At 40.3% G+C, this 71,327-nt stretch overlaps 4 protein-coding genes and 1 non-coding gene across 11 annotated transcripts in view; 1 reads left to right on the top strand and 4 right to left on the bottom strand.

The window, feature by feature from the left end:
* Positions 1–3,106, top strand: part of LOC148360733 (uncharacterized) — a 125,574-nt gene extending 122,468 nt beyond the window's left edge. For all 5 annotated transcript variants that reach the window (XM_088341633.1, XM_088341636.1, XM_088341634.1 and 2 more), the window contains one exon: positions 1–3,106. This exon is cut by the window's left edge and continues 420 nt beyond it. The gene's annotated coding sequence lies outside the window, so the exon portion shown is untranslated.
* A 342-nt stretch (positions 3,107–3,448) lies between these two features.
* fgl1 (fibrinogen-like 1) lies at positions 3,449–20,730 on the bottom strand. Its single transcript, XM_088341630.1, has 7 exons — positions 20,596–20,730; positions 18,729–18,897; positions 16,296–16,455; positions 12,210–12,307; positions 12,068–12,156; positions 7,970–8,133; positions 3,449–5,272 (listed from the first exon to the last, which is right to left on the bottom strand). The coding sequence occupies exons 1-7, from the start codon at positions 20,653–20,655 to the stop codon at positions 5,041–5,043; spliced, it is 972 nt and encodes a 323-aa protein (XP_088197756.1). The 5' UTR covers positions 20,656–20,730; the 3' UTR covers positions 3,449–5,040.
* A 3,230-nt stretch (positions 20,731–23,960) lies between these two features.
* trnar-ucu (transfer RNA arginine (anticodon UCU)) lies at positions 23,961–24,047 on the bottom strand. Its single transcript is given in 2 exon segments — positions 23,961–23,996; positions 24,011–24,047. It is a non-coding gene; the product is annotated as a tRNA-Arg (tRNA).
* Positions 24,048–27,928: 3,881 nt separating this feature from the next.
* On the bottom strand, positions 27,929–55,927 carry patl1 (PAT1 homolog 1, processing body mRNA decay factor). Of its 2 annotated transcripts, none has more exons than XM_088341628.1 (20): positions 55,776–55,927; positions 53,236–53,341; positions 52,946–53,149; positions 51,153–51,392; positions 50,998–51,074; positions 48,164–48,244; positions 47,208–47,405; positions 46,859–46,960; positions 44,549–44,635; positions 43,978–44,198; positions 43,739–43,883; positions 42,412–42,529; positions 41,341–41,438; positions 40,793–40,852; positions 40,584–40,729; positions 38,985–39,144; positions 36,984–37,109; positions 30,996–31,087; positions 30,748–30,897; positions 27,929–28,573 (listed from the first exon to the last, which is right to left on the bottom strand). In XM_088341628.1, exons 1-20 carry the CDS (start codon positions 55,788–55,790, stop codon positions 28,552–28,554), a joined length of 2,448 nt encoding a protein of 815 aa, XP_088197754.1. In that variant the 5' UTR covers positions 55,791–55,927; the 3' UTR covers positions 27,929–28,551. The 2 variants fall into 2 exon arrangements, with proteins under 2 accessions (XP_088197754.1, XP_088197755.1); XM_088341629.1 differs by having other exon boundaries at positions 43,739–43,877.
* Positions 55,928–59,204: 3,277 nt separating this feature from the next.
* LOC148360728 (E3 ubiquitin-protein ligase DTX4-like) overlaps positions 59,205–71,327 on the bottom strand; it is a 41,404-nt gene continuing 29,281 nt past the window's right edge. For both annotated transcript variants that reach the window (XM_088341624.1, XM_088341625.1), the window contains exons 7-12: positions 69,614–69,675; positions 69,373–69,539; positions 67,893–68,046; positions 67,721–67,810; positions 66,516–66,614; positions 59,205–63,283 (exon numbers count right to left, since the gene is read on the bottom strand). In XM_088341624.1, the coding sequence (XP_088197750.1) occupies positions 63,152–63,283; positions 66,516–66,614; positions 67,721–67,810; positions 67,893–68,046; positions 69,373–69,539; positions 69,614–69,675 (704 nt within the window). In that variant the 3' untranslated portion in view covers positions 59,205–63,151. The remainder of the gene's footprint in view (positions 63,284–66,515; positions 66,615–67,720; positions 67,811–67,892; positions 68,047–69,372; positions 69,540–69,613; positions 69,676–71,327) is intronic.

The raw sequence follows: 71,327 nt of genomic DNA, 5'->3' as shown, positions 1-71,327 counted from the left end.
AACTCAGGGTCTGTTTATAGCACCTCTCATGTAAACAATTTCCTGGGTCATCATCATCTGATGACCCAGGGTTCCTACAGTTTTTTGAAGGTATTCCCAAACAGAAATTTTTGGGGTTCAATTACGCAAAGAATGTAGTCTTTCTCCCCACAAATATGCAAATATGTTACACACAGGGTTGGGTAGGGTTACTTTAACTGGATTACTTTCAATTACTTTTGGATTACTCCAATACCAAATATGCCAATAAAAGACAAAAGAAACTAAATAGGAATAAAATGACTCAATTTGGTGCAGGCTTGGGGAGTGATGGAACACATGGAACGGCAAAAATGATGTTGGCAAGCTGTTTGGATTTATTTTCATTTTGTTCCTGTCGCATTTTATGTTCGTTTTGCCGGAGATCAAAGAGATCAAAGCCAGGAGAGTAAGCTTACCATGTGTTGTGAGTCATCATTTGATTCATATTTAGTTTATTTTGTCTTTTATTAGCATATTTGGTATTCCAAAAGTAATTGAAAGTAATCAGGTTAAAGTAACCCTACCCAACCCTGATTTTATGTTTCTTTTGCCGGAGATCAAAGAGATCAAAGCCAGGAGAGTAAGCTTACCATGTGTTGTGAGTCATCATTTTAGTCATATTTAGTTTATTTTGTCTTTTATTAGCATATTTGGTATTCCAAAAGTAATTGAAAGTAATCAAGTTAAAGTAACCCTACCCAACCCTGATTTTATGTTAGTTTTGCCGGAGATCAAAGAGATGAAAGCCAGGAGAGAAAGCTTACCACGTGTTGTGAGTCATCATTTTATTCATATTTAGTTTCTTTTGTCTTTTATTAGCATATTTGGTATTGGAGTCATCCAAAAGTAATTAAAAGTAATCCGGTTAAAGTAACCCTACCCAACCCTGGACAATATTCCACAAAGTTGACCCATCAGGCTTGTGTGCGGTAGAGCTGTGATGCCATTGAAGGAACTGTTAGGAATTGAATATTAAAATGTACCGTTTCACCTAACAATGCGTGCCCGTTTCTTGATGGAAAAATGAACAAGAGAATAGAACTCTTTGTAACCATGCACACAGAACGAAATGTCGATACACCTGACAGTCGCTTGTGTGTTTTTTTTGGGATCGGCTAGCCTGGCGTTAGCGCTGGTTTTGCCGTGTCCCTGAGTGTATTCACGGTCGTCTGTCTCCGTAGCTGCTTTTCGTTGTGGTTCCCGGTTATCTTGGCTGCTCACCGCGTGTTTTTTGATCCATCAAGCCTCCTCTCTCGATCTTCTGCTTCTCTCTCTCGGCCCACGTTTTTCCCGCAAGCTGGTGTGCCGGTTCCTCCCATGGGCGTGCCAGGAAATTCCCCACGTGGCTCCAAACACCTCGGAGACGAGCGTCCCGGTGTCTGAAAAACTCATAACAGCAGAGCCTACTACTACCTGTTATCATCAGAACTGAACAAAACATTCCACATTCGGATCAGCGTGACCTGAAGCCCACTCAGTGAAAATTTTCATTGCATTCGATAAATGTAACTTGTATTCAATCGTATAAAATCCCTTGTAGTCAAATGCATAAAATCAACCCCTTAAAATGGTGAATCCTGTTACAACAACATGTGAGGCTAGCTCAGAAACAGATGGCGATTGTAGTGAACGGGGATTGAATACTGCTCATTCCTGCTTGGAGGTAGACGATTGTGATTGTTTTTGCCGGTTAAATTTTGCCTAGCTCCCTGTTGGAGTCGAGGCTGCCGAGGGTTGTTTAGGTTGCTCCCTGTTGGCACTCGTTGGCTGCCCAGCTAGCTTGGCGTGAGCACCGGTTTTGCAGTGTCCCTTCATTTATTCCCATCCAGCTTTGCGTTGATTGGGTTGCTGTTTTTGTTGTTGGTTCCCGGTTAGCCTGGCTGCTATCAGCTTGTCTGTTAATCAGCTAGCCTGGCGTTAGCGCCGGTTTTGCCGTGTCCTTTGGTTTATTCCAGGCCAGCTCTGTGTTTATTGCTATTACAGCCTGTTGTTGGTTCACTGTTAGCTTGGCTGCTCACAGTGCTTTTGTTAATCAGCTAGCCTGGCGTTAGCATCGGTTTTGCCGTGTCTCTTAGTTTTTTTCCCAGTCAGCTTCACGTTTTTTGTTGTTGGTTCCCTAGAAGCCTGGCTGATCACCGCGTGATTTTTGTTTGGCTAGCACGCCGTTAGCGCCAGTTTAGCTGTGTCTCGTGATTTATGCGTTTATCGTCGTAGTTGTTGTCGCTTGTGTGTTTTTTATGGATCGGCTAGCCTGGCGTTAGCGCTGGTTTTGCCGTGTCCCTGAGTGTATTCACAGTCGTCTGTCTCTGTAGCTGCTTTTTTGTTGTGGTTCCCGGTTATCTTGGCTGCTCACCGCGTGTTTTTTGATCAGCTATCCTGGCTCCAGCGCCGGTTTCGCCGTCTCCCTTGGTTTTTCGCTTATGTCACTCTAGCCATCACTGTTTTTTTTATGTCGGTTCCCGGTTAGCCCTCGTTAGCTCTCTATGTTTATTTTTGCCAGTTAGCCCCTTTTTGGCTGCTCGCTCTTTTTTGCATCCACCTGCGACACCAAGCATTCTCCACAAAAACTACCAAAAATTGGCGTAAAAACCTCTTGGACTAACACCCAAAACAATATGGCGACCGTCTTGCTAGGGTGCCTGTGTTCCTCCGATGACATCACAGCTCAGATGACAAAGACAAAATGCAGAAAATAATTTGAATATACTAATGAACTATATTTAGATTTTATGCAAAAAAACACGTACTATTTCCTCACATTTGGCATGTTTACGAATTTGGGAATACCTTTAAAGAAAACTGTTTTTGCCCAAATGCTGGTCTTGCACTAAAACAAAAACTTTTTTTTTGTTTTTTGTTTTTTTCTCAAAAAAACCTACATTGTTCCTTCTGTATTTGCTCCTTTCAACCTCACTCTACTATGTGGAATGTAATTCTCCTCGGATGTTTCACTACTGTTCAAGCCAGATTAATTTCCTTGTTTTTTTAGATAAAACGCAAAAAAATGATACTATTTTAACTGTTCAGATGAAATAAATGAATATATTGTAAGAATAAAACGAACAGATTGAAAATATCACCAAAATTGATCATGTCAACCTTTGTTTATTCAGAGCAGGGATGCAGAACTCAGTTTGTCTCATGGGCCGGAACACCTGAACCCACTCACCACGTTATACAAACTCAACACTGCCCTCTAGTGGCCAGAGAGATCATTTAGCTTGCCTTTATTTTGAAAAATCACATTTCTTGATAAAAAAGACTTATTTTCTCAACATACTCTGAAATTTATGCCGGGCCCGGTTAATACATCCGACAGACCGGATCCGGCCCACGAGTCTCATCTTTGACAGCCTGATTTCGAGACACTGGCCTTTTAATGACTTATTCTCTTGATTCTTAAAAAACCACAAATGTTGCCATGATGCCTCATTCAACATTTTTATTGTGAAAATACAAGATAATCACATTACGACATTGGATTATAGTCATGTTTTAATTGTGGCATTCATAAAGAGTTCGGCTGATATATTGCCCAAAACGTCAAATATTACGGATTACATGATGTGTTGTAGAGAAGGGGTGTCAAACTCGTTTTAGCACAGGGGCCACGTGGGAGGGGATAAAAACTCTCACTCGGGCCGAACTACTAGTTCAGAAACAAAGAAACAAAGAAAGAAAGAAAGAGAGAAGTGGAAATGAGAAGAGAGAGAGAGAGAGAAAGAAGAAGAGGTGGAAAAGAGAAGGAAGGGAGAGAGAGAAAGAGGTGGAAAAGAGAAGGGAGAGAGAGAAAGAGGACGAGGTGGAAAAGAGAAGGGAGAGATAGAGAGAGAAAGAGGAAGAGGTGGAAAAGAGAAGGGAGAGAGAGAGAGGAAGAGGTGGAAAAGAGAAGGGAGAGAGAGAGAGAGGAAGAGGTGGATAAGAGAAGGGAGAGAGAGAGAGAAAGAGCGAGAGGAAAAGGTGGAAAAGAGAAGGGAGAGAGAGAGGAAGAGGTGGAAAAGAAAAGGGAGAGATAGAGAGAGAAAGAGGAAGAAGTGGAAAAGAGAAGGGGGAAATAGTGAGAGGAAGAGGTGAAAAAGAGATGGGAGAGAGAGAGGAAGAGGTGGAAAAGAGAAGGGAGAGAGAGAGGAAGAGGTGGAAAAGAGAAGGTAGGGAGAGATAGGAAGAGATGGAAAAAAGACGGGAGAGAGAGAGAGGAAGAGGTGAAAAAGAGAAGGGAGCAAGAGAGGGAGGAAGAGGTGGATAAGAGAAGGGAGAGAGAGTGAAAGAGAGAGAGGAAAAGGTGGAAAAGAGAAGGGAGAGAGAGAGGAAGAGGTGGAAAAGAGAATGTAGAGAGAGATCAAAAAGATAGAGAAAGAAGAAGAGGTAAGGTGGAAAAGAGAAGGGAGAGAGAAAGAAAGACAGAGGAAGAGGTGGAAAAGAGAAGGGAGAGAGAAAAAGAGAGGAAAAAGAAAGAAGAAAAAAGAGAGTGAGACCGGGAAGAAAGGAAATAGATAGATATAGTTAAACTGAGACTGAGAAAGAGAAGAGAGAGGAAGTCAGGAAACAAGAGAAATAGAGTGGAAAAGAGAGAGACAAAGAGGGAAAAAAGAATAAGGAAACAAAGAGAAAAAAAGACAAGGGGAGAGAAAAGGGGGAGAAAAAACGAAGGAAGAAAGAGCGAATGAGAAAGAGGTAGAAAGGGAGAGAAAAGAGAGATAGAGAAGGGGAACAGGGAAGAGAGAGGGTGGAAAGAAAGGGTGAAATAGCCTGAAGGCCCGCATGTGGACGATGAGCCATAGTTTGCCCACCACTGTTTCAAAGTGTGATTTTGGTGCCCTCTAGTGGTAAAAAAAAGGCATTAAAATAAAAATACTTTGTATGGGTAACCTAAAAAACTAAAACCTAGCGATAGCAACGAAAAGAAAAACGGTAAGTGTTAAAGGTAAGCGGTCACTTTGTGTCTCCGTAGTTCGTATCCTTTCACTTTCACTACGCAACACAGCGACATCTAGTGCTCACATAATACACACTGTGCCTTTAAACCTTACGACCAATCGGGTTACGGGAGACGTAACCTGCCGGGTTCAGGGGGCGTGGTCGTCCCGGGACCCTAACCTGCGGATTCTGGAGGTCGGCGGCTCGTACCATCATGACCACCGATTTGATGGAGTACCACCACCCGTGCCAGGTGTACCACACCACCCCGTCGTCGCTCATGGCTTGGTACGGTCCTTTGTAGTAATGGCCGTTGAGGTTGCCGGAGTCGCACCTGCCCAACACAAATGGCAACATGAGAGAGAAAAATACAGTATTTTCCGCACTATAAGGTATTTTTGGATATTTTTTTTCCTTATAGAGGGCGCACCAGACTATAAGGCGAATGGTATTAAAATTACAGTTAGGGCAGGGGTTGCACACACACACAAATAGAAAAAGGCACTATAAGGCGCACCAGATTATAAAGTGCACCCCCCCAAAAATAGGCTTTTGTGTTTTCTTATATAAGGCGCACTGGACTATAAGGCGCATGGAATTAGAATAACAGTAAGTGCAAGGGATGCAAAAAAAAAAAAATTAAAAATGCACTATAAGGCGCTCTGGAATAAAAGCTGCATCCCTCCAAAAATAGACTTTTGTGATACCTTTTTCTCATATAAGACGCACTGGACAATAAGCCGCATGAAATTAAAACTACAGTAAGGGGAAGGCTTGCAAAAAAATAGAATAAAAATTATACTAAAAGTCACACTTTTGTGATACTTTTTCTTATATTAGGCGCACTGGACTATAAGCCGCATGAAATTGAAACTACAGTAAGTGGAAGGCTTGCAAAAAAATAAAATAAAAAGGTACTAAAAGGCGCACTGGAATATAAGGTGCATCCCTCCAAAAATAGACTTTTGTGTTTTCTTATATAAGGCGCACTGGACTATAAGGCACATGGAATTAGAATTACAGTAAAGGCAAGGGTTACGAAAAAGTGAATTAAAAATGCACTATGAAGTGCTCTAAAATAAAAGGTGCATCCCTCCAAAAATAGACTTTTGTGATACTTTTTTCTTATATAAGGCGCACTGGACTATAAGCCGCATTAAATCAAAACTAAAGTAAGGGCAAGGCTTGCAAAAAAAATAAAATGAAAAGGCGCACTGGAATATAAGGTGCAACCCATCAAAAATACTTTTGGGATACTTTTTCTTATATTAGGCGCACTGGACTATAAGCGGCATGAAATTAAAACTACAGTAAGGGCAAGGCTTGCAAAAAAATTAAATAAAAAGGTGCACTGGAATATAAGGTGCATCCCACCAAAAATAGACCTTAGTCATACTTTCTTCTTAGATAAGGCGCACTGGACTATAAGCTGCACGAAATTGAAACTACAGAAAGCGCAAGGGTTGCAAAAAAAAAAATAGAAGGACACTATAAAGGCAAGGGTTGCACACAAAAAAACTCACTATAAGGCACGCTGGATTATAAACCGAACCCACCCAACCAAATTAGTCTAAATTTTCATATATAAGGCATACCTGACTATTAGGCACATGAAATGCAAACTACATAACATCAGATCATGAGGTGCAGCCCCGAAATTAGTATTTCGTGATGCTTTTTTCATATATAAGGCGCACCAGACTATAAGGGGCATGGAATCAAAACTACAGTATGGGCAAGAGGGGCACTTTTATTAAGTATTGTGCTAGTGCACCGGTGTCAAACAGGCGGCCCGCGGGCCAAATCAGGCCCGCTAAGGGATTGAATGCGGGCCGCGAGACAACACTCAGAGAAGCGCAAGAGAAAAACAAGCTGCAGGTTGAAATATGTCAACTTGATGTTGCCAAAGCCAGGTGCCTCTCACAAAGACACTGTACTTGTATTTATTTCTCTCTCTCTCTCTCTCTTTTCCACCCCTTTTCTCCCACTCTCTGTCTCTGTCTCTTTTACTCTCTGTGTCTCTCTTTTTCTCTTCTCTTCTTTGTTGCTCTTTTTCTCTTTCTCTTCTGAGTCTTTTCAACTTCTTTGCTCTAACTTCAGATCATGAGGTGCAGCCCCGAAATTAGTATTTCGTGATGCTTTTTTCATATATAAGGCGCACCAGACTATAAGGGGCATGGAATCAAAACTACAGTATGGGCAAGAGGGGCACTTTTATTAAGTATTGTGCTAGTGCACCGGTGTCAAACAGGCAGCCCGCGAGCCAAATCAGGCCTGCTAAGGGATTGAATGCGGCCCACGAGACAACACTCAGAGAAGCGCAAGAGAAAAACAAGCTGCAAGTTGAAATACGTCAACTTGATGTTGCCAAAGCCAGGTGCCTCTCACAAAGACACTGTACTTGTATTTATTTCTCTCTCTTTCTCTCTCTCTCTTTTCCACCCCTTTTCTCCCACTCTCTGTCTCTGTCTCTTTTACTCTCTGTGTCTCTCTTTTTCTCTTCTCTTCTTTGTTGCTCTTTTTCTCTTTCTCTTCTGAGTCTTTTCAACTTCTTTGCTCTAACTTCCTTTTTTCCTTTTCTCTCTTTTCTCTTTCTCTCTTCCTACCCTTTGCGCTTTCTTTTCTCTTTTCTCTCCTGTCTTTCTATTTCTCTTTGGATTTCTTTCTTCCGCTCCCTTTCTTTTCCCCCTCTCTCTCTCGACTTTTTATCTTTTGTTTCTCCAGCTCTCTCCCTCTCTCTCTTTTCTTTGTCCCTCTCCATTTCCCTTCCTCTTTCTCTTATTTTTTCTTTATCTCTCATTTTCTTTCTCTTTAATCTACTAGTCCGGCCCCTGACAGAATGTTTGTTCTATCGTGTGGCCCCCGAGTTCAAATGAGTTTGACACCCCTGCACTAGACCAATGTTGTAGAATTCACTGCTCTCACCATTGGTCAGTGATTAAATTGCTCAACAATTGCGCAAATATGGTACTGTATTACCAGTTTTGACTGCATATAGGGCGCACTGGATTATAAGGCGCATGCTTCAGACCTTGAGAACCACCAGCCGGACTTGCTGTGCCTGACGCAATTGCCGTCTTCACCGGGTTGCCTGTCGAAGGTGCTGAATTTCACGCCGTCCGATCGGCGGCCCGGACCGGTCAGGGCGTCCCCCGCATTCCCGCTATACGCACCCAAATGCAGCCGGTACAAGTCCTATGAGAGACGAGGTACAAAGTAAAAAACATTTGTTAGAGTTCGATTTATCGGCGGGTAGATGAACCGGTACGGATTGCGACCGCAAAGAAGACGAGGGCTGTAAATAACTATTTTGATAGTCGGCTAGCAGGGTTGGGTAGGGTTACTTTGACTGGATTACTTTCAATGACTTTTGGATTACTCCAATACCAAATCTGCGAATAAAAGACAAAAGAAACTCAATATGAATAAAATGATGACTCACAACACGTGGTAAGCTTTCTCTCCTGGCTTTGATCTCTTTGATCTCCGGCAAAACTAACATAAAATGCAGGGTTGGGTAGGGTTACTTTAACTGGATTACTTTCAATGACTTTTGGATTACTCCAATACCAAATCTGCTAATAAAAGACAAAAGAAACTAAATATGAATAAAATGATGACTCACAACATGTGGTAAGCTTTCTCTCCTGGCTTTGATCTCCGGCAAAACTAACATAAAATCAGGGTTGGGTAGGGTTACTTTAACTTGATTACTTTCGATTACTTTTGGATTACTCCAATACCAAATCTGCTAATAAAAGACAAAAGAAAGTAAATTTGAATAAAATGATGACTCACAACACGTGGTAAGCTTTCTCTCCTGGCTTTGATCTTTTTGATCTCCGGCAAAACGAACATAAAATCAGGGTTGGGTAGGGTTACTTTAACTGGATTATTTTCAATTACTTTTGGATTACTCCAATACCAAATCTGCTAATAAAAGACAAAATAAACTAAATATGAATACAATGATGACTCACAACACGTGGTAAGCTTTCCCTCCTGGCTTTGATCTCTTTGATCTTCAGCAAAACTAACATAAAATCAGGGTTGGGTAGGGTTACTTTAATTTGATTACTTTCAATTACTTTTGGATTACTCCAATACCAAATCTGCTAATAAAAGACAAAAGAAACTAAATATGAATAAAATGATGACTCACAACACGTGGTAAGCTTTCTCTCCTGGCTTTGATCTCTTTGATCTCCGGCAAAACGAACATAAAATCAGGGTTGGGTAGGGTTACTTTAACTGGATTATTTTCAATTACTTTTGGATGACTCCAATACCAAATCTGCTAATAAAAGACAAAATAAACTAAATATGAATAAAATGATGACTCGCAACATGTGGTAAGCTTTCTCTCCTGGCTTTGATCTCCGGCAAAACTAACATAAAATCAGGGTTGGGTAGGGTTACTTTAACTTGATTACTTTCGATTACTTTTGGATTACTCCAATATCAAATATGCTAATAAAAGACAAAAGAAACTAAATATGAATCAAATGACGACTCACAACACGTGGTAAGCTTTCTCTCCTGGCTTTGATCTCTTTGATCTCCGGCAAAACTAACATAAAATCAGGGTTGAGTAGGGTTACCTTAACTGGATTACTTTCAATTACTTTTGGATTACTCCAATACCAAATATGCTAATAAAAGACAAAAGAAACTAAATAGGAATAAAATGATGACTCACAACACGCGGTAAGCTTTCTCTCCTGGCTTTCATCTCTTTGATCTCCGGCAAAACTAACATAAAATCAGGGTTGGGTAGGGTTACCTTAACTGGATTACTTTCAATTACTTTTGGATTACTCCAATACCAAATATGCTAATAAAAGACAAAAGAAACTAAATATGAATAAAATGATGACTCACAACACGTGGTAAGCTTTCTCTCCAGGCTTTGATCTCTTTGATCTCCGGCAAAACGAACATAAAATGCGACAGAAACAAAATGAAAATCAATCCAAACAGCTTGCCAACATCATTTTTGCCGTTCCATGTATTCCGTTACTCCCCAAGCTTGCACAAAATGGAGTCATTTTATTCATATTTAGTTTCTTTTGTCTTTTATTAGCATATTTGGTATTGGAGTAATCCAAAAGTAATTGAAAGTAATCCAGTTAAAGTAACCCTACCCAACCCTGTCGGCTTGTCACCGACTATCCAATAATCAGATAGTTATCATTTTCTATTAAATTCAACCTAAAGTTGATAATATGGCAAACAATAATAAACACAAACAAAAAAAGAGACATTTTTGGATATCTGTGTAGCCCGGTAGCAAACCACCCACAGCCTGGTACCAGTTCGCACCCTGGTGGTTGCCGACCACTGCTTTCAATAATTGTCATGATTACTGATGCGAGGCACCTGTGCCCGTTCCTTTCCCGCCAACAGCCCTGGTTGCTGATTGGCTCCCTGCCACTTTTTAAACCCCCCGGCTCCCTGTTACCAGCGTCAGACCGTTCTGCGAACTTATGCTGTCAGCTAGGGAAGCTTTGTACTATCCGACATTATCCTGCCCTGTTTTTTCCTGGATGGTACCTGTTGCCGACCTGTTTCTGGACCTGTTTCTGCTTTTGCTCCTTCGTCCCGGGAATTGACCTGTTTTGCCCTGTTTCCTGCCTGATACCTGTTGCTGACCTCTTTTCTGGACTCGTTACTGCCTTCGCTCCTCCGTCCCGGCCATCGAACGGTTTTCTCGCTGTCCACGACTACCCTCGCTCGACACGGAAGTGCCACTTCCGCGTTTCAGCTACCCGTGACCAATGTTCCCTGTAATTTTCCTTACGGGTCTGAGCGTTCACACAAAGTCGGTGAGCAACGCTTGAAACAACAGTGAGCAACAGCAATCCCAAGTGTGGCAAGATAATTCATGATCAAACATGTCCAAAACTTGACATCAAGTTACATTTTACTGAGTTTCCGGCAATGCAAAATGATTTTTCTCTTTTGAATGAATTGACTCATGTACTATTGCAAAGGTTGTACGGCCTACAAACGTCGTTTATTCTTACAATTCTTTCACAAGATATCCATTTCTTTTGATTTCCTGATATATTTTGTCGCATGATATCAACATTTTTGGGGGCTTATTGAGTCGGTTGTAAGATACAGAACTGTACTTATTCACATTTTTTAGTGGAAGTACAATGTTGGCAACAAGATTCACTTGATATAATAGGAAATTATTTGAATGCAACACTACTTTTTTTTAATTCCTTTAAAAAAAATCTCATTTTGTTTATTTTTTCCGAGGTGTTACTTTTTTCTTTTTGTTCTCTATTGACTTTTTTCCTACATTTCTTTCTTTCCTTTTTTCCTGTCTTTTTTCTAAATTTTTCCTTCTTTTTTTCTCTTCCTTTCGTTTCTTTTTTTCTCAGCTTTTCACTACTTTTTCATTTGGGTATTTTTTTCTTTTTTGTTCTATTACCCCCTTCCTTTAAGTCATTTTGTGCATAATTTTACATAACATTTGGTCATGTTGGGATGAAAGAAGCAAAAACAACCCCAAGAGCCGTTTAGGACCCGAAAGAGCCGGTTCCTTTCAGTGAGCCGAGCCGAAGAAGCCGGTTCTCGACAAACTCTACTGACTTTACTCAACTTCGTCCTACTTCGACTCGACTTCAAAATACGGCATTTAGGACACAACGTCGGGGGAACCCGTGTATTTTGACCTTCATGCACTGTAACTTTGACTTAAGTCGCTTCTTAATTAGTAATTTTGAGCCCTGATTTTTGTGCGCTGGCTAGATTTTCTTGTGAGCAGTGCACAATTGCGAACGCGCGCAGCTTAGGGGGAACACTGATCAGGACCCTAACACTGATCAGGACCCTAACTCCGGCGGTCCCCAATTCAATTGATTTTGAGACCTACTGTTATATTTGCTGGCTTTTGACTTTTTATTGTTAATTCTGCTTATCTTAACTCTACTTCCTGTTTGGCATCTCAATCCGATCTCCAGAACCGAAGGAGTCTTTTGGATTCCATTGGGAGATAAACGTGGAAGAATTCCCAGATGGCTTTGCACCGGCAGAGCTTAGTCTAAATAAGAAACGTACCGCTGTGAGAAAACGAAAGAAGGTCGAGGTTAAAGATAAGCGGCGGATGTGAAATTACCGTTTCGCCGTCCACTTTAAAATTCTTGTACTCGGCGAAGCTCTCCTTCCCGTCGAAGTCTTCCATTTTCACGCGAAGGTCGTATTTCCCTGCGGGGATCGTTATTAAAGCGCCTGTGAAGGAATGGAAGATGGACGCTCACCTTGTGAAGTGAGATGATGGAGTGCCTCGTTGCCCATCCAGAATTCTCCATCTGGGGAATGCATGTCGCCGAAGCCGTGCTTGTATTCCACCCATGCTCTAATCACAAGAATATACTATATATTACTACTTAACTCATACCTAAGACTTATAACATTGGTAAAATGGCGGCGCCCTCTGTTGGCTGCGGCTGCATCGGCTCGCTACGACGGGTCAGGTGCAATCGACATTTCGTTCTGTGTACATTGTTACACAGAATGACAATACAAAGGAAATTATTATTATTATTATTATACCTGTGGCGCTCCAGGGCTCCATGCCCTTACAAACTGTGGTATTTTCCCTTCCAAATACAAAATAATCTTACACCATATTTTTTTCAAACGTGTTTATTGATATAGTTGACCATGTTATATTGTACTTGTGTTTCGTTATATCTTATATATTGATAATTAACATTTTATTGTGAGATACCGAGTTGCTCGACATGATTGAGGTTCATTAGAAAAAAAGTTCAAAAATGAAGTCGCTTGCGTTCACTGTAGAACACAGGCGTCAAACAGGCGGCCCGCGGGCCAGATCAGGCCCACCGATGGTTTGAATCCGGCCCGCAAGACAACAGTGAGAGAAGCGCAAGAGGAAAATGAGCTGTAGTTTTAAATATTTCCACCGGATGTCACCAAAGCCAGTGAACACTTGCAAAACAATTGTGGTAGTATTTCTCCATTTCTCTCTGACTCACTTCTTTTTTATTTATTTCTCCCTCTTTTTCTTTCTCCAGTTCACTCTCTCTTTCTCTCTATCTCTATTTCTCTCTCACTCTCTAACTCTTTCTTTTTCTCTGTCTTGCTCTCTCTATTTGCTCTCTCTAATTTACACTTTAATTCTCTTTCTTTCTATTTTCTCTTTCTTTCTCACCCTCTTTCTTTCCCTTTTCGACCCCTCTCTCTCTCTTTCTCACCTCACGTTGTCTCTTTTTCTCCTGCTGACTCTTTTTCTTTCTGTTGTTTCACTTCTCCTGTTCTTTTTATCTATCTCTTTTTTCTCTTTCTTTTTCTCTCGATATTCATTTCCCCCTTCTCTATTCTGCTCTATCTTTTTCTCTCACTCTTACTCTGTCTCACTATCTGTTTATCACTCTCTCTTTCCCTCCCTCTCCTTCTCTCTCTTTTTTTCCCTCGCTCTTTCTCTTAAACTCCTAGTCCGGCCCCCGTGAGATTTTTTTTATAGCATTTGTGGCCCCCAGCTAAAATGAGTTTGACACCCCTGCTGTAGAAGGAAAAAATGTGAAATATAATGAAGTACAATAATACATTTTCTTATTCAAATTATGAATTCATTTTCTGCATTAATTGTTGGTAATATATTGATTAAAGGGATAACCACAACCTGTCTCTTTTCATCTTCTCCTTTTATACTTCCTTTTTTTCTCAACTTCTTTATACAACATCATCATTCGGGATATAATGCATCAAAGCAAGTGAGCCGTTCGAAAGCCGGCTTTCTTAAATGGGTTGAGCCGAAAAAGCCGGTTCTCTAAAAAGAGACGGACTTCCTTTCAGTACATCTACATTTAGCAGTATCGTGTAGACCAGACCTGGGCACTCCGGTCCTGGAGGGCCATACGTCCTGCCAGATTTTGAAGTTTGCTCTTCTTTAACTCAGGTGATACAAATTATAACCTCGTTAGCAAGCTAGCAAGTGCTTGTTAACGATACTGGTGATTGGAATCACCTGTATTGGATCAGAGAAACCTCAAAAATCATGCAGAACATACGGCCCTCCAGGACCGGAGTGCCCAGGTCTGGTGTAGACCCTTCTATCTACCGAGAGAGCTAACTGTGGTGATTGTGCTTGCTGTTAACGTTCCACCGGATGCTAATGTTCCACCGGATGCTAACGTGAGCATAGCGCTAAATCTCCTGCCCGTTGCTATCAATAAACAGCAGCTTGCACACCCCAACGGAGCTTTTATCGTCACCGGGGACTTTATTCCGGCATGTTTAAGGACTACTTCCCAAATCCATTCAATACGTGGACTGAGCAATTAGGGAAAAAAACACTGGACCGTGTGTACAGTAAGATCAAACATCTAGTTGGATCCGCCCATCTCTGTCTGTCCCTCACCCCCTCATACACCCCCCCTAAGGAGGAAAACAAAGCCTATACAACAAGGACAGTACAAACATCTTCTTTGTTCCTTTATCTCTTTGTTTTCCTTATATCCTCACTGTAGAATGTGGACCTGGAGTGCCACGTCCAATTTCGTTGTCACAATATATCCCATGTTGTAACAATGACAATATAGGTATATTCTATTCTATTCTATATTCTATTCTAGACATACAACTCACTTTCTCAATCACACCTAGGGACAATTTAGACCAGCCAATTAACCTGACATGCATGTTTTTGGAATGTGGAGGGAAACCGGAGCGCCCGGAGGAAACCCACGCAAGCACTAGGAGAACATGCAAACTCCACACGGGAAGGCTACGGTAGCTGAACTTGAACCTTGAAGCTCTGCACCGTGGGGCTATGCGCCAACCACCCAGCCGCCATGCCGCCTATTTGCAACATATTTCATATTTAAATTTCTTATTTGTTAATGCAACATCCCTACAAATCCTATGAGAGATTAGGTACAAAGTAAAAAACTGTTCATTATGTTCATATAGCCCACAGTCGCCAGGATCTCATAAATTTAGGACTGAGTTGGAGTCTGCAGCATTATTTATTTCCTCATGTTGAGGTTTTTTAAGATTTTCCTTGATTTTCCTTCATGTAGGTTTTAGATCAGGGGATGGTGTACCAATAGTCTGCAGTCTGTACAGCTCTTTGAGACTCCTTGTGATTAAGGGTGTCACAAATAAACATGACTTGACTTGACTTGAAATCCTCTTACTTTTTCTCCTTCACTCACGAAGGATCATACAACCCGCCATCAACTGGTTACTTTGGTGCCGTCACAAGCACAAAGTACGAGAACGTGTAATTCCTCCCTACTGATATTCAGATATTCCCCCTACGTATCTACTCACATCCAAGCTGTATTCCCAACTATAAAATCAAATATTAAAATCAGGGGGGGTCAGTTGATAAGCGCATATTTGGTTGTGTGTCACCGGTGGTAAATGGTAAGCGGCATGTTGGCAAGGGGCCTGGCTTGCAAGAACAACCGAATCAGTGGGGAGAAAATAAGCTTGGAATTTACGGTAAACGTGTTCTGGATTTACTTAGAAAATTATTTTTGCTATATAGCACGCCTGGATACAAAAATAAACCGTTGTGGGCATTACACAGAAATGGAGAGTAGTTGGAAGCCGCGAGACAAAATGGATATGGGGTGTCTCAGCTAAGTGTTTATTTGGAAGCTCTCAAGATTGCACAAGGTATGAAATAGGAAGATGAGTGTACACATGATCAGGGTCGGGTAGGGTTACTTTAACTGGATTACTTTCAATGACTTTTGGATTACTCCAATACCAAATATGCTAATAAAATACAAAAGAAACTAAATATGAATAAAATGATGACTCACAACACGTGGTAAGCTTTCTCTCCTGGCTTTGATCTCTTTGATCCCGGCAAAAATAAACATAAAATGCGACAGAAACAAAATGAAAATAAATCCAAACAGCTTGCAGGGTTGGTTAGGGTTACTTTAACTTGATTACTTTCAATGACTTTTGGATTACTCCAATACCAAATATGCTAATAAAAGACAAAAGAAACTAAATATGAATCAAATGACTAAATCTTCATTTTGTTTCTGTCGCATTTGATGTTAGTTTTGCCGGAGATCAAAGAGATCAAAGCCAGGAGAGAAAGCTTACCACGTGTTGTGAGTCATCATTTTATTCATATTTACTTTCTTTTGTCTTTTATTAGCATATTTGGTATAGGAGTAATCCAAAAGTAATTAAAAGTAATCCAGTTAAAGTAACCCTAACCAACCCTGGTAACTAGTTACTCTCAGAGTAACACACTACTTTTGGGTGGCAGTAATACGCGGGGGTAACACAATTACTTTTTAAACAAAGTAACTAGTAACTGCATCGATTTTCGTGTGATGTTTCCGACCTACCTATCAAAATTCTCTGTGCCGTCCTTCCTCCTCTGAAAAACTGTCCATCCCCCTCCATCGTTCATGTCGCAGTACACAGTCAGGGCTGTGGGGACGCCGTCGGGACGAATCACGTACAGGCCGCTCGCCACGTTTCCATCGGCGAAAACTTCGGAGCAGTCTGCAAAAACCAGAGGTAAAAGTACTGGTTGAAGTAAAAGTACTCAGTTACTTCAGAATAGTATGACTCAAGTCGAGTCCAGTTTATTTGTGACGCTCTTGATCACGAGGAGTCTCAAAGGGCTGCACATTATTATGACACCATCCATGTCAAGACCAGAACGGAACAGGACCCACTCGCGTAACGTTTCTCACAGTTTTATTGGGAAGAAGGGAAAGGATCGCACACACAATCTGGTGATCGCTGGTGGCGGGAAGCAGCTCGCTCTGAACGCGGAATTGGGACTTCTTTGGCGAGCGATGGCGTTGTCGTGAACGGAAAAAACGGGTCAGTAGCCGGGATAGAAGAGCAAAAACGTAGTCGGATCGGAAACAAGTTGAAAGCCAGGTAAGGAGAGTAGACGTGGTCGAGATCAAAACAGGTCGTAATTCGGGACGGGAGAGCAGACGTGGTCGAGATCAAACAGTTCGTAGCGGGAGCAAAACAGGCGCAAAAACACAGGACAGGCGAAAAAGGGCTTGCCATGTAAATGCGGAGAATCGCAAGCGGACCGACAAAAGGGGACTGACAGGACAGAGTTTAAATACTGACAGGGAGCCAATCTGTCAACAAGCTGCGGCTGGCGCCACACACGCGGGGCCAATTGGGCTCCATGGCAACCGTGACACACGGGCGGAGCCTATTGGGCGCCATGGCAACCGTGACAATCCCCTGATCTAAAACCTACATGAGGGCGAGGAAAAACTCAAAAACATTTCCAGTCATGTTTATTTGTGACGCCCTTAATCATGAAGAGTCTCAAAGGACTGCACAGACCACAGATTATTGCAAACGACTATTATTACACCATCCCCTGATCTAAAACCTACATGAGGGCAAGGAAAAACTCAAAAACATTTCAAGTCATGTTTATTTGTGACGCCCTTAATCATGAAGAGTCTCAAAGGACTGCACAGACCACAGATTATTGCAAACGACTATTAATACACCATCCCCTGATCTAAAACCTACATGAGGGCAAGGAAAAACTCAAAAACCTTGGTCAAGTGAAGTCATGATTATTTGTGACGCCCTTAATTACAAGGAGTCTCAAAGGGCTGCACAGACCACATACTATTGCAAACTACTGACCATTATGACACCATCCCCTGATCTAAAACCGACATGAGGGCAAGGAAAAACTCAAAAACATTTCAAGTCCTGTTATTCTTGACACCCTTAATCACAAGGAGTCTTAAAGGGCTGCACAGACTATTGCAAACTACTGACTATTGTGACACCATCCCCTGATCTAAAACCTACATGAGGGTAAGGAAAAACTCAAAAACGTTTCAAGTCATGTTTATTTGTGACGCCCTTAATCACAAGGAGTCTCAAAGGGCTGCACAGACCACAGACTATTGCAAACTACTGACTGTTATGACACCATCCTCTGATCTAAAACCTACATGAGGGCAAGGAAAATCTTTCTTTGTACTCTTTACTATATCTACAATCGACTTTATTTTTCTAACATTGCACAAATGGAAGGTATTTCAGTTGTTATGTTACAGTTTCTGAGTGGTTCTAATTGCAATATGAGTGAATAACAATTAGTATTTTTCTATCTATAGGAAGTGTCTGAAATAACGTCTGATGCCCGGAGCATAAAAATAAAAATAAAATTATATATATATATATATATATATATATATACGGAAACAAAACTGGAACCTGAAATTAAACAGGACAACAATAATAGTAGCTTGTTAGAGACGTTTGCTTTATTCCGATTTCGAAATCTCTCGGTTTGGAAATTTTGGTTCGTTTAGCAATTTGCATTCTCGGCAGCCAATCAGAAGCCTGCATCGAATAACTTCCTGCTCCCGGACTTTTCCGAGCATAATAAGGTCTTGCATTTGCACATCATTTTCCAAAGTAGACGCACAGAGAACACAAGAAAAATGTGGTTAGGAATCAAGCCAAAACCTTAGCCCTACAAGATTCAAAAGAAGCTAAAATAAATTATGACGCTACAAAACGTAAATGTACATTAAAAGCATCGTGGAAAGAGGAGTTCACGTGGCTTCTCGCAGACGACGCAACGCAAACATTGCACGAATGAAGATGAGTAAATACGGGTACATGCTGATGGCAGATGGAAAACAGCGATGTCATATACATGATTTTGTTGTAGCAATACAACGATAATAACGATGATCCTGATTAAAAACGTCGGAGGGCCACGTCCGGGCTCTATGTTTGACACCCCTGGAATGAAGAAAGGGGGTTACCTCTGTATTGGTCCCGGGAGGCTAGATGGGAGTTGGGCATGTGCTGGAGCATCCCGGCCTGGTGGTTGTGGAGCACTTGGATGTACTTGTGCTGCCTGTCGATCACTTTTGTCAGTTCTGCAATCTGGGCCCCCAAGCGGACCACCAGCTGGTCACACGGGGCGGGTACCTGGACGGGGGACCGGCAAATACTCAGACTGTGACGTAGTATTATCCATAAGGCTGTTGCACACTGATCTATCGAATACCGAAATCTATATTTGCTACTCGTTAGTGCACTGGTTCTCAACTGGACTGACTTCAAAACGGGTCGAATCCGGGGACAGACGGGAGCAAAAAACGGGACAGGTGGGAGTCAGGGTCGAAATTACAAAGCGGTGATCGAAATCGAGAAAGAAAAATAAATATATCCAATGTTTAGAGCAGTGATAGTAGAATAAATTCACTTTAAAAAAAAAAAAACTGCAAAACTGTCAGGACCGGAACGGAGACAGGACCCACTTGTGCTCACAAGTTTTTATTGGAAGAAAGGGAAAGAGTTGCGCCCACGATCCGGTGTTCGCTGGACGCAGGAAGCAGGTCGCTCTGAACACGGAAGTGGGACATCCGTGGCAAGCGATGTTGGTGTCAGGGACGGAGCGGGTCGTAGCCAGGACAGGAGAGCAAAAACGTGGTCGGGGTCAGAAGCGAGTTGTAAGCCATAAAAGGAGAGAAGACGTAGTTGGGGACAAAAGGGGTCGGAAGCCAGGACGGGAGATCAGACGTGGTCAGGATCAAAAACGAGTGAAAGCCGGGGACAGACGGGAGCAAAAAACGGGACAGGTGGGGGTCAGGGTCGAAAAAGGCTTGCCCAGTGTTCACAGAGGTTCGCAGATGGACTGACAAAAGGGGACAGACAGAACTGTGTTCGGATACTGTTCGGGAGCCAATCAGGACCCGGGGCAGTAAACATGACAAAAACCTAACCAACATCAAATATACTGGCATATAAACCTATATCACAGATAAATAAACCCCTAAAACTGCTTTGAAATAACCACCTATTAAAATAAATCTAAAATACTAATAAAACACATACTTAAACATTTTACTATGTAGCTAATTAAAATGAGTAAAAAGCTAAAAAAATCTAACATTTTTAAATCGTTTACTAAACCTTTCAACAGCGCTTCTATAGTACTTCTATATGCACCTTTGTTGTTGTGTTTTCCATTCTTAAGATAATATTTCCTAATTAATCTTATCAAAACAATTGAACTTTCTGAAATCAATTAATATAGTACACCGCCGCAATGGTTTCCTTTTTCGGATTGATGTGTTTTCAACGTTTCCTTCCCCTTATTACTGAGTTTTTTAATACCCATTATCATAGACAGGAAAAGTCAAGAAAACCAACAAAATCACAACAAAATGAAATGTAGTCCCTGAATAAATGTGAAGAAGAGACCGAGCAGGGTATTATCGCCGTCTACTGTTAAGGAGTGTAATCGACACTCTGTTTTTTTCTTTCTTTTAGTATTTCGCCGATGCAAAGACCAGGGACCCATTGAAAACGTTTGTGACACACTTTTGGGTCCTGACCTAACAGTCGAAAAATACTGCATCGTGAGAACCCCTTCAAGGACTGGTGCATTTGTTCGACCTACTCCACAAAGTCCAATATTTTGTTTTGCTTATTGTTAATTTGCTAAAAACAACAAAAAAAAACCGAGGTTACATTTGTTTTTTAATACTAATTATAGAAGTCTGTAACTAAAAACCGACAACTTTCAATTTATAGTTATTGATAAAGACTGATTTAAGAGAATTTAAGACAATGTTCTTAATAATAAAGGATAAAAACGAGAAAATAAGTTGGGTTTCTTACCGCTCCCGAGAAAGCCACGTGAAAAAGAAAATAGACTATTGGGATCTGCTTGGCCATCATCTTAGTGGTCTTCCGTCCAGCTCTCGTCTACTATGTACCGTTTTTATAGCGGCGGTTTCGCAAACGAAGCGGCTCTATCAGCTGGCTATTTGATGTGAAGGACGAGAGCCGTTTCCATATCATAAAGAGCCAGTCTCTCTCTCTTTCTCTCTCTCTCTCTCTCTCTCTCTCTCTCTCTCTCTCTCTCTCTCTCTCTCTCTCTCTCTCTCTCTCTCTCTCTCTCTCTCTCTCTCTCTCTCTCTCTCTCTCTCTCTCTCCCTTTCTCTCTCTCTCTCTCTCTTTCTCTTTGTTTGTCACTCTCTTACTTTCATTTCCTCCCTCCTTTCCTCTCTCTCTCGCTTGCCCTTTTGTATCTATCTTTTCTTCTCAATATATCTCTCTTTCCCCCTCTCTTTCCCTCTGTCTTTCTCTTTATCTCATTATCTCATTCTCTCTGTCACTCTCTCCATTTCTATCCTTTTCTTTATCTGTCACTCTTTCTCCTTCCCTCTTTTGCTGTCTCTCTTTGACGTCTCTCCATCTTTCTCTTTGCCAGTGTCTCTCTTTCTTCCTCTTTCTTGTGTCTCTCTCTATCTATGCCCCCTCCCTCTCTCAATCTTTCTCTCTTTCTCTTTGTTTGTCACTCTCTCACTTTCATTTCTTCCCTCCTTTTCTCTCTCTCTCGCTTGCCTTTTTGTATCTATCTTTCCTTGTCAATATCTCTCTCAGTCCCCCTCTCTTTCTCTCTGTCTTTCTCTTTATCTCATTATCTCATTCTCTCCGTCACTCTCTCCATTTCTATCCTTTTCTTTATCTGTCACTCTTTCTCCTTCCCTCTTTTGCTGTCTCTCTTTGACGTCTCTCCATCTTTCTCTTTGCCAGTGTCTCTCTTTCTTCCTCTTTCTATGTGTCTCTCTCTATCTTTGCCCCCAACCCCTCTCAATCTTTCTCTCTTTTTCTTTGTTTGTCACTCTCTTACTTTCATTTCCTCCCTCCTTTTCTCTCTCTCTCTCTCTCTCGCTTGCCTTTTTGTATCTATCTTTCCTTTTCAATATCTCTCTCATTCCCCCACTTTTTCTCTCTGTCTTTCTCTTTATCTCACTATCTCATTCTCTCTGTCACTCTCTCAATTTCTATCCTTTCTTTGTCTGTCACTCTTTCTCCTTCCCTCGTTTGCTGTCTCTCTTTGCCCTTTCTCCATCTTTTTCTTTGTCGGTGTCTCTCTCTCTTCTTCTTCCTATTTGTCTCTCTCTATCTTTGCCCCCTCCCTCTCTCAATCTTTCTCTCTTTCTCTTTCTTTGTTTGTCTCTCTCTTACTTTCATTTCCTCCCTCCTTTCCTCTCTCTCTCTCGCTTGCCCTTTTGTATCTATCTTTCCTTTTCAATATCTCTCTCATTCTCCCTCTCTTTCTCTCTGTCTTTCTCTTTATCTCACTATCTCATTCTCTCTGTCACTCTCTCCATTTCTATCCTTTTCTTTGTCTGTCACTCTTTCTCCTTCCCTCTTTTGCTGTCTCTCTTTGCCCTTTCTCCATCTTTTTCTTTGCCAGTGTCTCTCTCTCTCTTCCTCTTTCTATGTGTCTCTCTCTATCTTTGCCCCCTTTCTCTCTCAATATTTCTCTTTCTCTTTGTTCATCACTTTCTTACTTTCATTCCTTCCCTTCTTTTCTCTCTCGCCTTTTTGTATACAGCTTTCCTTTTCAATCTCTCTCATTCCCCCTCCCTTCTACCCCCTCTCTTACTTTCTTTCTTTTTCTATCTGTCTTTGTCTGTCACTCTTTCTCTCTATATATCTCCTTCTCTCTGTCTCTTTCTCAATGTCTATCCTTTTCTTTGTCTGTCAATCGTTCTGCTTACCTCTTTTCTTGTCTCTCTCTCTTTCTCTCCCTCTTTCCCTCTCTTTGCCAGTCTCTCTCTCTTCCTTGTTCTGTGTGTCAATTTATCTTTGCCCCCTTCCTCTCTCAATCTTTTACTTTCCTTCCATCCCTCCTTTTCTCTCTCTTGCCTTTTTGTATCTATCTTTCCTTTTCAATCTCTCTCATTTCCCCTCTCGTTCTCTTTCCCCCTCTCTGTCTTTATCTCACTATCTCCTTCTTTCTGTCACTATCTCTTTCCCTCTCTCTCAATTTTTGTCTTTTTCTTTGTCTCTATCTTTTTCTCCCTGTTTCCCTCATTATGTTACTTTCTCTTTATTAGTCTCTTTCTGTATTTGTGTTTCATTCTTTCCTTATTTTTTTCTATCTCTCTATTTATTTCCTTTTGCGTTCTATCTTTCCCTCCCTTCTCTTTATTTCCACCTCTTTCTCTCTTGCTTGTTTTCAGTCGCCTGTCTTTCTTTCATTCTCTTTCACTATGTTCCCTTCTGCTTTCTTCCCTGTCTCCCTTTGTCTGTGACTTGCTCTATTTTTCTTTTCTCTATACCTTTCTCTCCTGTTATTTCGATTTTTGTCACTTTTCTCTTTTTTCTTCTCTCTCCCTCTCTCTCTCTTTCTTGCTTCGTGCCAGTCTCACTTTTTCTCTCTTCACTCTATCTTTCTCTCATTCTCATTTTGTAACTCTGTCCTTTTTTCTCTCTTTACTTTCTGTCTCTCTTCTCTCTTATTCCCCCTTCTCTCTCATTTGCTCTCTTTTGATCGCCATCTCTCTCTTGCCTGGTTGCTTATTGATTCAGTGTCTTGCCCAAGGACACTTGACCCGGGAATCAAATCTGCGACCTCTTGATCCCAAGACGAGCGCTTTACCTCCTGAGCTAATGTCAATATGAAAGTTTACCTCAGATAAAGGTTTCCTGTATATGCAAACAACAAAGGTTATAATGGAAAAATATAATAATAAGAAGAAGAAAGAATAAATACAAATCCGAAGAACTGATTGGGAGTCAAAATAGACTGCTCTTTTCAATGAGCCGAGCCGAAAAAGCCGCTTCTCTAAAAGAAAGAGCCGAAATTCCCATCACTCTCTAGCAGCAGACTGTACTTCAATACAGCGATGCACAAATTTTAGATTTGCGCCCTCTATCCGCGAAGAAGAACACTACACCTTTTAACTTTATTCGGGTTTCCTATTTAAACGTGCACAAACTTTTAAATTGTATCGGTTTCTTTGCAGTACGAATTCAAATATTACTAAAATAGTAACAACATTCCGTCTATGAATTCATAAATCAGGAATACAATAAAGTCGAGTAGTAAAAAAATATGTAATTGGAGATTTTATAGATAATGTGAACTTAATGCATTGCCGTTATAATGTTTTTTTTGGGGTGGAATGACTCGAAAGACGGAATGGTTACAATGTAACCAAAGTAATAAAAATAAAAACAAAATGCGACTCCGGTGGGACTCGAACCCACAACCTTTGAATCTCATCGCAGAGCCTAGAAGTCCAATGCGCTATCCATTGCGCCACGGAGCCACCTGTTGAGACAGACAGAAATACAGAATCAGACAATCACTTTCAGAGAAAGGTCTAATAACCAGGAATTTTATACTCGTTGGACAAAAACTTTATTTACATTTATTTTACATAACATGAGGTTCCCCTAGGGGTAACCCTCTTGCTGCTACGGGTACCCCAAAAAACCTCGCTAAAACAAGAACGATGCACGAGCAATGGCTCAGGTTATGAATAGCAATTTTTATTTATTCTCAATGAAATGAAATGATTTGCATTTATATAGCGCTTTTCAAGTCAAGACTTCCCAAAGCGCTCTACAGTGTGCTTCACATTTCCCAATAGCAGCCATGTAAGGCTGCTAACCTGCTTATTGGGGGTATTAGGGGTTCAGTGTCTTACCCAAGGACACTTCGACATGTAACACGGAGGAGCCGGGATTCGAACTGCGATCTCTTGATCCCAAGACGAGCGCTCTAACCTCCTGAGCCACTGCCAATATGCGTAAAAACGTAAACCCACTTTTCAAAATTTTTAGATAAAAATAACAAAAAAATACACTTCAAGTAAGCAAAAATGATCTGCCAGTGAGACACAAAAAAATATACATCGTAACTTCCTTTTTGTGACACGAGAAAATAATGAACAAAATATAAAATAAGAATGTAAAATTGTTTGCCAGTACAATAATAAAGTTTACGTTTGTAAAATGCAATGTACCTGAAAAAACACAGGAAACAAAATAAAATATTTAGACAAAAAAAACAAGATAAATTACAATTTATATTCTCAACAAATTTAAAGGCAACAAAGAAGCTAGGAGTATACTTTTGTTTATTTTCTCTCGTCGAATAGTTCGCTTCAACACACGTGTTTTCCTTGCCTCCGCGAGCTTCCGAAGAATTTCTCGGGCGTTTTTTCGTGCCGGAATTATTGCCGTTATCACTTTCTGCATTATGTTTCGACTTATCACTGACACCAAAGAAATTACCAATTTTGTGTTGATTCTCCCCTAATACTAACTGTTTTGTGGCGATGTAAATTGAACAATCACTAGAAAAAATTAACAGTGCCTTAATGGGAACCGCCTCTCAAATGGTGGGGAGCCGTCTCCTGTCGTCCACTTTCATAGAGCCAATTCGTTCACAAATAACATCACTTAAGGCCATCACTTAAGGCCCAGGTGTGAAATGCATGGCCCGCAACAGCAACCAACATTACCGATTGTCACAACGACAAAACAGTGTGGCCTTTTACCTTTACTGTGTATTTACTGTTCCTTGCCCGCATGTTGGTTTAAGATCAGGGGATGGTGTAATAGTAACCGATGGAATAATTGTAAACACATTTATTATTCCTTTGACTATGTTAGAATTGTCTTAATTATATAGGGTTCCTACAGTTGAGTAAAATGTTTTCCTTGCTTCCAAGTGTTTCATCACCCTGTGAACCACTCAACCATTCACCTGTGATGAGAAGCTGCTGCATTGTTATGTTTATTTTTCTCCGGTGTGTTTGATATTTGTTTTACGATGGTGTCCTCTGACTAAGTTAAACTCTCATCCCTTGGCGACCCTGCGATTCAATTGTTTGTAATTAAAATAGGGGAGCTATTGCAGTTATGGTCAAATGTGATTCAGGCTTTGGCTGTGAAACATCTCCTCATGAGCAAATATTAATGTCACTTGTCTCTTTGTGTGTCTATTCAGAGGTGTAAGGTAATAGACTTATCAGTGACCTATGCAGTCCTTTGAGACATTTTGTCATTGAGGGCTAAACAAATAAATGTGACTTGACTTCAGTTCTTGTAGATGCATGTGCAGGTTAGGTCTTGTCCTGATAGCGGTACATCTAGTCTTAAGATGAAAGTGTTTAGGTTGTAACAGAACTTGTTCAAGTACTGAATTTAGCTATGGGTTTACATTAAGTACAGCACTAAAACAAAATCTAGTTATCAGGATACTTGATAAAGTTAACATATGTCAGTAAAGACCAGGGGTGGGCAAAGTTTTTCATTTGGGGGGCGATTTGGTAAAATGTTTTTGCATAAGAGTTAAGCAAGGGGGAATAAAATGGCTGCTTGACCTATTTTTTTATATGCCAATACAGACTTTGGAATCGGATACCTTAAAACATGAGTGAAAAAAGATAACGTAAGCCTACTCAATGTGTTTCCTCATTTGCAATCCCAAGTAATATTTCATTGTGTATTTTGTTTAGAAAGGAATCATTCCATCCAATTGGTTTTGAAACACTTTATAAAAAAACTGCATCTATTTAAGAAAAAAAAAACTTTCAAAGTAATGGATCATTTGCAATGAAAAACCCAAGCTTAAGTGCTTTTTATCTTGCTTGAAATTTGATAAATCAAATAAATGATATTATAAAAATCTGTTACAGAAAACTAGCCACCTTTGTGAATGTTGGCTACAAGTTCAATGAAAAAATATATATAAGTTTTTAATAAGGGCACACAGAGGATAAGAAAAACACCAAAACCAACACATTTCAATCAGCAGTAGTGTTTATATGTATTATATTTTTTTTATCATTTCCCCCCCCCATGTTCCTGCACGGAGCCTCCGCTTGTAAAATGCCGGCCGACTTGTGACTCCAAGAGCCAAGAAGAAGTTTGCAGGTTTGAGGCTCCAGTGCTGTGGAATACTCTGCCTTCGGAGATAAGATCTGCAACCTCAGTGGAAGTTTTTAAATCTAGACTTAAGACCCACTTCTATTCAATAGCTTACGATTGATGCCCATCTCATACATTTCTTTTCCTGTCTTTTTTGGACCACCTGGCTGGTGGTGATACGAAGGATAAGGACGATTTGAGATGAGAACTAGCATCTGGACCCATGACAACGCTTGCATTGAGCAGCCGGCAGGAATGGGAAGCTGTGTCGTTGCTGTGATAGACATTTTGGACTATATTACAGGCTTGAGACGTCTTTGCTGTCATGCACTTTCTGGACAAATTTCAACATATTACCTAGTCTTTATATTACCTTTTGTTACCCAATGTTAAATCTATTGCACCCTGTTCATCCTGGAAGGGGGATTACCACTTGTGAGGCCCCTTCTCGAAGTTGCTTAATTTCCTCATGCTGAGATTTTCCTGTGTTTCCTTGCCCGCATGTTAGGTTAAGATCAGGGGATGGTGTAATTGTACAGTCCTTGAGACATTTTGTGAAAAAGGGCTATATGCACTACTCTCCAGTCTACCAAAGTTCAAAATCAAGAGCCTTCAGCTAGTACAAAATGCTGCAGCGAGGCTTTTAACTAAGACAAGAAAGTTTGACCACATGACCCCGATTTTAGCTAAACTGCATTGGCTCCCTGTTAGCTTAAGATGTGATTTTAAGGTTCTGTTGGTAGTATACAAAATCAATCAGATTTAATTTCCCCCTATGTTCTGTTCTGTTCTGGAGCCTTCGCTCTGAAAATGCTGGTCTACTAGTGATCCCAAGAGCCAAGAAGAAATCCGCAGGTTCGAGAGCGTTCTCCATCCGGGCTCCAGTCCTGTGGAATGCTCTTCCCCCTGATATTCAATCTGCAACCTCAGTGGGAATCTTTAAATCTAAGCTTCTACTCTATAGAATACGAATAACCTATATTTTAGGTTGATAATATGTGTATTAATGTAGGTATTAGATCAGGGGACGGTGTCATAATAGTCTGTAGTTTGCAATAGTCTGATCTGTGCAGCCCTTTGAGACTCTTTGTGATTAAGGGCTATACAAATAACATGACTTGACAAATAAATGTGACTTAGGCGGGCTGAAACGACACACTTGACAGGACATACGTGGCCCCTAAGTCATAGTTTGCCAAACATCAAGAAAACTAAGGAAAAATAAACATACTACAAAAAGGGGTGGAAGGGGAATAAATGGTCTCTCAAGTATAAACAAGCCAATTTTATTCCATGTAAAAGGCTCAAATGAAATCCCAAGGCATAGGTTTTAATCAGAGCAGCGTTAATACCAATCTTCAATTGTCTAAGCAAACAATTCACCATCCTTTTTTGCATGGTTCACGTTGACACGCTTCCAATCTTAATTTTTAAAGAGTATAATTTATGGCACCCTCATTCAAAATTTCCTTAAACCAGATGGATGTCCAATTTAAAAAGGGTCCTACCTTATTAAACACAGTACCAAGATGAAGTAAATTCCTTTTAGAGAAATATTAACTTGATACTATTTACCAGTATGGGTTTTGCAGCAATATCCATTATCTGGAAAAGACTCGACAAGATTACAATACACTATTTATATAATAGAAATACATTTTAATTTGAAGGTTCAACATAGGCAGAGTTGAAAGCATGACTTTCGCTTTTTAAAAATGCAATAATTACTAAAATGGCACCCATCCTTTCTCTTTCAGACGTACATGTACACACACGATTAAAATGACTTCATGATGCTACGCACGCACGCACGCACGCACCAACAAACAAACACAAACAACCACACGAAGGTCAGCATCGAGTGTAGAGTTGGTTGGATTGACGTGGAAACTTCTACCTGGGCGAATCGGAGAGCCTGAAAAACAAATTTTAAAAATGTATTATCGTAGAAAATGAACACACAAAACAAACGTACAGACGCTCCCCAACTTACGATCATTCGACTTACGAAATACGGTAGATTCTAACATATTTTTCGGGATGCCGAAAAATATCCGGACATTGCTGGAAATTAGATTTTGTATTGTGTGCACCCTTTTCCGAGTAGAGGACAGTACTGTAGTACTTCTTTCCGCCACTTCCAGCATGTGGCACTGTGGGAGCTCACCCAGCATCCACCTCAAAGAAATCCGTTTCCTCTTTCTAATTCGTGTGTAAACATTCTATACTGTATCTCCAGCGTGCTAAGAACCTTGACATTTTTTTTTGTTTAATAGCTCGTGCATCCATTCAAGATGGTTATTGTAAAGTGTAAAGAAGAGGCGAGCCCTTTCTTTTGAAATGAAAGTGGAATAAGAAAGCTTGATGCGGTTGAGAAAATAGTTGGATCGCTTTTTTTCGGCCACTTTTTACCAGGCAGGAGGAAGTCGCCTAACTCTCAAAGCTCATCTTCCAAAAGTAAGTAAAACTTCACTTTATTTATCTTTATAGAGCATATTATTATATGAAATGTTTATTATTCAAATACAAAACAATACAGGTTACTTATACAAGCCTTAAACATACTTACCTTAAAGATACAAAATATAGCACTGAAGCAACTTACGAACAAATTTAACTTACGAACGAACGTCCGCAGCCCATCTTGTTAGTAAGTAGGGCAGACCTGGGCACTCCGGTCCTGGAGGGCCGCATGTTCTGCATGATTTTTGAGGTTTCTCTGATCCAATACAGGTGATTCCAATCACCAGTATCGTTAACGAGCACTTGCTAGCTTGCTAACGAGGTTATAATTTGTATCATTTGAGTTAAAGAAGAGCAAACTTCAAAATCTGGCAGGACGTGCGGCCCTTCAGGACCGGAGTTCCCAGGTCTGAAGTAGGGGAAGGTCTGTACATCATGTTCACAAAATGGCAATATACAGTGTTGATCAAATGACCACTAGATGTCGCTGCACTGACCAAACTGCAACATTTAACATTTATGACTAGTTCTGCCCGAAATGAGTCGCAATTAGCAACGTTCTATTTTCGGCAACAGGCCGAAAATTAGGGGGGTAAAAACAAGGAAAATCATAAAAAATACATACAAATAAAATCATTTTTTTTACATTTTTCGCTATCTTGAAAAAGATGACATTGGTTAACACTTTCCCAGAGTTTCGTAAACCACATAAATAGGGAAGGTATATAAAACAGCCAATAAAGATTCAATATACAATATTTCTAATTTTAGAAAACGAAATTAAAAGTTCTTTTAATGAGTCTTCAAAAGTCTGCTGCAGTTCTTTTTTTGTTGTGTGCAGAAATCCCTGTTAAAACTTCACTTTAAAATTAGACTACCCCCTTAACTGTAAAAACATCAACTGATACCACACCAGAAAAGAAAAGACAACTTCAAACGTGATTTTCTCAGGTTTTTGATCCAAAAAAAAGGCGGATGGAAGGCCATCTTTTAAAAATAGTTCCTCATATAGCTTTAACTATGGTATCGTATTAAAGCTCATTTCTAATACTTTCCATGAATTCACAAAACCCAAATTTGATATTTGCCTCACTTATTTCGGTAGATCAGGTCACATTTAATTAAGTGATTTAAAGTAATATTCAAGTTAATTATTTCTAGTATTATCTAATACCTTTTAACAAAGGAGATCATTTCTTCCTCATGCCATGAGGCTCTTTAACTCCACCCGGGCGAGTAAAAGCCGACATTAAACCCCACCCCTACATTTGCATATTACCCTATTTTTATTACAGTGTGTATTTTCCATAGCACTATTTCAATACTTTATAGCAAAACGTTATATTGGGTATTTTTGTATTCCATATCTTTATTTTATTATTTTATTTTTCAACACAAGGATACTGCTGGAAGTGTGAATTTCCCTATGGGGATGAATAAAGTATCTATCTATCTATATATCTAAGTCTTTGCAGAATAAATGTTTTAAATTATTTACATTTTAGAAGGGGTAATTTACTTATGCGTTACCGTTTTGGTATTTCGGCCGAGCACTTTACATTTTCAATTTTCGGTATCGGCCCCAAAACGACATTTCGGAGCATCCCCAATACTGATGCGTCTTACTGTAACTTTTCTTGTAACAACTCCAATCGCTGTCGGTCAATGAAGCGTGAGAAGAGAGAGATTAGGTTGCTAGGTGTGAAGAGGGGAGGTGATAGGGACGATGAGGGAACACTGAGCAACTCCCGGGTGACAGAAAACACAAGCTCGGTCCTGGATAACCAGCAGAATATGGAAAAAAAAGTCATAATAAACAAGGAATCGTCGTAATGCAATACTGAAGTAGCGTGACTGAAACTGAAATCTCTCACCATCGATTGTCATCCATGAGCTGACAGTTTGGTTCGGAGCTTTGCATCCGCTCTCCTTCACTCAAGATCAGATAGAGCAGCGTCACGCCAAACTGAACAGAAACAAATATATACATTCAGCCTATGCGGTGTAGGGTGGTCCTTAATGGGGGTCGAAATTTTTGGGGGGGAAATATTGGGCTCTGACCCCCCGCATATATTCTTATATCGATAAAAACACACTGTGTGCAATTTTGAACAATTTGGATAATATTTAGAGGTAGCTCAACGACTTTGAAATTTCCCAAAATGATAAAATTTTGGCAATTTTCGAGGAAAAACGGAAATCTTAACCCTATGTGTACGGCGTTTTAGAACATCCAATTTCAGTCCATTGCTTATAATTGTAAAACAAGAAAAGTTACAAGTAAATATAACAATATTGTATTTATTTTTACCTCAACAGCCACCACCCTTTCGAGGTTTCATTCACTGTGCGTGATCGGCATTTCCAAATAACATCCAAATTTGGGCGTCAATAAAATGAACTAAATTTGCAACTTCACCAACACAGATCATGTGCATTATGCAAAACAGTGTGAAAACAAATCTTACAGTTTTATGTGCATACAGTACAAAAAAAATATGATAAGTGAAAATAGAACCAAGCCAACACCAAACAGTCTACCGAGTAATAGTCGAATAATAATTTCCAAATCACCAGTTCAGAGTTCACATAAAACAGGCCGATTGTCTTTGGAAAAACAATGCGTTTGCTCTCAGTTCAGCAATTACCTCAACGAATCATTAAGTTTATCATTGTAACATAGCCTATCATCAAATGTTGTGTATGTTCACAAAGTGTTCATTTCTGTTTCACGATGGTCTGTTTTTGAGTAATCGGGAACCTTTTGCGATGTTCTGCAACCACCAGTAACAGGTACAGTAATTGTTCTTCATTGTGGGTGAGACGACCATTGAAGTTTTGAATCAGTGCGACGCCTCGCTCTGCGTGGTCATTGATGACAGACAATGCTTTCACCTTGTCACATGCCTCTCTATAATCAATGCGGCCATTCCATGTGGTCGGTTCTGCATCCAAGAAGCTGGTGGAGATCTCGAGAAGCTGCAGCAGCTTGATGGTATTAGTGGTTGCAAAATCTGCGAGTTTCTTGTCATTGACGCACTTCAGATCCACCTGGCCTTTAACTTCTGGTTCTTCCGCTCCTGGGGTTGACTTCATGGCACTCGAGATGTCAGTTTTTGTTTCATGCGATACGTCGGGATCAAAAAGGGACAAGCCAACAAGGACTTCAGAAAGATACCAGAGATGAGTTGCAAACTTTTTGCTTGTCGCTTGAGAGATGGCTTTGTTGATGTTCCCATAGTTCACCAGGTCCTTTAGAAAAGCGAGATCATGGCGAGGAGCACTGGCTGCCACAGGACACAGGAACCAAGCCTTAACATATATCCTAGCATAGAAAAGACACACGTCACGAAGACCTTTTTCCTCACGGGCAGTCAGTCGGAACTGGTGTCGAAACATCCACACCTTGAATGAATATATCACCTTGGCCATCCATCTCGCCTGATGCATCGCCCCTGGTGCCATAAACTTCACTTCTCGCTCAGGTATGCCTCAGAGATAGACAAGGACAAGCTCGAGCAACTCCCGGTAGTCGTCTCTTGGTTGGTTCGCTTGAAAGGTTTCAGAAATGAAACCGTTGAGGCTGTCTCTAACATCTGCGATGTTCTGTCTGGTGTACTCATCACTGTTTGCATTCTGAAAGTCACTGGAGTCGATGAAGCTCCATTGCGTTTTAAATCGCTTGAAGATTTGGATTTCTGGACTAGAAGACGATCCCATGCACGTCCAAAATGCACAACCTGCAATAAGCTCCATGACATGGTGACGGCATCCCAAGTGCATCAGGTCACGGCCAAGCATCTGCTCCAAAAGCACGCAAGCTCCGGATTGGCGACCGGTGTTGGAACTGGTTGTGTCGAAGCACATACCCTTCACCTGATCAGATATACCCCACTGATTTAAGGTGTCTGTCACAGCACGAGCCTGTTCCTGTCCCGTGCCAGATCCAAGTTTCGGTACAGCCAAGAGTTGTGAAATTCCAGGTCCAGACACTAAAACTGGTAGCCGATCTACCTTCTCGGAGCCAGTCAAATAACGAAGAAGTTTACCATCCCAGTGAACAACCAGTTGAGCTTTTGGATCAAAGGCATGCTTAATAGCTGTGGCCTGTGTTTTTCTGTGTTCATGCCGCTGTCGCCAAATTGAGCTTCGATTTAAAGAGAATTCTGAGAGATCATGTCCCAAACTCTTTGCTGTCTCACTGACAAGAAGCATTGCTTTCCTATCGGAAATACCGGTTCAATCCAGACTAGACGACAGCTCTGGGGAGATGATTTGCTTTCTGCCTCTTTTAGATTGGTTGGTATCGGAAGTTGAGCTACTGCAGGCAACGCTGTCTGGAGAAAAGTTGCCAGACTCCGAAGTTTCACTGCTGCCCTCCAATGTCACTGATTGACTCATCGCCTCAATTTCTTGATCGGATCTACGCTTTCTGGTTTCCTCTTTATATTGTCTCTTCTGTGTGGCTTTTTCTTTTTTCTCAAGGACCTTGTCTACCGATGTCATCGAGCCACGTCGTCCATCTTCTCTCTGTGCCAAAAGAAACTCGCGGTCTTCTTCCATCTTAATTAGAGTCAAGGCTTCAGCATGTGCCACATCAAACAGGTTGTTGAAGTTGGCTTTGAACGCATTCTCCTTTTTTCTCTGTGTCTCTGTTTCACGAGTTGAATTCTTTTTCAGTCCCTGCCACTCAGCAAATAGTTTCTCAACTTTTTTCACCATGTCTTGTGTGTGACGTACAGGAATCCGTGCTCTGAGCCAGAAAGATGTCAATTTCTCTACGGTGGCTGTTGCTGCAACTCTGATAGTCTCTTTGCATTCGATGTGTCGATACAAAAAATAACCCAAAACTTGTTGAATCGAAGGTAGTTTACACCCTGTTATATCCTCTTCATGAGGCAGAAGATATTTTTTTGATCCCTTCGATGAAACCATCTTGATTTTTGTGACACGTTTGACAATCAGAACTCAGTGTGGTGAATATCTGAAACCACTAAGGCACTGTGATACTAATCGATAACAGAAAGCCAGTCAAAACGAATGCCACAATAATCCCAATCCATTTTGTGACAATTGTTCTCCTTGAAATCCGAAAGACAGTCAAAATTATTTACTGGTGTGGTCAGATAAGTATTTTGTTGACATGTATTTATGCAGTTTTATTATTGAACAATTATTTATTGTGCCAGTAACTTTGTACACTAGGTCTGATATAATGTGCGAAAAATCCTTATTTTTCATACCAAAATTTCAGAGGCCTTGAGCGACCTCTAAATATCCTTTGATTTTGATGAAACTTTGCCTAATTACGTTTTGTATATATTGGAACATATTCAAGGGGTCAGAGCATGAAATTTTAAAAGTCGAAAAATAAGGACCACCCTAATGCGGTGGATGATTAGTCAAAATTGGCGACAAAAACTGATAATACAAATAGTCAATATAATATACAATGAATTCCATTGTCAGCTATCTTTCCAACAGAGTGAGGGATCTCTAACATTCATAAAATCTCTCGCTTATGAGCAATAGCAGCTCTGTGATGAGCGACAACTTAAACATACAGAAATGGTGTTTAGGAGAATTTTAGCCTGGATACAGCGGATAAAAAGACTACTTGCAATGTTTGAAAAGCAGAGCTTGTGTATCATGGCAGTAGCTCGGTGACACATGAACATTTAAACGAAATGGGGTCTGACTCGCCACGGTAAGATTCAAGTAACATTCAAGCCGAAACAGTTCTGATTACATGCAGTGTGCAATTTAAACGAGTATAAGTTGGCTATTTGGGCTGCATGATTTTGGAAAAAAAACTTAATTGCCATTTTTCAGACCAGTGTATTCATTTCGATGTGATTTTTAAAAATTTTTTTTTAAAAGTGCATTTTTGTGCTAGTTATGTGAGTACTTAACCCTCCTGTTGTCTTCAGGTCAAAATAACCTGCCACTTTCTTGTTGAAAACCCGGAGAAATCCCCTGAAATGATCATTTAACTTTAAATGTTCTTTTCCTAGATTGGTCCTAACAGGATAAAAGTGAAATTTTTCCTTGCCCGCATGTTGGTTTAAAATCAGGGGATGGTGTAATAGCAACTGATGGGATAATTGTAAACACATTTATTATTCATTTGACTACGTTAGAATTGTCTTAATTATATAGGGTTCCTACAGTTGAGTAAATGGTTTTCCTTGCTTAAAATAGTTTAATCACCTTATTAACCACTCAACCATTTGCTTGTGAGGAGAAGCTGCTGCATTGCCATGTTTATTTTTCTCCAGTCTGATATTAGTTTTACGATGGTGTCCTCTGACTATGTTAAACTCTCCTCCCCCAGTGTAATTAAAATAGGGGAGCTGTTGCAGTTATGGTCAAATGTGATTCAGGCTTTGTCTGTGAAACATCTCCTCATGAGCAAATATTAATGTCACAATTTGGACAACGCAAAGGTTAGTCATATTGACATTCTTTATTAAGAAAACAGCGCCCTCTTCAGTGGATGCCGTGTTCGGGTTTCTGTCTGCTTACACAAGGCTCAAACCGCAGTGTCTTGCGATTAACACCATCGCACTACGTCATATCACGATATCGATTTGATTTCGCTTAGCCCAATTGGCTATATAATTCCAGCACCTCCCCGTGTGGAGTTTGCATGTTCTTCCTGTGCCTGTGGGGTTTTCCTCCGGGTACTCCGTTTCCTACCCACATTCCAAAGACATGCATAGTAGGTTAATTGGGGCTTCCGAAATTTTCCCTAGGTGCCCTGCGACTGGCAGGCAACCAATTTGGGGTGTGCCCACTGCCGGAAGACAGATAGGATGCGCTTTGAATAGAAATCCTTTAAATCCTCACAGGTTTTTTTTTCATTTTATTTCTATTATCTTCCATGACCAAAGACCAATTAGCTATGTCTTAAAACCAAAATAGTTTCACTATTTTGTTATGCTATCAGTGCCTCAATACTCGAATTTACAGTTTGACCTATTTTTCATCCATGTATTTTCTTAGTTGCCTCGTTTCTCGCTTTATAGCAAATGTTTAAAAACTTTGAATTGCTTTGTATGTCAAAATGTATATAGGTAGTCTAAATATTTTCTTTATAAACAACTTTCATATCGTTTATATATTCAAAGCCATCGCCTTTATTTGGGAGAAGCTGATGTCAGCAGAACGTTTGTTCTACGATCTAGATTGAATCTAGAAATGACCATAACTGGTAAATTCTGAAGAATGATTTATTTGTAATAATCATTTCATTACGTTGATGGTGTGAAAAAAACATTTTATGAGGCATATTTGATAAAATTTTACAATAAAAGATTGCTTATTTAACATTAAGATAGTTCACACTTGATTCAATTTAAATACTTGAATTTACAAAGTAATTAAACGTCTTTTAAAATATATCACAGCAAACTATTAATTCTGGTTGAAAAAAGGCCACAAAACAAACAAAAAAATTGTTTAAAAACGTCCCACTTTGAGTTATCATTGAGGCGTCACTTAACCCAAGTTTTTCCCCATTATTTTAACGTAATTATTTGTGTTATCTAATATATTTTTCAAATGAAATCGCATAATTCTCTGGATCAGTTCATCAAACAAACATGTGTCGAAACTGAATAACAAAGTAAGAAGTGGTCTATTTTCAACCCCAAACAAAACAATTCGACCGATTGTTTTTTCGTATGTACCTCAGCCACATTTACGCAACACTACAAATAATTCTGTGCCATTTTTTATTGTACCACAACAAGAGAAATATTTCAATAAAACTGAAATTTAAAGGAATGTAGTTGGGTTTGTAGTAGTTCAATTAACATAAGAGTCGTTTTATCGTTTTATGACATGGGAATTGTGTTTACCTTGTTATTCAGTACGGCGGCAAGTTGACATTCACTGCCTTGAAGCGCTTGCAGCAAGTCTGTGAGGGCAACGCTCGACATGGACATGATCACTGCAGAGACTGGCTCCACTAACCAGCACAGCACCTAAGAGGGGAGAAAACACAATATCTTGATGTGATTTTAATTTTAACACAAAAATAGACTATGTATTCAGTGGAACGTCTCAAAGGGTGGCAGAGACCACAATAACTGTGTGAATGTGAACAAGATAGGCTTATATAAAAACTTTGGAACATAATCGGGGTTTTGTTCTCCCCTTGTCAGGAAAAAAACATGCCAGGGATTTAGGATTTGGTATCAGTATCGTCACACGCTATCAGAAGGCCCTGGCAGCAAAGTGCGCTGTATTGGGCTACATCCCTCCCAACTTCTCTCTAATTTCCCTCCCCAATGCGATCTCATGAAAATCCTAAATAAATCTCTTTATATTTTATGTGTAAATATGGTTCACACATGTGTAAGGTGTTAATTTTATGTGAGAGTTTTGGAACCAAAACAAAATGAAAAAAGGATCCTGCCCACTCCTTTCTTTGCCTCTTTATCACAATTTAATGAAAATACTGGAAATATATACATCTCATATTTCATGCAAAAACTTCCACATAAAATTAACACCAACACAAGCCATGTGTAATATTTTGGGGTTTCCAATTTTTATGTTTGCTGAGAAAAAAGGATAAAAGATTATTAGGATGAATAGGCAAGAAATAATAATCACAACATTGTTCTTGGAAAAACTGGCCCAAGTTATAACAATGCGATGTAAAAGAAAAGTGCATTGTAACAATAGTGCAATAAAAATTGGTGTAGTTAGAATGTTATTATCAAAATAATATTACCTGCAATGCTCAATTAGCTGCATTTTTAATGAAATCCAAAATTCATCACTTCTGCGGCTTTTTTTTCATATTAAAATCCATATCTCAAATACTCAGCTGTATCTGTTTGGCCAACAGGTTTAAAATACTTAATTGGTCTTTTCCTCAAGGTTTCTTCATTTTCCTCATGTTGAGGTTTTTGAGTTTTTCCTTGCCCTCATGTAGGTTTTAGATCAGGGGTTGGTGTAATAATAGTCTGTAGTTTGCAATAATCTGTGGTCTGTGCAGCCCTTTGACACTCTTTGTGATTAAGGGCGTCACAAATAAACATGACTTGACTTGTTTGCATTGAATAAGATGAGATATAGCCACTTGTTTACAGGGTTTTTATGAGAAATGTCAAGCGTTGGCTCCTTGCAAATTAAAGGTGGTGTGCGTCATTTGAGGTATCCTCAAAAAGTTGAAAAGTTAAACATTTTCTCTATTAAGTATGAATTTACAATACCCAACTGAGTTCAAAAATCCCTTATGCCTCATTTTCCACTGCGCCGATCTGCTTTTATCTTACTTTTGTCAGAGCTGTCCGGGGAGGAACACATGAGGTTCAAGGAATGGGTGATTGGGGAAGAATTGAAGAGTGACTTTGTGCTATCCTCGCCTTTTTTTTTCTTTCTAAACTTCTATTTGTGAATATGTGAATTTCCCTCTATCTATTTGTCAGCGTAGCATTACAATGGTGAAAGAAAAGATCTTCTTCTAGTCGAGTCCAGACGCCAACCCATTGCCCAAAAAAGATGTGGGAAAAAAAGAAGATAAATGTGAGAAGAAATGCACGCTGTGATCATGACTTTGGGATGGCAGCAGTGAGTAACAAGTTCCTAAACTCCGTACAGCTCCTTAAAAAAAACATCCAAACATCCAATGAAAAGGCAGGGAACCCAAGGAGCCAAAAGCAACACCCTCTTTTATTTGGTGACTCGCAAGAGCGCACCGTATGCACTACACAACCACCGCGTTTAAACCCCATCATAGGCGGTCTGATGGGCGCGGTCCGTTAGACCTCTTGGTACCCAAAAAGTGAAATGGAGAAGGCATCCTAAAACGGGCACGGAATTTTGGAAAAGAGGGAGAATTGTATTACCTGGTCCTGCTTGTCCTTCTTGGCCAGGGTTGGAAAGTTTTGTGCAATTGTCATTACAACAGCGGCAGCATGAGAGGGGGGCAGGTACGGGAGGAGCCTGGAGATGAGTCGCTTGCCTTTCCTCACCGACATGATCATGACACATCGCTCATCACTCACCCTTTAAAAGAGAGCATTAAGTAAATGTATGGAATTAGTGTGTGCAGCTTGAGCATCAATTGGCAAGAAAGTACATATTAACTCAGTGTCTGAAACTCATGACAAAAAGTTACCGGACACCAGGGCAGACAACTCTAAAAAAAAAAAATAAAATGCGGGCCCCTATTTTCACAACTTGAAACACAATAAGACAACAAATCACAAAAAAAAAACAGTGTCGCAAAGTATTAAGGGTTGATAATCAGAATATATAATTGAACAACACTTTAAAATTAAGTTTATTATAAATCTACTTATGACATTCATTCCATGTATATGACATCGCTGTTTTCCATCTGCCATCAGTATGTACCTGTATTTACTCATCTTCATTCATGCAATGTTTGCCTTGCGTCGTCTGCTATAAGCCACGTGAAGTCCCCTTTCCACAATGTTTTTAATGTACGTTTACATTTTGTGGCGTCATAGATTTGGTTAGCTTCTTTTGAATATTTCTTCTGGGGCTGAGGTTTTGGCTTGATTCCTCACCACTTATCCATTTTTCTTGTGTTTGCCGTGTGTCTACTTTGGAAATGATATGCAAACGCACAACCTTATAAAGCTCCGGAAAGTCCGGAAGCACGAAGGTATTTGATGCAGGCTTCTGATTGGCTACAGAGTATGCAAATTGCCAAACAAACCGAAAAACCGAAATTCCCAAACCGAACAAAGACATCAAAATCGGAATAAAGCAAACATTTGATTTGGAAAAAAAAAAAAAGTTTTCTTTTTTTTTTCTCTCCTCCTTGAAAAAGTTGTCGGACACCCGGGCGAAGACATTCTGTAAGTTGTGCGCCCGATGTAAAAGATGCACGCCCCGGGCGTCCGGTCAGATGTTATTTCAGACAATGATTAACTTTAGCAAGTATACACCCGAAAATTCGAATTATAAGTCACGACTTTTTCCCATGCCTTCTACCCTGTGGCTTATACAAAGATGCAGCTAATTTATGCAATGTTTTCTTACTTTTTGGAGTAAATATAATACACAGTTGGATTCGATGGATTGTCCGTGCTGTAAGAAAGCCATTTTCACAAACATTCCAAGAGGTTGAAGACAACCAGGGGTTGGTACTGGTGAGTTACCCCGGCTTTAGTTTTTGGGTATCTTGTTTCAGATTGACTGTGGGGTTTCTCTTATATTTAGAAATGGTCATCCAATGATGTGGCTTGACGTATTTCAGTGACTGGTGACATGGTGAAGACATGACTTTGTCTACCCAAGTTCCTCCAGCGGACGTTAAAGAGTTAATAAAACAAAAGGCTCATGTGAGGGGGCTTTTAGAACAGGCTGGACTTTCTTATCAGAGGCTACCGTGTTCCCCTTGCAAGTTTGAAATCTTTGAAATTTAAGTCTTCTTTCCTTATTTTTTGATTTTGAAATCGTTTTTTGGTTCCTACCTGTCATCCAACTCCTTCTCCTGCAAAGAGTTACAGAGCTGCAAGGTATTGGTTTTGTGCTGCTCGAGTAACGCATCCCGGTCTTCCTCTGGCGCAAGGACAAAACGTTTCTCAAAGTCCTGAACCTCAAGCAGCAAACTATAGATCTGTGGAGAGAGACTAGATTTAAATACTCAGGGTGAATGTGGGAACGTTTTTTGCGACCTTACCTTTTCCACTGTGTAGAGAATCTGTCGTCTTTTATTCCAAACTTGTTTCTCCCTCTTCTCCTAGTAATCAAAGGACACAAGTGGTTGGATTTTTGTTCTTGAAAAGACTTTACAAATCAAGGCGCACATGCATACAAGATTTTAAAAACAAAGACCCAAGTAAATTACATTTAATGAAATGAAATCATTTTCAATTAAGGTAGGCAAAAAGTTGTATGTTAAATGAAAATAATTGTTTTTAAGTATACAATCATATTGAAATATTTTAGCAAAAAAAATTATACAATCTGATAAAAATTAGTATAAGTTTACAGGTATATTGATAGGAGCATTTGAAAAATTACTTGGTAAATCACTATACAGATTTAGCACCATTTACCTTATCTAACAATTGGTTATTATGTCAGAAAATAAAAATCTGTGTCTTTAACATGTGTGTGGGAAAACAAAATTCATAAAAAAGATTTTTGTTAAAAATCTGGGATATTATTTAGAGAGCAATGATACAAAATTCTAAAAAATACACGGACATCTGAAATAAAACCTACCTCGTCGTCTGAGCGTGTGGTCACTACCGCGTCAATCATCTTACGTGGATTGTTGACGCTTGAAACGGTTAATTTGCCCAAAGATCCGGCAAACTGAACTGTGAGAAAAGAAAACATTGAACAACACCTGTGTGTTTCTTTAACTAAGCTCTACAATATCATCTGAAGACGCTCCCCTACTTACGAACATTCGAGTTACGAAATACGATACCAACATTTTTTGGGGGGATGTCGAAAAATATCCGAACATTTCTGTAACATTTTGTATTGTGCACCTTTGTCCGAGTACAGGACATTACTGTAGTGCTTCTTTCCGCCACTACGGCGTATGGTGCTGTGAGAGCTCACCCAGCATCCAACCTGAAGAAGAAGTCCGCTTGTTTCCCCTAGTTCGTGTGTAAACATACTGTACCGTATCTCCAGCGCGATAAGAAATTTGATATTTTTATTGTTTAATATCGTGCATCCATTCAATATGGTTGGCGTAAAGTGTAAAGAGGCGAAGCGTTTGAAATAAAAGTGGAATAAGAAAGCTTGATGCGGTTGAGAAAATGGTCTGAACGCTTTTTTTCGGCCGCATTCCACCTTGGAGGAGGAAGTTGCCTAACTCTTGAAGCTCATCTTCCAAAAGTAAGTTAAACTTCACTTTATTTATCTTTATAGAGCATGTTTTTGTATGAAATGTTTTTTTTAGTACATAACAGTACAAGTAACTTATACAAGCCTTAAACATACTTATATAAACCTTAAACATACAAAATATAGCACTGAAGCAACTAATGACCAAATTCAACTTACGAACTATCGTCTGGAACGTTCGTAAGTAGGGCAGCGTCTGTACTCTTTAAGTAAAAAATTGGGTTTAAGCCTACTGCTAAAAATAAAGAACCTCAAAAGGTTATATTCTTACAATCGGTGATAATTAAAACGTTAGTGCACTTGTTATGACTACATTGGCAGGAGTAATGAAACAAATGCATGGACTTTTAAATCAAAGCCTATGAATGAATATTATGTTGGAGAGACGGCCAAAGTACTTCTCCATTCAGGTTCAGCTGGTGGTCAATTTACCTGGTCTGTAGGTGTGTTCAATCTTGGCAACTTGTGGAGTGATAAGCTTCGTAGTGTGTTCCTTTTTACTACTGTCTCTCTCTTTTTCCTGACGCTTCTCCATCTTCTCATAGTATTGCTTTATCAAGACAGAAGGATGTATTTACAATCATAAAAGACATAAATTACACCACGTTGATTGGCCTGGATTTCACTCAAAATGACAACAACAAAATGAGATGTTAATAGCAGCACCACTTCTCTTTTGGCAGGTTGAACACGCAGAATACGACAGGCGAAAACTTCCAAAAACGACAACAGGAAACAGGCTTACAAAATCCAATACAGAATATCTTCTGGGAAAAGTCCATCCTCGTCATCATGTATTGTTTAAACCACATATGTCAAAATAGAGGGCCCGGGGAACACATTCCGCCCCCAGGAAGGTTTTCTTCAGCCCCCAAGATGATCTAAGTTCTTCTTTTGTGGTAGTTTTTTTTCCTGGTGGTCATTTATGTATTCACTTTAATTCAATATGAAGCAATCCTAGTGTGTCCCTAGTTTCAATCAAGTGACTGAGGATTAGATCTCAACCGTTTCTAATATGTTTTGACACGCACATAAACACACAAGTACTCACTACAGGCGCCTGGAAGTCCACAAATGTGGAGAACATTATAATATAGCGCCTGAAGTGCTAAAGTAAAGATTTTTAAAGGCATTTATGTTCAACCGCATCTTTTCACCATTCAAAATAAACTTCCTTCAGATAGTTGTCTTTTAGTTTATCATGTGAAGATGTTTAGAAATAAGCAGATTGATCCCGAAAATATCTTTAAATGAAGAATTGTAATAAAATCGAGAATGTTATTTAGTTTTTAAAAAATCTTGCTATACGATATGTTTACAAAAGTTGCCAACTCCTACATAGAAGTATGCATTTACAGAAAATCTAAAATTCTCCCAGCAAATCTGTACAAAACAAGCTCAACATATACACGAAGTGACTAACCTTTACACAAACATGATTTTTAGGTCTGGTCAGATGGAGTTAAAAATATCAGAATTGATAACAAATTCTGGAATTCTGATAACAGAATTGAGCAACATCTACTTGGCAAACACATTTACTGTGTTTTTAAACAGTGTTTTTTTTTATTCTAAAAGGAAAAGTGTAAATCAATTGCCACTTCCATATTGTACGAACTCACTTGTTTTTATTGCATGTAACATTGTGTTTTGTGTTAACAAGACCAAAAGTGTCAAGTCAGACATGTCTGCTAATTTCTAGTAATTTCCAAGGATGAAAGGAAATGAATAAAAATAAAAACGACGACTGGATCCTTACCTGATAGTAGTAATCATCCAGGAAAGGGTCAGTACTCTGAAGCTGCATCATCTGGATTTTGGTGACCCATTCCTTCTCCTTCTGAGTCATAAGGTTGCTATATGGGTCCCTGCTGCGCCAGTCCCCTCCTGTTCGGTTTCTGTCTCTTCAAGGAGGTAAAATGGTACGAATGAGAATAGATTTAGGAGATAGTTCAGCTCTTGCATTTTTAAAAGTATCAGTGCAATACAATCACATACCCGGCCCTGTTTTGCATGCGCTGGGTAAGTATGCGCCTGTGTTGAGGATGGAGATGAGTGGCGTTGTGCCTGATGGGCGGCATGTGGTTGGGGTGGCTATGAAGATGCAGGGGCCCAATTCGATGACCGTGTGAAGGATGCGGGCCACTGAAAAAGGGTCGGAAACCACCCCCTGTTGGTAACAAAGGAGGCCCTGGACCCCCACGGGGAACTCCGGCCACCTACAAAAAAGGGTTGTAAATTGACAGTTGAGCTGAGGCCACAACATTTATTAACACATCTAAACAAAAATCAACACTGGACTGTCACATACTATACATGTACAGTGGCATGTAGAGCATTACATGCCAAATATTGCAGATAAAAAATACAGAGGTCCAGAAAAGCGTATTGTAACATGTAGTGAGCAATAAAAATAAAAAGGTTTCGCCCAATACCAGCAACTATTGCATCTACTGGCAATTAATTCAGGGTTTTCCCACCTAATGACGAGAGACCACACACATAAGATCCAACCCCTTTGTCAACCTTGTGTGGAAAAGTAGTACAAAAATAGAAATGTATAACTCACATGAGAATTGAGCAGCTGGGCCCGTTGAATCTGGGATAATACTGGATTGACTCCTGGAGGAAATGGTCCCCGACAAAGTGGCGAGTTCTTATGGTAAAGGGGATGGAAGTTGAGTAGGACGCCCCCCAAAAAAGAAATAGAAAAGAGGGAAACGACAGAAAACGTTATCTTAAAAACAAAACAATTAGATGTAAAGTACTGGTCTTATAGTCTGCAATAACAGCTAGATTTCCTAAGTTCATCAGGGTGAAGACATGGGTTCAACTTGTCTACAGTTGTTTGCCAAACGGCCCTGGGTAGAGTCACCAATTACCTATAGGTCCTAGGTGAGGGGCAGACAAGGAACAGTTTATAGACCCCCTACAAAGTTTAAATAGAATAGTCCACAATTTATCTTGCCCGGACACAGGTTATGGGGACTTTCTGTAGCCAGGCAGGCACCTAGTGGGTCTCTCCAAACCCACAAGGTCAAGCTCGGCTCGGCCCAATGGGACAGCAGGGATCCCTTTCCCATGGGCTCACCACCAACCGGGTGTAAAGAGAGCTGGCCAACAGCCAAGAAAAAGACCATGGCAAACTTATCCCTGGCCTAAGACGCTGGTGGGGAAAGAGTTCGAGCTGGTGTGTGAGGTTGAAAGATATCCTTCCAAATCATGCCCCTCCAGGTCTTATTGTAATTGGCCACGTGTCTGCTGAATTCCCTTCTCAGGACGAGGAAGCACTATCCAGGACCTCTTCAAGGGATTCAAAGAAGGGTGGGTACTCTTAGCTAATGTTTGGCGGGTAAGCAAAAATAATCAAATCAAGGCAAGTTTACCTGTACATATAGCCCTTAATCACAAGAATTACAAACTAGAGACTAGCATTGCACTATCCCCTGATCTAAAACCTACATGAGGGCAAGGAAAAACTTAAAATCCTCAGCATGAGGAAAATGAAGAAACCCTGAGAAGGGGTTGTACATGAGGTAATCCCCCTTTCAGAATGATCAGGCTGCAATATATTGCAAGGGCGTCAACAAACAACACACAAAAAACAGCAGTCCTCCCACCCAAAGGCAGACCAATACTACCCTCTTTTTAACTGGGTTGAATCCAACGTAAAGGTATTGAGCCGGGGGACAATTCATATGCTCACCATCTCTTTGCACCTTTCACCGCGGGCAACTCCAGAGTGGATGAGAATCCCCCCACCCCCGAGAGAGAACTGGTACCAGAGCTAAATTCTGTGTGTAGTAAGACTACAGCTAGTTGGAACCTCTATGTTTCCAACACAATCTTAGGCTCTCTTTCCTCGCCAGTGGGGGGATATCCCATACTTATCCCATTCCCCGAGGGCCAGCCTCTGTAGCTGTGAATTGGCGTCTGGCTAACAGTCACATTCTTTAGACCTGTGCCATAGGTGTGCCCAAGGGAATAGGCGCCAACGTTCTCCCTCCAGGCTGAAACTCGCCTGACCCTGTGAGCGTAGGTCTGCCCACCAAAACTGGCTCGAGAGGTGGTCCTGGTAACGCGCGTCCAGGCACGGGAACACATGCGTCAAATTTTGTATCTAACATAAGGGGTTTATTGAGCTGTGCTTTGTCAGACCCCTCAACTAAAACCTACTTGCCACAGGTGACCGCAGCAGTCAACATAGCTCCTTGTAATAATAGGACACACAAGTACAGGGGACGGCTCTAACTGGAGCCCATCCCAGCCATCTCCGGGCAGTGGGCAGGGGACACCCTGAACTGGTTGCCAGCCAATCGCAGGGCACACAGGGACAGACAACTCATTCGCTCATTCACACCTAGGGACAATTTGGACCGGCCAATTCACCTGAAATGCATGTTTTTGGAACGTGGGAGGAAACCGGAGTGCCCGGAGGAAACCCACGCAAGCACGGGGAGAACATACAAACTCCGCACAGGATGTCTGGAGCTGGATTTGAACCCACGACAGGTTCCTATGACATGAACTGTGCCGCACAAGCGCTAACCACTGCGCCGCCGTGCTGCCCAGCAGCAAACGTATAAAAGTATAATCGTCACATCTTAAAAGGCCTCTCACTAGGTCATACTAATATTAGCATTATTATGGTAAAGATTTTGGGCATTCTCAATACTAAAAATCAAGGGTCAGATGCAGATAAATATTTAAGGAAATTAAACATAGGGCAGGTGTCTTATTCATATCCAAGTTAAATGCCCTCAATGTGTGTTCTAAGTATAAAATTTCAACCATGAGACAGAAAAAGTCATGAAGCTTAACACACTTTAAAAAATAAATTAAAAAAGCACAGTCATGTAAATCTGTAATAAAAACTCACAGCGAAATTGAGTACAGCGTTGGGTGACAAACGTTCAGGAAAAGGTGGAGGAAATCTGTGTTGCATTGGGGCTCTGACGTGAACTGCTGTGGGATGATGTATCTTTACACACAGAAAAAACACAAACAGGGCGTTATAGTTTGGCTACAGAATAGCAGCAATTATTGAAATGTATCATAAGATTGTGAAAATCAACAAATTAAGAGACTGACATTTTCAATAAAGGAACGTGACACATATTTTTTGCAAATAAAGCCTCGAGTTATCTAATTCATAGTCAAACATTTGTCCTGTAAACGGGCAAAAACAAGCAAGAAAACGAAAGGAGAATATATAATTTCCTAAGAACCTGATGATTTAAGGAGTGACCCATTGAATGTTTTGGCGGAGTCCCGATAGGTACTGCCCTGACTGGAGGGGAGCCAATCACAGGAGAGGAGGAGCGCGGAGGTGGAACCCTTTCTGATAAATCCTGTCCATCATTCCTCCCCGGAGACGGACGTTTTGGAAGTCCCACTTCCTTTATTATTGACATTAAAGAACTTTCCTGAAAAGGAAGCAAAAACAACCGCAAGGTATTGAACCCCAAGTACACAAGTAACCCATAAACATGTTGCATTTCGAAAGGAAACTTAATTTCTTAGTTTATTTATTTGAAACAATCTTCAACGCTTCTTATTTTCCCAAAAGAGTGTTCTTCTCACACTCTCCCATGTGATACCATCACTGAATTGAATTGGCTTTATTGTCAATTATAACGTAGTGGACATTGTTTGAAGCAATATTAGACATGGCACTCCAAGATAAACCCGTAAGAGCAGAATGTCAGGAGCAAAGAATGTCAAAAAAAGAAGCTAAAAATATTACTATGCAGTGCTTTGAGACTTACATAAGTTGCAGTAATAGTGCAATGAAAATAGGGCATCGTAACAATAGTGTAATGAAAAGTAGAGCAATAACGGGTGTTTCTTAGAGGCAAAGAGGAGGGAAACTTTCATTTCAGAAATAATAAAAAATCTCATGGCCCGGGGTTTGATTCTAGTGGTTAAAATTATTTTTTCTTTAAAAACAGCATTGATTTTGTTCTATATTACAAAAATCCACTCTAGATACGCCAATTCTGAAAATGGGAATGTTGCTTTTCTTAGCCATTATCAAATGTAAGTAGTATAAGTTCAGAAATGTAACATGAAGTAACTCCTTAGAACTCAAGGAACCTATACAAATGTGTAATAAGTTAAATATCAGGACTTGATTTGATAACATGAGATCAAAACTGAAAACATCAAGAAAATCATTACTTACCTCCATGCGTGTAACTAATCCGGGGTTAACATTGACTGGTCCAAAACCCATATTGTTTTCCCAGATATTGCGTGAGTTCATCTAAGGGTGAGCCAAAAAAACACAATAATTTAAAAAAAAAATGATTGAATAAATTACATAAAACAACTACCACCATTGGAGTGTCACATGACCAATTATTAAATTTCAATTTAAGGTCTTTTTTTGGATTTCAAAACTTTTTTCACTTTCAGATTATTTTTTATGTTTCGAATCTTTTTCACTTATGTTTTTTTTGTCCTTTTGAGATCAGTAGTAACATTTTTAGCTCCGATGTTAGATGGGGGTGTAGTCTCAGAAGAAAGGGGGAGGATAAAAAATACGAATGATTTTAACGTACTATACTTTATATACATATATATATATATATATATATATATATATATTTCTTAAAAATCTACCACTTTCGTACATACTGGAAGGTGTATAGTTTTTTGACAATTTCTGTAGTCATTTAAAGAAGTTGAAGACAGCAAGGGGACGTAATGGTGAGTTACCTCGGCTTTATAGTTTTCGGGTATCTTGCTTCAGACTGATAGTGATGTTTCTCGGATGTGTATATTTTCAAATCATATCTTGAATCATATCTTGAATACCAAGAGTTTAAGCTTTCCAATGATATATGGCACTAAGGATCTTATTGACTGGTGACATCGTACAGACACGTATTTGTTCATCAAAAGTCTGGCAGGCCGTCAGGACGTCATGGAGTTAAGGTACCATATATTATTAAAACTCTGAATACCGTCTTTCTTTGTGAATATCTTATATTTCCATGTGGGCACATGCGGCTTTATTGTCAGGTAAGGCTATTTTTTCCTTTAAAAATGTAATGGGTGCGGCTTATAAATAGGTACGCCTTATATACGGAATATACAGATTTCGTGCAAAAAACATGTACTGTTTCCTCACATTTTGCATGTTTAAGAATTTGGGAATACCTTATAACAGGGGCGTCAAACTCATTTCACTATTAAAATTATACCATACATACTCTAAAAGAATTCCACCATATTTTTATGTAGTGAAGCTGCTGACTAACATTAAATTACCCATTTTTTAAATCACCACAGTAAGGATTCGTATTCACAGAGCTGTATTCATTCTAGTCAAGTCAAATCATGTTTATTTGTGCGACCCTTGATCACAAAGAGTCTCAAAGGGCTGCTCAGACCACATATTGTTGTAAATTACAGACTATTATTACACAATCCCCTGATCTAAAACCTACATGAGGGCAAGGAAAAAAATCAAAAACGAAAAATGAAATGATCTGCATTTATATAACGCTTTTCAAGTCAATGAAGACTTCCCAAAGCGCTTTACAATGTGCTTCACATTTACCCATTCACACACACTCACACACCAATAGCGGCCGTGCAGCCATGCAAGGCGCCAACCTGCTTATTGGGGGCATTAGGGGTTCAGTGTCTTACACTTCGACATGTAACACGGAGGAGCCGGGATTCGAACCTGGGATATCTTGATCCCCAGACGAGCGCTCTACCTCCTGAGCTAATGCCGCCCCCATGAAGAAACCATTAGACTATACTCTTACACTACTATATTGCATTCAGTATACACATACTACTATCCTCTCACACATTAAACTTTACTCTCAAACACACACTACTATATTCTCTTTAGTCATATTACAATACTCTCACATATGCAGTTATACTTCTATACGCACACTGCTATACTCTATCACACACTATACTACTAAGCTCGCTCACACATAGCACTATACACTCACACATTACTATTCTCTCTCACACGTACTATACTCACATACACACTCTATTTTACTCTCTAGTCAAGTCAGGTCAAGTCATGTTTATTTGTATAGCCCTTATTCACAAGGAGTCTCAAAGGGCTGCACAGACCATAAATTAGGCATATATACATGAAATATTATACCGAAGTTAATTTTGATAAATATTCATAGGTCGAGAAATTTGTATTTCTCTGTTAATCCTATTACTACAATCTCTAATGCAATCATACTTTCATACACACACCACGATACGATCTCACTAATACCACTGTACACACATTAGTATACTCTCACACAGTACTATACACCCTCGCTCATATTACTATACCCCGACACATACAATAAGGCAGCATTTTAAAGCCTAGACTTGTTGTTCCTGATATTTAGCGTCTTTTACGCCTGTACAAATGCTTCAATACCAGGTGTCATGTCCTGACTAGCTGAAACTTTAGAATGTCATTTAAGTGTTTGTTTGTGAGCTTTGAACGCATTTTTGTTATAGATATTCATCACTGAAAAGATTTGTTCAAAAAGGTAGATTGCTCCAAACATGCACAAAATTCTAGCAGCCGGGGCTGTTAATTTGGGGTACCCTGGTGGTAGATGCTGATCCAGACCTACGGAGGCAAATTTGCCCTTCAAATCTGCATCAAACGGAATTGATCGAAACAGCAGCCCCCTAGAGGACAATCTGTGAATTCCATGTCGTTTGAGCATTTTTTTCCACTTTTAAATTATTTTGCGGGCCTTGTTGAACCTCTTTGGGCCGTATGTTTGTTACTCCTGCCTCATGAGCACCAAAAATAGAATAGCATTTTCTTAAAAACTGAAACTAGTATTTCCAATACAAATTGGATAAAAAACAGATGAGGTAGTTACCTAAATAATTGAAGTTCCCATTGTTTGCTGATTTTTCTTTCAAATGCAGGGTCATGTTATATTTCATATTTAGGAGACAATTTCTACCAAACCATACAAATATAACAGAGTGTTCAATAAAGATTAGTTTAGCACTAACCTGGCCAATAGTGCCAGGAACAGAATGAAGTAAATGTTGTTGCTGCTGGTAGTGGAGCATTGATGAGGAATGATGGTCTGGATTGGTACAAGAAAATATGTCAGTCGAGCAGATTATGGAAACAAAGTCTTTGTATGCTTCTTTTTGGACCTCACCTGAGGCGGAGGGCCCAGGAGGCCGTTGGTGCTGATGGGGCTTCGTCTGAAGGTGAGGTGAATGCGAAATCGGAGAGGGTTGTAGTAGGACTCGGGACCTTGAGTCATGCTCAAACTTTTGAATTGGGGAAAAAGCAGGCTTCTCCGCAGCCCCAACTCCAGCAATAGCTGGGTCAGCTTCCAAGACAAGTCTTGCCAGTGACTCAGCCAAATCTCGGTCTCTTTTTCCATCTTCCACATCTAGCAGTAAATAAAAAAGAACAAAGGGGAATTGCTCAAGTACACCGTCTGAGAAACTGTTGTTTCAGCACTGTAGGGCACAACGAACTAAAAAGCCTAAAACCAACCAAATAAATTGTATTTTGTCATTTATGTTTCATACAAAAAGCGCACCTCTATAAGGTGCACTAAATTGAGACTACAGTAAGAGCTTCTGTGTGTATGTATATTAGTGCAAGGCATTATCTGCCAAACATAGTATGCAATGGGAATCAAACCCAAGAGGTGGCAGTGAGACTTGCCACATTACCACTAGACCACCAGTGGTAGAGAGAACAAAATAAAAGGCATTAAAGCTTATGTCATCATCACACTTTTTTCCACTCACTGTGCAACAACACTGATTTGCATAGTGCATTCTGATATTATATTTATATGTATGCGCACGAAAGAGAGCTTGTATAAAATCTGGTTGAAAGACTTTCTGTTTTCTCCATTTTCTAACATTCACTGCTTAAGAAGCGGAGAGATTGTTTAACGTATCAGAATGCGATATGCAAAACAGTCTGATAAGGAGATAAGAACGAATGCCTTTTCATACGTCATCTGTACCACCGGCGGTCTAGTGGTAATGTGTCGGCACTCTTACTGCAACTAGTCGGGTTCCATTCCCGTCGCATACAATATTTTGCAATTTAGTTCAGCGATGTTTAAATTGATCATCGCACAAATATGATATTACCGTAAAACCTTGTATGGTAACGCATACCAGTTTTGACTGTATTCATTTCCAATCGTATCCGCCATAATCTTCAGTACATAGTAATAATAATAATACATTGTATTTCAGGACACCCAAGGTCACTGTACATATAATAGGATAAGGCACACTTTGAAATTTCAGGCCAAATTGTGGTTTCTAAATAGATAAAAAAGCTGTCCAGCACCTCGTTGCACTGCTGGTGTTTTCAACAGAGCGTTAAAACATGGTACTGCCATTGCAAACAATGATAAAACTTTGCTCAGAGCAAGAAAACTCAATGACACAGGACTTGACTGTAGCACACAAGTTCTGTGTTACAATAGACTCCTGTAAACCATCAAAGAACTGGGATCCAGTCAAAACAGTAATCACAAAAGTAGTGAAACTGATATTTACAAAGTCACCAATATAAGTATTACAGTTACTAAATATAAAACTCCTACCGGTAGTTTGATCTGTTTACACAATGATACCTTAAAATGGTACAGCATCAGGACAACACAAGTTACTTTAAGTTTAACAAGATGATGAGCTTTTTTTTTTTTTTTTTGCATTTAACTTCTAACTTGTTTACTAGCTTTATGGGTGTCACTTGTTTGTTGTGTGCTTGCTTTTCATAACAATTGTATTTATGATTCAATAGTTTACAAGGACACATATTCAACTTAGATGTGGGTTCTTGATTTTTCAACAAAAAATGCACCTCCTTTTGAATTTAAAATGTTCTTACAAAGGACCAAGCCCTGGGACCCACCCCAAGACTGCCCAGCCACCGGGGTGTCAGAAGATTCCTGGGAAACACTGCACTTACCTGACTGTCGTGTGCCAGAAGAAGAGTGATGGGGCGATGAGAGCGGCAAGTGAAAAGGGGGATTTCCAACGCCAGATGAGGGATCTTTAATTGCTTCTATATTAGATTCATCCTTCACACCAACTTGCAAGCCAAGCTCCTCTCCGAGTTCATCTCGCTCATCAAGCTCAGCAAGGCGCTTATGTTCCTCTTGCCAATCATCATCTAAAGAAAATCCAAATTGATAGTTGGTGGATCATAAATGAAACAATATACTTTTGCTGACTTATGTACTAAAAAGCACAACTAACCAATAGCCCCAGCTCCAAAGGTATCATCGTTAAACTGGTCAATGTCATCTTCGTCTTCTACTGGTCCATCGTTTTCTTCCTCCAACGTACAGTCTTCATCCAGTGACTAGAAAATTAGACGTGGAAAATAATGTTACTATTGAATTTAAGTCAGAAAGTGAGGGGTTGGTGTAAAGTGGATGTTTGTACAATTTAACCATTTGAAAGTGTTTTTAATGTGCAAGTACAGTCGTGCTTTTGGAACTTTAGAGCGCATACTAGCAATTTCCTAACGTCAATTTTTTGGGGGTCTTCAGATCAACTTTTCAATTGCGTACAACAGTAAATCCTGGCTTTATCGCGGTTTACTTTTAACAGACTTTTACTGCGCATTGTGTTCTGCAGCAGAAAACACACAGCAGGTTGAGGAGGGTGTGTGTTGGGCGGGTGTGACTGTCTGTGTTAAACTGGTGTATGCTGAGCGGGTGCACAAGTCAATGTGTCCGTCAAAAACAAATGCTGAACCATGGCGACAGCTAATATTTTAGCAACTTGTTATATTCAGAAGAAGTGCGTGAAATAAATTGGACTGAGGAAAGACATGAAGTGCAAAGAAATGCTGATCACTACCGGGTGTTCCGTGGATTGTTATCGGGTATGGGAAGAGACTAAAGCGGCTTTGGAAGAGAAAGCAAGCCTACAGCTCAGGATACGTAACAGGCCACCCATGCAGAGCCTGTTTCTCACCACCCATTAAACAGATGACCTGGAGCTACGACTCATGGAAATCAGCTACATTTGTGACTCTTGTATTATAGTCATGATGGAGACCTGCTCAACCCAAGGATCCCGGATTCTAGCGTGCAGCTAGCCGGCTGCTCTCGACATGGCTCTCTTACACTGAAAGAGGACACCCTCTCATTTTGTTGTACTATGGTATAATGACGATATAGAACACTCATTCATATGCAATTCTGTGTTCTTACTTGTATAACAATAATTGTTGTTTTAATAGAGTCATATATATTATTTGTGACTGATATCTAATAGGGCAGCACAGCAACTAGCGCGTGTGCGGCACAGCTCTGAGGTCATGAGATCGAACCTTCCTGTGCGGAGTTTGCATGTTCTCCCTGTGCTTGCGTGGGTTTCCTCCCACATTCCAAAAACATACATGTCAGGTTAATTGGCCGGTCCAAATTGTCCCTAGGTGTGAATGAGCGAGAGAGTCCCTGTGTGCCCTGCGACTGGCTGGCAACCAGTTCAGGATGTCTCCTCCCCACGGCCCGAAGAAACCTGGGATGGGCTCCAGCATCCCCGCGACCCTACTGAGGATAAGCGGTGCAGATAATGGATGGATGGATGATATATGATAAATAAATGCTTTACTTTGCGGTTTTGCCTATCCTGGGACGTTTTGGGAGCGCAACCCCACAAAAAAACAAGGAATTCATCTATCAGGAAAAATGTTAGTGAAAAACAAATACGGCAGCGCAGTGGTTAGCGCGTGTGCAGCACAGTTCTAAGGTCTTTGGACCCTCCTATGTGGGTTCAAATCCAGCTACTGGACTTCCTGTGCGGAGTTTGTATGTTCTCCCTGTGCTTGCGTGGGTTTCCTCCGGGCACTCCGGTTTCCTCCCACATTCCAAAGACATGCATTTCAGGTGGATTGGCCGGTCCAAATTGTCCCTAGGTGTGAATGAGCGAGCGTGTTGTCTGTGCCTGTGTGCCCTGCGATTGGCTGGCAACCAGTTCAGGGTGTCCCCTGCCCACTGCCCGATGATTGCAGGGATGGGCTCCAGCACCCCCGCGACCCTACTGAGGATAAGCGGTGCAGCTAACGAGATGAGACAAAAACGGCATAAGAAAGCAGTGCTGTCGCTGCATTGATGGTTACTTATAATTACTATCTAAGAATGTAAACGATCGGGTTTCCATCTTTCTGCCTCAAAATTCAAACAGAAATGGAGCCATTTAAAAGCCCAACTGAAGTATCTTTAGTGTTGTTTACCTAATATGGATGTATTGATTCACTGCAGTTTAGCTATCTACACTTCTCTCCCGTGTCGCATTAAGATAAATCATCATTCTGGTTTAAAATATAAAGAACTAACTCTATGTATGATGACATTCACGCGCCCCAAAAAATGATAATATAGTGTGCGTTAAGAAACCAGAGTTCTGCATGATACAGGGAGACCCATTAGCAACAATGCTAATGCTAACGTTTTCTTACATCACGACCGAGCTACAATTTCCACCCGGAACGTGACAACAACATGCAGTTTGTGCAGTTAGAAACAACAATGACGTCCATAAGCGGTGTAATTATGTGATTTAAAGAAAGAAAAACAGATGACGTGACTCGCAACGGACCGCAAAGAAAGCGCCACGCTGTTCTTCCTCCTGCGGCTTATTACAGCAGGAAAACAGGCTGCTTCACAGGCCGCCAATGTGGCAGACGCAAGATTCTACAAATAACTCATTTGCCGTTTGTGTTCTCTTAAATGGACGACTTTCCAAATAAACGGCATTTCGAGGGAGGAGGGAGAGGAACTCACCTGAAATCGAAACATCTATCCTTAGATTAGGGGCTAGTGGGCGCATCAAAGAGTAAAACCGCGCGCGAGGTACGCGCTCGTTACGTTCACGTAAGCGTGCGTTAGGAAATGACGTGCACGGGCACGCACGCACGAACGAGCACGCAAGCGGACGGACGAGCACGCACGCGGACGCACGCGGGTGCTCTCCTCATAATTGTATTTTTATTGTATTATACCAGGGGTGTCAAACTCATTTTATCTCAGGGGCCACACGATAGAACAAATATTCTGTCAAGGGCCGGACTAGTAGATTAAGGAGAAAGAAAAAGAGAGATAAAGAAATAAGAGAAAGAGGGAGGGAAAAGGAGAGAGGGCGGGACAAAGAAAGAAAAAGAGAGAGTGGGAGAGAGAGAGAGAAACAAAAAATAAAAAGTCGTGAGAGAGGGCTAAAAGAAACGGAGAGGAAGAAATAAATCCAAAGAGAACTAGAAAGACAGGGGGAGAGAAAAGAGAAAACAAAGCGCGAAAGGTATGAAGAGAAAAAGAGAAAAGAGAGAAAAGGAAAAAAAGAGGTTAAAAGACACAGAGAGAGAAAGAGACAAAGAGCAACAAAGGAAGAGAAAAAGAGAGACAGAGAGTGAAAGAGACAGAGTGGGAGGAAAGGGGTGGAAAAGAAAGAGAGAGAGAGAGAGAAAAAAAGAAATACAAGTACAGTGTCTTTGTTTGAGGCACCTGGCCTGTGCAACATCAAGTTGACATATTTAAACCTGCAGCTTGTTTTTCTCTTGCGCTTCTCTGAGTGTTGTCTCGCGGGCCGGATTTAATCCCTTAGCGTGCCTGATCTGGCCCGCGGGCTGCCTGTTTGACACCCGTGTATTATACAGTGGTTGGTTTGATCCCTTAACCACTAGTGTGCATACCTGTCGCGCTCCAGGGCTCCATGCACTTACAAACTGTCGTATTTTCCCTTACAAAATACAAAATAATCTTACACCATATTTTTTTTTCAAACGCGTTTATTCATGTAGTTTAACATGTTACATTGTACATGTGTTTCGTTATATCATATATATTGTTAATTAACATTTTGTGGTGAGATACTGAGTTGCTCGACATGAATGAGGTTTATTATAAAAAAGTTCAAAAATGAAGTAGCTTGGACGTTCACTGTAGAAGGAAAAAATACATGCAAATATAATTAAGTAGAATAATACATTTTCTTATTCAAATTATGAATTCATTTTCTGCATTAAATTATTGCTGGTAATATACTGATTAAAGGGATAACCTCAAACCTGTCTTGTTTAATTTTCTCCTTTTATACTTCCTTTTTTCTTAACCTCTTTACGCAACAATAATGATTCGTAATTTAATGCATCAAAGCAAGTGAGCCGTTGGAGAGCCGGCTCTCTAATGAGTTGAACTGAAAAAGCCGGTTCTCTAAAAAGAGACGGACTTTCTTTCACTACCCAAACTACCACGGAATGATGCATGATGGGAAATCCCCAGGCGGTAGACGCATGCGCACAGTAGCATCAAACCGCTCGCTTCGTTTGCAACGGAAAAAACCATACAGAGAAAGAGGCTACCGCGGCGAAATCGTTTCACTTGATTGATTTGCCGTTTCGTCATAGTCGGTGAATACCGGATGGTACCCATAATTGACAAATTTGCGTTTTTCCGTACAGATTTTCTTGTACGTCGTACACGTCTTTAAATGCATGATAAACGTACTTTGTACGGCAAAAACGTACAGGTTTACAGGTATGAGTGTGGTAGGGGCACCATTTCCTACAGTGTGTTTTGGGCTAGTACAGCCTGGTCACGCCCATCCCTATACACTGGACCAAAGGCTAATAAGTCTTTATTGGCACTCGCAAAATTGTCTTTAAAAAATACTCGTGATTTTTTTCCTTGTTGTTTCTGGGTAAAATAGGCCGATGGTAATTCTGTCAACATTTTGTTTTATTTTAGAGTAGATAGACAGATAGATACTTTATTCATCCCCGTAGGGAAATTCACACTTCCACCAGTATCCTTGTGTTGAAAAATAAAACAATAAAATAAAGATATAGAATACAAAAATACCCTATATAACGTTTTGCTATAGAGTATTTAAATAGTACTACGGAAAATACACACTAATAAAAATAGGGTAATATGGGGTGGAGTTTAATGTGGGCTTTTACTCCCATGGGTGGAGTTAAAGAGCTTCATGGCATGAGGAAGAAGTGATCTCCTCAGTCTGTCCCTGGAACAAGAGTAGTGGTCCCCAAGTTCGGCCGGATACAGCTCGCTTCCAACATTGGGGCCAATGTTGTCATTTTTCTGCACAGGTCCCTCTTCTTTGATTCTATAACATGCTTGACTGACATATTTTCTTGCACAAATCCAGAAAATGACCCAGGGACTCGCTTCTTTTTTACATACTAAGAAATTATTGGCGAGCCAGATGAAATCTTCCAATGGGCTGGATATTTGACATGTCTGCTTTTTTCTGTTGTGCAATTACTCTCTCAGATATCCTTGATTCCATCAATCTGTCCTGTATTTTAACATTTAAGGTATTTTTTTTTAATAAAAAATGTAAAAACATGTAGTGGTACGTCCCAGACTCACATGGAAGCATTGCAGTTTTAAAGGAATAGTGTGTATTTGTCATGATTACCGATGTGAATCACCTGTGCCCGCTCATTTAGTGCTGCGGGTTCTGATTGGCTCCCTGTCCCCATTTAAACCCAGTCCTGTCAATCCCCTGTTGTCAGTCCGTCTGTGAACCTCTGTTTATACAAGGCAAGCCTTTTTCGACCCTGACTCCCGCTTGTCCTGTTTTTGCTCCTGTTTGTCTCCGGGTACGACCTGTTTTGATCCCAACCACGTCTGTTCTCCCGTCCCGGCTTATGACCTGTTTTGATCCCGACCACATCTGCTCTCCCGTCCCGGCCATTTTTGATCCCAACTACGTTTACTCTCCCGTCCTGGTTTACGACTCATTTCCAACCCCGACCACGCTTTGCTCTCCCAGTCTCGGCTACCGACCAGTTTTTCCGCCCCTGACACTGCCATCGCTCACTACAGAAGATCCACTTCCGTGTTCGGATCACAATCTGAGAGCGACTTGCTTCCCGCGTCCAGCGAACACCGGATCGTGGGCGCAGCCCTTCCTCTTTCTTTCAATAAAACTTGTGGTAAACATTACGCAATTGGGTCCTGTTTCCGTTCTGGTCCTGACAGTATTAGTTGAGTAGTAAATGTCTCTGTATTGTGTGGTGCAGCTGAAAACAAGTACTCAAAATCAAAAGATTACAAACTACAGAAACTCTTATCAACAAAAGCACCATTTTACTGTTCTTGAGCAACTTTCTTCCATTATTTTCGGGTATCCGTAGCAGCAAGACAGAATGCTCAGTAGTTAAATGTCAGATCGAATGAATCCACACCTAGATGCCCAGGTTTTAAACATCGTTTATTCTTACATGTATTAATCAATCATACTCCAGCATTTTTTTTTTAATTACATAGCGTCCTTCATTTAGAGGACAGCCTTTTTTTCGAACTCCCATCAGATCGACACAATCCCAAGAGCTCACATCAGGGGGATGAACTAATCCCATCTGGAAAAACTACTAATGGCCACAAAAATGGGATTACAGTATAGAAGAAACAGCGAGTTTCTTGCCTTTTTGCGCTTTGCTCGATGGTTTCAACACCGCACATCAGATTGTCAAAATAATGAACAAATGTTAATCTCATCAGAGCAAAGACATCAGGGCAAAATTTTTAAGTTCGAACAGTTCTTTCCAAAACAATCAGCCTCGATGATTCGGAAATCATCATGTAAGGGTAAAACTATGATGGTTTGTAGTTCTACAAATTCATTTAACACACAAAAGTACATCACATTCTTTTCTCCCCTTTAAAAAAAGGATGGTTCAAATTTGCCTTTCCACTGCCTGGAGTGAATATCGAAAATTCCATTATCTTGTAGGAAAAACAATCGAACCAAAGTTATGAATATAATAAAAAAATCAAAATCAAAAAGCACACAATGAATACACATTAAATGCAGAGCAAAGCCTACTAAGATCATTTAAGTAATATACTGTTGTACCTAAAAGTAACCGCTACAATTAACATGGGTTAAAACAGAATAACAGGAATACCCATACAGTGACTAACATCATTATAATCGTTGTCCTCCAACTTTCCGAATGATATCGTTCTTACAGAAATTACAAAAGAAATGAAAATAGCTAAACTCTTAGAGCATGTTTATAGTATACACAGTACACAGTTTGTCTCTCTTGCAACACACATGCAGTCACTCTAACCATTAAAATACCAGGCAATTTACAGACCCAACAAGAGAAGTGGGCAGTGCATTATCACTTGCTACTGGAAGAGAGGTGATAATAAGTGTGTGGAGTAAAAATCACATACTATTGAATTTGCTAATTTGCTGTCAGTAGGGGAAAGATGCATTGTGGAGCGAAAGTAGCTCATTATGACAATGGTGGCACAGAAGGAGTAAGTTCAACACATAACAGAGTATTGGCTTCACATTTCATCATTTTGTCACTAGTGGGAAACGTTGTTGAGGGTTTAGTTGCGACTCATTTCATAGACAGAAACAACTATTGTTGGGCTTTATAGGAATATAGGTAGGAACCAATGGACGTTGCCCTGAATGTTCTTGGTCAGCTCTCAACACAGCCACATTATTTCTGCCAAGCTGCACAGGATGCAGACAGTCACAATGAAGAACCTGATTCAAACTGGATGGCCTGACCACCAGAGCTTCAGCTATACTGGCAGTCTTGACAGGACCTGCTATTTTCAGATGGACTGCTGATGATAAGATGCCAACTCTTCATCCCTGGCACTTTGCAAGTGGAGATGCTGAACAAAGTTCATGAGGGTCACTGGGGCATCACAAAGTGTATAGCTAGAGCACATCAGTTCATATGGTGGCCAGGTCTGTAAAGCAAATAAAGCTGAAAGTGTAACACCACAATAACATCCCAGAACTGCTGAGGATGACGGTTGCCAGCTAGACCAAGTCAACTGGTAGGGGTGCATCTACAAGCGGATCTACAGGCTTTAGAAAAGAAAGATCAGCAAAATATGGAGACGCGAGCATACTGTTTCAACAAAGAACACCGTTCACAGCAGAGACAGGAGCTCCAACCAGGACAGAGTCTGGGTGTTGAACACAGTGCAACCTGGGCCCAGCCCAGACACCAACTTCTGACAGCATCAAGAAGACCTCAGGAAGTCTTAGGAGAAACCGATTCCACATCAAGGTCATTCCAGAGACTCGTACTTTGACTCGGTCAAGCCGCATGATCAGAAGACCAGTGAGAATGAACTTGTCATAACTTGGTTTGTATAAGAAGCAGTTGTTGATGGTCTACTAGTGATCCCAAGAGCCAAGAAGAGATCCAGGTTCTCCATTTGGGCCCCGGTGCTCTGCCCTCCGAGATTCGATTCAGTGGAACTGTTTAAATCTGGGCTTAAAACACACTTATATACTATAGATTATGAATGACCTATATTTCATGTTGACATCATTGGATTGTTTGTTGATGCCCTTGGAACATCCATTGCAGTTTGGTAATCCTGGAAGGGGGATTACCTCATGTGCAGTCTCTTCTCAAGGTTTGAGTTGTTTCTTGCCCTCATGTAGGTTTTAGATCAGGGGATGGTGTAATAATAGTCTGTACAGCCATTTTAGATTTCTTGTGATAAAGGGCAATACAAATAAACATGACCTAACCTAATATTGTTAAAAGAAATGTGGTTGCTCACTCAAAAGGGGACATGGTGGAAAATGAGGGTAACTCACTTAAATCGGGAGATGTGGGAATATTGTTGGGGACAGTTAGGCCGAACTAATGTGACTGTGTTTAGAGCAGAGCAAGGAAATTAAGGGTAACGCCTCTTCAGAGACAGTATGTTGTGAGATTTAACTTGGATGTATGATGAAAGCGGCATGGATAGATACACTCGTTTCGTGAGTTTTAGTCATACAGACAATGTATAGAACATTGTTACAGGCTTGGCCCCAAAATACTGATACATCACAATAATGTGGCAAACTTAATCGGACTCAGAAGCTTGGAATGAGTGAAGTCCAACAGAGCCACAAGAATGAGCAACAGGAAAAAAAATAAAAAAGAAGGGGAATGTTACGCCTCACACGAGACTGATCTTGTTGTTGTCGGTGTGTTCGTTTTGAACAGAGGAACAATTGTCAAGTACCGTACAAGTAAGCATTACTCTCATCGTACACTATATTCATAAACCTTCATTATATCTTTCCTTCAAACACAATTTTCCTTCTCTCCTGCCACCAGGGTTCGTACACCTTTTTCATGGCCAATTTCAAGGACTTGTTTAAGGACTTTCAAAGTCAATTTTCCAATTTCTCCGTCACCATTGAATTAAGAAATCTGATGTAAATCATGTATTTTGCACAAAAATATCTGTGATTTACATGTGCAATTTTTAACCTTGAGTAAGCATTTATCAAGGGATATGATTTTTAGATCTTGCGTAAATTGCGAAAATATATTTTTGGAGACAAAACTCTTCCCATATATTTGTTGGCCGAAAATGACATGAATTTCTTCCCATTACAAATAACCACTAGAGATCTATCTATTTTTTTTGAAAGCCTCATTATGAATGGCGATAATTGATACGTAATGTTTGCAAGTGTAGCGTGCACCTGTCCTCTTGGGCGATGAGGCTTCATAGGGCAATACCATACAAACTAATGCAAGCTGACGTTATCACGAGGGAAGAAATGCAATGGAAAAAGGAAACCAAAAGAGAGCAATGTCTGCGTCATTTTCAAGCAGACTTTTTGAGAAACGTCAACAATTTTAAGCCTTGACACGCACTTCACCCAAAATTTAAGCACTTTTCAACCCTTGAAAACATTTAAATTCAAGCATTTTCAAGGATTTCAAGCATCTGTACGAACCCTGTGCCACACATCAAAAATCCTTCTCTCTTTGTCCTTTCTCATTTTTTTCACCACTCCAATGTCCCATATAACAATTCACTCAGTAAGCTAAACTTGTGTTTTAGTACCATTTCTTAGGTACCATTTCAGTACCTATGTAGGGGAAAAAAATCTTCACTCTGCCATTTTTTCATTCCCCAAAACAGTATTTAACTTTAGTATATTTGGAATGCCAAGCAAAGTACCAATAATAAAATATATATTTTTAAAAAAGTGGTTATTTGAACAAAAAAAAAAACACACAATAAAATAACACCATAAGAAATGTATACTGCGCTCCTTTGAAATACTGCTTTCCTGGTGCTGTCTCTGTTGTCTGGTGAGGTCAATATCTCATCAATCCTTATCTTGTTTTCATATCTGATCACTTTTCTGTTAGTCCGTCATCCTCTGTGATGCCCTGAGCTCTTAGCTCGTCCAGAACATTGTCCAGGTGTCCAGGGTCAGGGAAACCGTGGCCTGTCAGGTTGGAGCCAAACTCTGTTTTGTGATGGACCTAAAGAAGAAAACGGGGAAGAAAAAAAAAATTAAAAACATGCAATCTGATACAGCTGGTCCTGTGTACATGGTAATGCACAGTAATCCCTTGCTGTATGGTGATTTACTTTATGCGGTTTTGATATTTTGCGTTTTTTTTTTAAAGTGGATTGTGTTCTGCAATCTAATCGGCTAAACCAAGGGTGGCCAACCATTCAGCCACTAAGAGCCAATTTTTCGTCTGTGTTACTACAAAGAGCCACATCATAGTTGTCGACGGGGGAGAGTGGATTGGTTTTTTTTTCTTTGATACTAAAAAGCCACATTATACACATGGGGTACACATAAACATAATCTTTTGATCATATATACACACATACACAAATCTCTACTCGGCTAGATCTGATGAAGATAACCACATCAACATGATAATATCAATAATTGCGTGTTCTTCTATGCATTTTCGTTTGGCTGTGCTTTTTACTTGCCATTTCAAGAGGTCATTTCACGTAATTGACTACAATACGTTTTGTCAAGCAAATATTTTCTCGTCGCTCGTTTGACGTCACTCAAACGGGCTTACATTGTCGGTATTCCATCTAGCTGTAGGGAAGGCAAATGACAGCGCCGGCTAAACATTTTTGATGCGTCATCAGTGTTCCCTCTAAGCTGCGCGCTTGCGCACTGCTCGCACATTCTCAGCGCACAAGAAAATCTAGCCAGTGCACAAAAATGAGGGCTCAAAATTACTTTTTAAGAAGCGACTTAAGTCAAAGTTACAGTGCAGGTAAAAATACACGGGTTCCCCTGACTTTGTGTCCTAAATGTGGTATTTTGAAGTCGAGTCGAATTAGAACTAAGTTTAGTAAAGTTAGTAGAGTTTGTCGAGAACCGGCTTCTCCGGCTCGGCTCACTAAACGGCTCTTCAGGTTGTTTTTGCGTCTTTAATCCAAACATGACCAACTATTATGTAAAATTATGCACAAAATGACAAAGGAAGGGGGAATAGAACAAAAAAGAAAATAATACCAAAATGAAAAAGTAGTGAAAAGCTGAGAAAAAAAAACAAAAGGAAGAGAAAAAAAAGAAAAATTTAGAAAAGAGCCAGAAAAAAAGAAAAGAAAGAAATATAGGAAAAAAGTAAATGGAGAACAAAAAGAAAAAAGTAACAGCTCGGAGAAAATAAACACAATGAGATTTTTTTTAAAGGAATTTAAAAAAAAAGTAGAAAAAAACACGGAAAAAAGAAGAAAACGTTTGTGTTGCATTCAAATAATTTCCAATTATATCAAGTGAATCTTGTTGCCAACATTGTACTTCCACAAAAAAAATGTGATTAAGTACAGTTCTGTATCTGACAACCGACTAAATAAGCCCCCCAAAATGTTAATATTATGCGACAAAATATATCAGGAAATAAAAAGAAATGCATATCTTGTGAAAGAATTGTAAGAACAAACGACGTTTGTAGGCCGTACAACCTTTGCAATAGTACATGAGTCAATTCATTCAAAAGAGAAAAAATATTTTGCATTGCTGGAAACTTGGCAAAATGTAACTTGATGTCAAGTTTTGGACATGTTTGATAATCATCTTGCCACACTTGGGATTATGGTGGCTCACTGTTGTTTCAAGCGTTGCTCACCGACTTTGTGTGAATGCTCAGACCCATGGAAAATTAGAGGGAACATTGCAAGTCATGCTACAGCTCCCAAAGAGCCGCATTAAAATAGTTTATTTTAACAGCTCCTAAAGAGCCGCATTAAACTAGTTTAAGAGCCGCATGCGGCTCGCGAGCTGCGGGTTGGCAATCCCTGGGCTAAACAGTCGCCCTGTCCTTTTGTCTGCCTGTGTATAAACGTTGCGGTTTAAGTTGTACACGTATGTAAAACAGCATGACACCTATGACGTATGCGCAAGTATTTTTAAATGTCGAGTTTCTCTAAAAGCAATCGTGTCAACTCTTTGGACCTAGAAAAGTTCCAAAAAGCAGAGGAAGTTGCTTTCTATCCCCCACCAAGTTGGATTTCTCTACATGCTATAAGAAGGTAGAAACATTATGACACCACATTTTGGTTTTCTCAATAACGTCCAAATGAAGTACAGAGGATCATTTTAACACTGTCAGAATTAGTTATTAATTGATCTTTAATTCATTTTTAATACATCCTTCACTTTTTGGGGACACATTGAAAAATTTTCCTATATCAGGTTTCCATGGAAAGCTGCTTTTATCTGCATAAGTGCCAAAGCGCGGCAATCAATCTTACTTCATACAACAAATCAATTGTCATGATTACTGATGCGCAGCACCTGTGCCCGCTCATTTGGCACCAACTGCCCCGGACTCTGATTGGCTACCTGTCCCCTATTTAAATCCACCCCTTTCTGTCATCTGTCCGTCTGCAAACCTCAGTTTACACTAGGCAAGCCTTTTTTTTTTCGACCCGGACTCCAACCTGTTTTTTGCTCCTGTCTGTCCCCCAGCTTCGACTCGTTTTTGATCCTGATTACGTCTACTCTCCCGTCCCGGCTTTCGACCTTTTTTTTGTCCTCGACCACGTTTACCCTCCTTTTCTGGCTTACGACTCTCTTCCAACCCCGACCACGTTTTTTCTCTCCTGTCCCGGCTATTGATCCATTTTTCCGTTCCCGACAGTGCCATCGCTCGCCACGGAAGTCCCACTTCCGTGTTCAGAGCGACCTGCTTCCCGCGCCCAGCAATCACCGGATCGTGGGGGCAACCTTTCCCTTTCTTCCAATAAAACTGAGAGAAACATAACGCAAGTGGGTCCTGTCTCCATTCCGGACTTGACATCAATAGTTTAATATCGTAACAAGATTATTTTTTTTATACTGTAATTTGATATTACAGAAGTTATTTGTACTTTATAAACGTTTCCTTTTTAAAAAAAACTTTTTTTTTTTTTTTGGAATGTTCATTCAATACCAATTATTTTTTGTAATAATGTTGGCAATAAAATATCATCTGAAGTAAAGTGGATTGTGTCCTCAATTAATACATTAGTGCAACATTGTACTTGATAGCATAAAGTTCTTTATTTGTTAAGGAAATGCTTGAGCCTGTAAATCAGATTTGTTCTTTGGATTCAATGTATAATTTAGTATTTAATGAATAAAGGTTTCTACTTCCTGGGTTTTGACTATCACTGGACCTTTTTAGAACGGAACCGCCGCTAAAATGAGGGATTATCATATTGCTGAAATGAATGGATGATCTCAAAGTGCACCTCATTCCATATGACTGTGTCAGATTCTCCAGTAGTGCTTGAGGTCCCAACTGAAAAGATCAACCGCCGGTCCCACGCTACCAGAAGCAGTCTCAGTACCTGGTAACATAGGTTCGTAGAAGTCATGGATAGTTTCAAAGTAAAAATCATTAAAAGTTTGGGTGTGTCGTTTGAGGAGTCCTTAAAAAGTTGAAAGTTAAATATTTTCTCTACTAAGTATGTGTTAACAATGCCCAACTGAGTTCAAAGAGCCCCTATGCTTTATTTTCCACTGTACTTATTGTCTTTTATCTTTATCAGAGCTGTTCGGGGCGGAACACGTAAGGGGAATGGGGGTTGGGAGGAGTGCTAAAAAATGATGTCATGCTTGTCCCCCCAGTGTTTGATTTTATTTCCATTTGTCAGTGTAGCATGAAAATGGTGAAAGTAAAAAACGGTCTGCTTCTAGTAGTGTCCAAACGCCAACCGTTTTTTAATATTAATATTATTAATTCATTCAATGCCAGACATTTCTCATTTTTGCCATTTTGACTCATTTTTGAAGGCCAACAGAAAAGTTAGTTCTGTAGCTGTGTGAATGCATATCTGTGTTAACATGCCAAAAAGTGACACTCTTATTGTCCACGTATGATTTTAGTTTTAGCTGTAGCTAGCGTTTTATGATTTTGTTTTCATAACTGGGTCAAAACCAACTCTAATGATACAAATTTTAAAATTTCAATCATAGAATTTTATAATGTCGTGATTATTCTAAACTGTTTTTATTTCAGATAAACATTCCTGACTAAATCTGGAAGCCTTGAACCATCACGGCTTCCATTTTAAAAATGCATGTGGTTTTTGTATGCATTTAAAATCCAAAGCGGGTTGTTGGCGATTAAAACGTTGCCCAAAGCTCCATAAGAACAAGCTAACTTTGCAAAATGTTCAAAGGATATTTCAAGCTAAGTGATCTACAAATACCTCTTGCTTCTTCGGACTTTAGTTATCACTGCTTGGCAGATTTTGTCTTTACTATCATTGATATGAACGTATCGCGCATTGCGTTTTGAACAGACAGCAGACAGCAAATGCTCTCAAGGGGGCAAGTTAGGGAGAGCTTAGTGTATTGGGTGGGCGTGACTGTCTGTGTGCACGACTGTGATAGGCTGGTGTATGTAGTCTCTCAAACAGCCGGGGTGGGGGGCGCACATGTTAATTTTTACCTTGCGTCCTTTGTCACTGTCTGGGAGGTAGCAGTGTCTTGGGAAGCCTCTGGCCGTAAAGGGCTTCCCTGGATTCGGATGCTCTGGTCCCTGATCAAACACCAGCATAGTACACATAATTGTAATAAGAATTCCATACTATACTGTGAGGATGCTGACTCTTTTATAGTACCTGAATGCCTGGTGGGATGTTATAGATTATGCGAATGGTTTTGCAATCGGGATGCCCTGGGAGTGAGTGAGGGATGATGTGGTATTCCATCTTTCCTGCGGGTTGGTTCCCAGTCTTTACACCATATATAGTTTTACAGGTGGGGCACTGAAGACTGAGAGAAAGAGGAGCGTGTTATTGAAATACGTATGATCAGTTTGCTATTGTCTGTATTATCTCTGCTCAGTTGACACTTAAACGATTTTGGTGCACTTTGGGTGTTGTCTATGCGTAACGAAGGAGTATTGGGAATAACCCATGTTATGGATTTTATCCCAGTAACGTTATTCATACACATAAGAAGCCCAGCCAAACTCAAATCTGCTCTAGTTTAAAACACACCATAAGAACATTAGGGGGGGGGAATTGTACTGTATATAAAACCTGCTCCCTGTTACGTGTGTGTTAACTAGATAGATAGATAGATACTTTCTTCATCCCCGTAGGGAAATTCACACTTCCAGCAGTATCCTTTGTTGTTTATTAACAGATTAACAGGATGGCCTCGGGGTGCTGTGTTGTAGTTTAGCGGAGTGGATGCCGTCATACGCTAGGCCCAAAAGTTCGACGTCGCTGCAGCAGATGGAAATCTTTGTGCGCAGGGTTACACCACCTCATGTTCACGTAGATAGCGAGTCCACCACCTCTCTGCTTCCCGCAGGCTTTCGTGTCTCTGTCTGGCCTAACAGCGTCCGGGATGCTAGACGTGAGCCACGTTTCCGTAAAACACAGCAAACTGCACTCCCTGTACGCTTTGATATTTTTCACCAGCACAGTCCGTCCGTCAGTCTTATTTGGTAGAGTTCACATTTACCATGATTACGGACGGTACCGAAGGCTTATAACGCCGCTAGCTGCTTAGCCTTCACCTTAGCTCCGGCTCTGCAGCCACGATAGGGCCCCCTCATCATCATCACATAACCGAGACTGGGCCTTTTGGAACGGTGCGCCCTATGGTAATGAAAATTAGGTAATTGTGACGCATTGTAGCCGGTTTTAGCCCATTGATATTTCCTGCTTTTCAGAGTGCATTTTGAGTAAGTTCAAGGGCACTACATTTTTACTCCCATGGCATTTAAGACACTTAGAAAAAAATCACGGCTTCCCTTTTGCACAATCGTCAGGTTATTTCAAGAAATACTGCCTTTTCAAAGATTCATACAAATTATTTCTAATGTCTTAAAACGCCCTGCACAAAGTATATAAATAAAAAAATAACATTTGTTACAGACTATTGTATGTGAATTTCCCTGCGGAGATGAATAAAGTATCTATCTATCTATTGGGGGTTTCTTTTGAAGTAATTGAATTGGTAAATCATTAAATCAATAACTAATTACAATTAGATGTATAAGTTTGATAATTGTTCACTTTGGATCAGCAATGTAAATCAAGACAAAATCTATATTTTCTAAAATATGAAAATAATAATGTAACTCACCTGCCATCCTTGTTTCCATTATTATACATGGCCACCAGACATTGGAAATGGTACTGGTGTCCACACTGCGCCAATCGCCCGACAGATTCTGCTCTGGAAACAGGCCCCACGCCTGGACCTTTATATCCTGAAGGACCTCCTAAAGGTTCCATACATATGGTACAATCCTGGAAGAGCAATAAACATAAAATAAAAAATGTTTTACAGGAATATGACCTGAAAACATAGTCACAGGCCTTACCTCATCTGGTGGGCTCTTTACTTTTTGTAGGTACTTCTTAACCACGTCCTCTGGTGTCTTACCTGAAGACAACATCAAAGCACACATGGTGAGGTATACAGGGAGTGCAGAATTATTAGGCAAATGAGTATTTTGACCACATCATCCTCTTTATGCATGTTGTCTTACTCCAAGCTGTATAGGCTCGAAAGCCTACTACCAATTAAGCATATCAGGTGATGTGCATCTCTGTAATGAGAAGGGGTGTGGTCTAATGACATCAACACCCTATATCAGGTGTGCATATTTATTAGGCAACTTCCTTTCCTTTGGCAAAATGGGTCAGAAGAGGGACTTGACAGGCTCTGAAAAGTCAAAAATAGTGAGATATCTTGCAGAGGGATGCAGCACTCTTAAAATTGCCAAGCTTCTGAAGCGTGATCATCGAACAATCAAGCGTTACATTCAAAATAGTCAACAGGGTCGCAAGAAGCGTGTAGAAAAACCAAGGCGCAAAATAACTGCCCGTGAACTGAGAAAAGTCAAGCGTACAACTGCCAAGATGCCACTTGCCACCAGTTTTGCCATATTTCAGAGCTGCAACATCACTGGAGTGCCCAAAAGCACAAGGTGTGCAATACTCAGAGACATGGCCAAGGTAAGAAAGGCTGAAAAACGACCACCACTGAACAAGACACACAAGCTGAAACGTCAAGACTGGGCCAAGAAAAATCTCAAGACGGATTTTTCTAAGGTTTTATGGACTGATGAAATGAGAGTGAGTCTTGATGGGCCAGATGGATGGGCCCGTGGCTGCATCGGTAAAGGGCAGAGAGCTCCAGTCCGCCTCAGACGCCAGCAAGGTGGAGGTGGGGTACTGGTATGGGCTGGTATCATCAAAGATGAGCTTGTGGGGCCTTTTCGGGTTGAGGATGGACTCAAGCTCAACTCCCAGTCCTACTGCCAGTTTCTGGAAGACACCTTCTTCAAGCAGTGGTACAGGAAGAAGTCCGCATCCTTCAAGAAAAACATGATTTTCATGCAGGACAACGCTCCATCACACGCATCCAAGTACTCCACAGCGTGGCTGGCAAGAAAGGGTCTAAAAGAAGAAAAACTAATGACATGGCCTCCTTGTTCACCTGATCTGAACCCCATAGAGAACCTGTGGTCCCTCATCAAATGTGAGATTTACAAGGAGGGAAAACAGTACACCTCTCTGAACAGTGTCTGGGAGGCTGTGGTTGCTGCTGCACGCAATGTTGATCGTGAACAGATCAAAGCACTGACAGAATCCATGGATGGCAGGCTTTTGAGTGTCCTTGCAAAGAAAGGTGGCTATATTGGTCACTGATTTGTTTTTGTTTTGTTTTTGAATGTCAGAAATGTATATTTGTGAATGTTGAGCTGTTATATTGGTTTCCCTGATGAAAATAAATAATTGAAATGGGTATACATTTGTTTTTTGTTAAGTTGCCTAATAATTATGCACAGTAATAGTCACCTGCACACACAGATATCCTCCTAAAATAGCTAAAACTAAAAAAGCCCCACTCCAACTTCCAAAATATTCAGCTTTGATATTAATGAGACTTTTGGGTTCATTAAGAACATGGTTGTTGTTCAATAATAAAATTAATCCTCAAAAATACAACTTGCCTAATAATTCTGCACTCCCTGTATGAGCCATGTTACAGTCGGATCAGAGGCTTCCGCTCTACTGGTAACCACAGCC

The sequence above is a fragment of the Urocampus carinirostris genome, chromosome 8 (genome assembly GCF_059441175.1).
Source record: "Urocampus carinirostris isolate Australia breed hairy pipefish chromosome 8, RoL_Ucar_1.0, whole genome shotgun sequence".
In the NCBI taxonomy this organism is placed as follows: domain Eukaryota; kingdom Metazoa; phylum Chordata; class Actinopteri; order Syngnathiformes; family Syngnathidae; genus Urocampus; species Urocampus carinirostris.
Note: the sequence above shows the minus strand (reverse complement) of the source record. Positions and strands in the feature narration are given on the sequence as shown.

Coding starts and splice junctions, on each gene's coding strand:
- fgl1 (XM_088341630.1), bottom strand. CDS start 20,655: ATGATGGCCAAGCAGATCCCAATAGTCTATTTTCTTTTTCACGTGGCT. Junction 16,456..18,728: donor CTCCCGGGACCAATACAGAG/GTAACCCCCTTT, acceptor TGGTTTTTGCAG/ACTGCTCCGAAGTTTTCGCC. Junction 12,157..12,209: donor CCATCATCTCACTTCACAAG/GTGAGCGTCCAT, acceptor CGATCCCCGCAG/GGAAATACGACCTTCGCGTG.
- patl1 (XM_088341628.1), bottom strand. Junction 40,730..40,792: donor TTCTCTACACAGTGGAAAAG/GTAAGGTCGCAA, acceptor CTCTCTCCACAG/ATCTATAGTTTGCTGCTTGA. Junction 37,110..38,984: donor AGAAGGACAAGCAGGACCAG/GTAATACAATTC, acceptor CTCCCCTCTTAG/GTGCTGTGCTGGTTAGTGGA.